The 72,089-nt window shown below is 35.3% G+C and overlaps 2 protein-coding genes across 2 annotated transcripts; one reads left to right on the top strand and one right to left on the bottom strand.

Moving 5' to 3' along the window:
* Positions 1–44,686: 44,686 nt before the first annotated feature.
* On the top strand, positions 44,687–46,360 carry LOC111908608 (pollen-specific leucine-rich repeat extensin-like protein 1). The gene has a single exon (XM_023904428.2). The coding sequence runs from the start codon at positions 44,687–44,689 to the stop codon at positions 46,358–46,360; it is 1,674 nt and encodes a 557-aa protein (XP_023760196.1).
* Positions 46,361–49,937: 3,577 nt separating this feature from the next.
* On the bottom strand, positions 49,938–55,536 carry LOC111908607 (aminopeptidase M1). The gene is made up of 18 exons (XM_023904427.3): positions 55,048–55,536; positions 54,823–54,968; positions 54,635–54,737; positions 54,204–54,487; positions 53,065–53,218; positions 52,853–52,957; positions 52,659–52,775; positions 52,451–52,564; positions 52,177–52,359; positions 51,770–52,088; positions 51,558–51,679; positions 51,375–51,472; positions 51,089–51,266; positions 50,892–51,006; positions 50,721–50,788; positions 50,548–50,625; positions 50,352–50,429; positions 49,938–50,261 (listed from the first exon to the last, which is right to left on the bottom strand). The coding sequence occupies exons 1-18, from the start codon at positions 55,285–55,287 to the stop codon at positions 50,067–50,069; spliced, it is 2,697 nt and encodes an 898-aa protein (XP_023760195.1). The 5' UTR covers positions 55,288–55,536; the 3' UTR covers positions 49,938–50,066.
* Positions 55,537–72,089: the final 16,553 nt, after the last annotated feature.

Here is a 72,089-nt window from a genome sequence, read left to right as displayed (position 1 = left end):
GAGAGGAGAGGAAATGAGCAAAGGAATAAGGCAGCCTCGCACCCTTTATATAGGGGCTGATTCTTCGAATTACATTGGGCGTAATTAGAGTTACGTTGGGCGTAATGTGGATAAGGCCGGTGACTCCCTCACCTTTCGGATAATATCAAATTTATATTTAAATTAAATACTTTAATTATTTAATAAACTTTAAAATTCATATCTTCCTCATACGAGCTCCGTTTTCGATGTTCCTTATACCCCGCGTAGGTGAGACTACGATCTACAACTTTCGTTTATACTTCTTTGGCTAATTTTGAATTTATTTTTATTATATTATTTTAGTAGGCCGGGACAAGAAAACTACGTTATAAATTTATAACTTCTTCATCCGACGTCCGTTTCCGTCTGTCTTTTTATCATTACACTACTAATAACGAGATCTTCGATTCTCGTTTAGATTGCTTCGACCAAAAATCACTCGATCTCAAATTCGAGTTTCGGGCTGCATATTGTTAAGCTGAAACTTAGAAAAATCATAACTTCCTCATACGAAGTCAGATTTGGACGTTCTTTTTATGCACACTCTCGGTTTAATGTATTCTATGACTTTCGTTTAGATCACTAAGGCCAAATCCCGCTCTATCGTAAATTCATTATTTATGTCGCGCTGCGTCGTGCAGGTTCTGTCGCGAAACTTCGACAGGTCATAACTTCTTCATTATAACTCGGATTTCAACGTTCTTTATATGTACAGAATCCTTGTAACATATACTACAACTTAGTTAAGATTATTCATTCTAAATAATCTTCAATCAAAAAGTCATTTTTGACGCTTAACGTCTCTAAATTGACTAGCCCAGATTTACGGGCGTTACACCTACTTAACCTAAGAATACCTTTATTCTATTTAAATTGTGTAGCTCAGTCAGATGACTACAATCTCATAAAGGTCAAAGTTCACCACTTTGACCCCGGCTGCCCGCTTAGCCTAAGAATATATTTATTCTATTTAAATTTTGTAGCTCGGTCAGCCAACTACAATCTCATAAAGGTCTACGTTCAACACTTTGACCCCGACTACATGCCTAGCTTAAGAATATCTTTATTTTTTTCAAATTTTGTGACCCGATCAGCCAACTACAATCTCACAAAGGTCAAAGTTCAATATCCCGACCCATATTACTTGCTTAGCAGAAAAAGAAGTCCTATTCTAACAATACCGCTCACAAGATGATACCTATTTTCATTACAATTTTAAAATTCTAGAATAAAGATATAAGCCCAATTCAACGCACGAAAAACGGAGAAAGTGCCAACCAAAGGCTTACGACGACCCACAAAAAAAGGAGGCACACAAGGATCACGCATACGAAGAATGACAGTACGAAGGAAACTTTTAAGTTTAATACAAAATAAATTGCAGTGACGCAGTCAAAGATTAGAAATATGTGTTGTAGTGCACATTGCTATACAACCCGGTTACATCAATTCGATCATCCCAAGTGTTAGGCACAAATAACAGAGCAAAAACAACTAAACAACTAAATAAAAAAAATAAAGAAAAATAAAAAAAACATGTTCAAATTCGAAAAACCCATAGACCAACATTTGTGATTCAACAAATACCCACACCTATACCACTAGCCTCATACCACACACCATACCTTTCATGGCTCGCCGTTCCCACCATGACCACTTGTAGAACCAACGTTGCCACCAACGCATGCAACTGCTCAACACTTGTCAAAGGAAAGCCAAACTCAAACAAATAATATGCGCAAAACAATGCAGAAAATGCCTTCTCCATCTTCCACACATAGGTGGGATCATATAACAGAAGGTTGATCTCAAGCAGTCCCATATTAAACTCGGTGTTCATCATCTCGTAGCCAGCCCTCCTACCAAAATCAACACAAATTGTTTTCAGATCATAGTTGGCCTCAAAAAATGACGACTCAATGACAATTTTGTCAACCAATTTCGCAATTCCATGCAATAATACCCAAGTCACATCCCCATTCACTCTACTCGGCTAGCCCCACAATACTTGCTTGGAAATCCATATTCCATAAGGTAGACTCATTCAAGTCACCCTTCAACTTCCGAATATTGTACTCTAACATACCTATCTTGTCTAACAACCTGGTCTTCTCCAACTCAAGAGATGCCACTGTTGCCTTTAACGTTGAAACTTCCTCGACAACATCATCATAACCAGCTAGTTTACTTTCCAAGACAACTTTCTCATTTTAGACAACGGCTAGCTTATCTCTCACCTTATCCACTTCACTCTGAGACATCGTTCCTACATTTGGCAAAACCTTTTCCAACTCAGCAACTTTTTCCACAAGCTTCACATGTTGATCACGAAACAATTGCACGTTATGAGTAACTCCTCCAGACAAAACCACAAACGGTTTAATCAGATCAAATATCTTCTTGAACTCATCAAATGGACAACGATTCTCTAAGTGCAACACCTCATTTTCATCAAGCCACTAAATGATCTCTTAGCCCAGAACCATATTTTCCACAAGCTTAATATTATACATATCACAAACATGCTCTCTACGACCTTGGCTAACACTTGAACAGGTCCCGGGAGAAGCAAATTTCTCAAAGAAAGACATGGCAACCTTTGGCTCCATCAAACTTTGATCCCGCCTATATTCCTAAGAAGTAACATAAATAGGGCCGACTGGATGTGAAGCATCGATCTCATGAGGCGGACTTTTCATATTCAATTGAGACACATATGACAATGGATTGTTAACACCAAGGCTGCTAGCGAAATCTTGAAAACCATTGGGTTCCAACGAACGGGACCTTTTGAGAACTCTGTTGGATTAGGTGTCTAAGCCCATAACTATTTTGGTATGTACTTGACCCGATTATGAGCATGGTCCTTTTGGGTTGCCTTCACCAAAGCAACTGATAGGATGAATTAAGGATAAAGAGGTTTAATTATGATTTATTAATATATTATGTGAATAATATATTAAAAGAGAAATCATATTGTTTAGTTAATATTAGTCAATAATTAATTAAGAATTAATTTTGTGGCTAAAAGAGATTAATTAAACTTGGGGGACTAATATTGTAATTATAAGATAATTGCATTATGGGCTATGGACTCTAATTGGAAAGAGGATTAAACGAAATCTATAGGAAGCCCATATGGATTTCGTCCAAGGGATTTCTAAAGGGACTCCGTGAGTTGCTTAAGGCCTAAGCAGAGAATTAGGGTTTTCCCTGAAAACCCTAGCAGCCCACACAAATATAAATGGACCCCTAGGGCACCAAAAACGTGGTTGAGCATTCCTTGTTCATCTTGTTGCTCATGGTGTTTGTGACTCCATTAGAGGAGCAACATTTAAGGCACTAAACTTTCAGAAGTCAAGACCAAGAGGAATTGAGATTGTTATTGCCACATAACAATCAAGGTAAGATCTAAATCCTATTCTTATGTTAATATCGACTATCACATGCTAGACCTAGGTTTATTGCTTTGGTATTCAATGTTGTATGTTTAATTAGAAAAACCTAGATCAAAGCAATTAGGGTTGCATGAACACCATAGGAATAATGTTATGCTCAAAACCCATTAGTGGTATCAGATCCTAGGTCGTTTTCTAGTTGAATAGATGCAAAAGTGAACTGCCAAAGGATCAAAAATTCGAATTTTTGCTATTTGCGCTACCGACTCGGCGAGTCCAGGGTGCTGTTGACGGGATTTTCGATTTTTTTAGCAGATTTTGTTAAGGATAATTACCAAAACTCGTTTTTATTGCCTAAAATCGATTTTCAATGTTTGGAATGATTATCCTTATCAAAGTTAATGGATTTGGTTAAATATGGATAATATATGATTATTATTAGTCAAATATTTGACCTATAATATTGAAAAGTTTCAATTTACAGCCTTTAGGTTTTATAGTTTAAATTTGAACTTAAAAGTTTTTGTTTTTGAAATTGAAATAGTTAAACCCTAATATTTTGAAAGGTTTCAAAATTTGTCCTCAAGTTTTGGAATTTAAAATTTAATTAAAAGGTATTAATTTTGAAATATTAAATTTTAGAACCCTAGTATTTTGAAAAGTTCAAATTACACCCTTATGGTTTTATTGATTTAATTAAGAGTTTAATTAAAGGGGATAATTAATAAATCTATGATTAAAAGGTTTAAGGTTAATCAAATTAAAAACATTCAATTTATTAAATTAAACCATCTAGTATTTTAAAAGTATAAAATACACCGTTATACTATATAGAATTAAAAGTTTAATATTATATATGTATGAGTAAATGCCAGTCTTACCGTTAGTAGGCCTCATTCACGAAATTGGTCTATAAGGAGTGTTTAAGGAAGCGGCTTGTAAAATGATCGTCATTGGGTATCCACTCTTACCCACCGCACTGTTGACTAGTGGAGGGTCGTTAGCCGAATGGGTAGGATATGACACAACCTTCCATTATAAGTATAATGAAATACGAAGTAACTAAATATTTTATAAATTCCCAAAATAGTAGTTACTTCAGGAAAAATGTGGAGTTGGTGCTATTCCATGAAATTACACTTTATACCCTTGCTAAGATGTTAGTGGAGCATGTGTGGTTAATCGGCACACTAATTGGGCACTAAGCAAAGGTGGCAAAGGGTGACTCGATGTTTGTCATAGATCGATGGAGCGTGTGTGGTTAACCGGCACATTGATTAGGTGACTGTATTGGGGGCATCATGTATATTTGCATGGTTATCCACAACTTGTTTGTGAACCTCGGCATCCCAGTCACAAACGAAGGGCACACTCGAGATTTAAACATGCCATTGAAAATTTCAATGAATCTCAAAAGATCTAGGAGTTTCAATTCATTTAAAACTTAATTTTCATTTTCGTTTTTCATAGTGGAAATTGGTAAATCATCATATACCTACCTTCAAACGTTCTGCAATTTGGATTACGACATACCTCTTCCATATTGTAGGATATTGTGTTGGATCCTAGTCTTGATCTTTAATTTGGGTGTTATATCAAGGATTCCAATCAACTAACTTGAATTTCTCCCGTTTTGTAGATGTCAATGTCTAACAACTATGGTCTTCCTGAATCTGTTAGAAAAGATTTTCCACGTGAAGATGATATTCCACGATTGGATTGTGGAAATGGAAATCATGCTTCACTTCCTCCATCTCCTCCAATAATTCTCCTTGACCCACGTGTTCAAAGACTTGAAAAGTTCAAGGTCACTCAAGCCATATTGGCAAAAAGACACGAAGATGGAAAGTATGTATGTGCTTATGTCTTGGATATGAAGTTGCATATTGATAGATTGGGAATGTTGGGTGTCGATATCTCAAGGAAGTTAACTAGCTCTTCAGTCACTTCCCGAATCATATAGTGAGTTCATTAGAGAGTACTATGTGATGGACCACAACGTAACCCTCATTAATTTGAATTATTTTCTTATTGTTGTTGAATCAACATTGATTTGGTGCAGTGGTCAAGCAAATTTGTCTGGTAAATCAATGTCCCATCCTTCTATGAGAAATGGCAACATTGGGAGTCCAGAAACGTTTTCTCTATGCAAGAGAAATGATGATTCTGAGATAGTCTCGTGTACCATTCCAAAAGAATCCATATGTTTCCACAGCCAAAAGAGGGGGCATTGGTTATGAAGCTATCCTGACTACCTGAAAGATCTAAGAGATGGGAGAGTCATGGTGTATGACTCTGCTTCAGGTAAAATCCACTATCTAACTCTAGTAAGTTTTCTATTTTTTTTATTCTTAATACATGATGTGATAAGATTACATTTTGATGTTTTGTTAGATCGAAAAAAGGAGAGGAAGCTTAAAGGAAGAAGTGAGGACATTTTGATGTTTTGCTTAGGAATATGAAAATAGCATAGTTTTCATTTGAATTTGCATTGTAAGGACAAGTTTTTCCGCACCTTTTTATAAATAAAATAAATTTGGTTTTTTTCTTATTTATATCTCCTTACAATGTTATTTATGAAAATTGATGCTTGTGTGTTTCTATTGAAAGCAATATTAAGTGGATGTGATTCTTAATTATGTTATTTATGGTAGTGTCATAATTTTTCTAAGTAAGGAAAGATTCCCATCACCCAAGTTTCAGTTGGACAAAAGCTTGGAATCATATGATTTGAATCATGTGATGTATGGAAATCTTGGTACTTAGGAAATTAAGACTAATTCCTTGATCACACAAGTATGTGAGTCAAGTGAAGGACTAAAGGACTAGAACACAATGTTGTGCACAATGTTGTGTACTAGTCAATTCCACCACAAATAACAATAAGACTATTCGTCATAATTTACTAAAAGTCTAGTAAATGTGTTTATGCTTACAAGATTAAGTATAATTCTGAATCATTGAAAAGTTTCAAGGAATGGCAAAACGAATAAGAAGAATCACTTAGGCAGAAAGATAAAAGTTTCTCCAATCTAAGAAGAAGGGAGAGTACTTTTGCCCTTTATGAGTAAGGGGAATCGAAGGCCGGGGAAAGTTTATTGGCAACAGGGAACCCTTTCTCACCCAGTCCTACCTACCCTATGTATTCAAGGTATCATGCTTTATGATCATCTTGTTGATTATGAAACCATATCACAATTAATCCTCTAAGGACATCTTAGTGCACTAGTATGGCTAAGAAGAGGAATCGGAAATTGTTGAAATGGTTAAATCAAAAGGATGAGTCATACTTCATTCCAAAATCAGGTCTTAGAGTCTTACTCTAAGATTGTGAATTGAGTGACACATCTTAAGAAGTTCTAACACACTCATCAAATGTGAAGTAGAAAATTGTTTTTTTACTTACTCTTGCACGTTTGAAATTGGTAAATTGTGATGTCTTGGATAAGACAAAGACCAACTAATACCAATTGTGTGTAGTGTTTGTCTTGATAAGAATCCGCACTAACGCTTGAATATTTGTTTGTCAAGAAATGTTTTCTCGACAAGAGAATCTTATATGTCAAGAGGTCAGTGGGAGTCTAAATGATCTTGAAAAGTTTCAAGAACTAATCAAGAGTAAATCTATTATTAAACACTAGCACACGACTTGAGGTTTGTAACCTATCGTGTTGACGTATTCTTGTTTTTGTGCCAATCCAGTTGAGTTAATTATGCATATGAGTTCTACAAGTTCTCAATAAATTGCATAAGGCAAGCACCTTGTTTAATGAAAGTACATTGACTGGTATAGGTGAGCTGCTAAATAACTTTGTAGCAATGGTGGGACCCTTGATGGCAAGAAATCAAGAATGAACAAGTTTTGTCCATAGGAGTTTGGATTTGTCATAAACATTATCTTACGATTATGCTTATGGCAAATTCACATGGATAGGAACACATACACTATAAAATCTAAGTGTCATAAGGTTTCTCTCCTTCATGAAAATGATTGTGAGGAAACACTTTCACTAAGAGAGATTTTAAGAAGATAGCAGTTATGTAGATTGCATTCTCAAATTCAATTATGATTATTGCATCCCTCTTCATAGTTCGAATTATGAGATTTGGCGATTAGTCTGAGCATTTTGGGACTTAGTAATATAGGTTCTGAATTAGTTTAGACACACATATGAGTTATCTAAGGAAAGGTGTATAAGTTTGAGATGCTCATATAAAGGCTTATCAAAGCATATCGTATTAGGAAAATGAACTTTGGAAGTCAATAAGTATTGTTTTCTAAGAGGTTTAGCTAATTTCTAAATACGTGCCAAAGCTAGTGGGAGCATAAATGTTATGCTGGAATGGATATAATCATCATGTTAGTGGGAGCATGATTATTATTTTAAGTGTTACAAGTTAGCAATATTAATTATAGAAAACAAAAGGTTTCACTTTGCAAAGTTGTAGGGGTTGAAAAGTTGTTTTGCTATAAGTAAGAGAGAGAATGTTATACTTTGTTTCGAAATCTAAAAGCTTAGATCAAGAAATTTTAATCAAATTTAGTCAAGGATATATTAATTGCATCCTCAAATTTCAATTATGATTACGACATCCCTCTTCATAGTTCGAATTTTAAGAATGTGGCAAATAGAAATGTTATGGCATATGGCTGATAAAGTATCATGCTTTTATGTAAGACATTATGAATCGTGTCCCATACGCTTCTGGTATAGGATCGATTGCATATTGTAATATTTGACCGTTCTAAAATTTTCCAAATGCTTAGGGCATTAAGAGGAAAAAAGGGCTAGAACCGGATTTGACTAAAATAATTAAACAACTGTCAAGGACAATCTAAGGTTCGCCAAAGATTGGTCGCTTGTGGATAGTTGGAAGTATACTAATGGATGGACCATATTAACGTTATTATGAATAAATAAGACTCTATTTAGAATGAGTTGTCATATGGAAAATATGGAAATGTTTCCATATTGGGAGTTGGACTTTAGAAACTTATGTCTAGATTAGAAATTTTTATGCAAGAAGGATGTTCAAAGGAATGTACTTTGAATGTGAGACTTCACATCTATGGAAATGTCTTGTAACAATCTCCAATAAAGCATTTTGTAATTTCATTGGCCAAGTCTTGGTGACTTTTGTGTCGTGACATTATGAAAGGATCGTTGCATAAAATGTTAGAATCTAACATATTCTAGTAGTGCCGAGAATTTTGTATTCTTACACTAATGATTAGGAATTGTGAAATGAGCATCATTGGAAATGTGTTCAATTGATCTATTTCACAAAGAAAGAACCATAGGTAAACATAGTGTGCATGATTGTTGCATGGGACAATTGTTGTTATAATTCAAGTAGGAAGTTGATTACCCGAAACAACAAATAATGAGTACTCAATATGATGATTAAATAAAAGTGTTTTATTTATACTCAAAGGTCTGAGGCCATATAGTATTAGTATTATTCTTATATTTCACTTTGCATGTTTTGACTTCCCAAATAATAAGATTATTCAAATGTTCCACAGTCGCTCATACTTTGGGAGCAGGTATGAAAGAAGATTGTCATGAATTGGTTTGTAGATTGTCTAAAGTGTATTAGACATAGCAAAGGTTTGCTGTAACGTTCACTACTAGAAAAACAGCCTTTTACGACGCGCAAAACACGACGCTCTTTGATTTATGTTACGCATTAGAGAGCGACATTAAAAAAGAGTCATCTCTTCAAAAAAATTTAAGAATTTAGGTCGCGCATTACTGAGTGCCCTTAAATTAGTGTCTCACGAAAAGAAATTAAAAAAACGGAGGGCGCTTTATTTTAAAGGCGCGTCCTCTATATTTGTCGCTTTATAATTTTAATGAAAACGCGCGTTTAGTAGAGGTGGGAAACGAAATCCCCAAAATTTTGAAAAGTCGTCTTCTACCTTCTTTCTATCTTTCATCTTCTCCCCTCTCGCTCCCTCCTTCTCTTTCCTCTCTGATCCGCTTCCCCGCCACTCCTGACCTCCTTATCGATCTCATCAAACATCGTGTCCCATCCTTAATACCTCGCGGGAATCTAAAATTTAGAAAACCTCGTACTCAAAAAGTCTAAGAAACTAGGGTTTTTTCATCCCTCAAATAACGACCCACATCCTCCATAGATCGATCTCTATCGCTTCATTTCTCACAATAAATCAAACACTTTACGTTCATAGGGCCACAATTGCAAGGATGCTCACTCACCTTTCTAGAGAATACCTTCGCATATATAACACGATCATCTTCACAAAAATGGATGCCACCATTGCTTGAGCGGACTCAAGCTACGATCGACAATCGGAGCTCAAAGCTTTCGACCAAACAAAAACCGGCGTCAAAGGCCTCGTCTATGCCGGAATCCAATCGGAGCTAGGGCTTTTTGTGAAGAACTTGCCCCGCCTTTTTCTACTACATGTTCTCTCTTCTGCATCTCCACCCTCCAATGAAATCCAATCACCAGCGATCCTATAACAGTTCTTTCTCATGCTCAAACCCTAGATCTCACCTCGTACCTTGCTACATCTCTATAGCGACAGCGGCTAAACAGAAACTCCACCACCTCTAACGGCGGCTCGAACCCATTGATTATCTCAATTTCCTCCTCTGTTTGGGGGATGAAAACTAATTACGAATAAACAACTTCATTTTTTTTTATTCAATTGCTTGATTTTGTCGATTCGTATACGATTGCATCAGCAGCTGATCCAGTCTTGCACCAAAATCTATTTGAAGAAGATTAGAGACTGTTCAGCTACAATCACGAATGACACAACCTTCACTCTCCTCCGTCTTCTGTATACATGCTTCTTTGGTATCTACATGTGCGCTAAGTGACTGCATCACAAGTAACTCTGGTGACATGTATGTGAAATTCCCAATTCAATAAATGCTACCATACCTAGATCTCGAGTATTCTATTGACTTTTTCTTTAATTTGCAGAAGTTCTCCTGGATTGGCATTTTAATGTGTGGATAATACTCTTCTTGAAGATGATGAGCCTTTTAAAGCTCCTGTTCGTTTTCAACTTCTCGGGTAAATAAAGAAACATAAAGGCGTTGAAAGTATATCTTTGTGGCTGCCTCAGGCTCCCCCTGGATATTTATAAATGGTTTAGTGTTATCCTCCGCATTGATAACTAGGATCTGAATTGTTTTATATGTTTGGAATTGCAGATGAAACCATTATCTAACATATCATTGAGCAATATTGGATTTAGTCTCCATAGCAGGCTTGATTACCTCAATGCCACTGTTTGCTTCTCATTGGCCGCCAGATCATATAATGATAAACTTGAAGCTTGGGAGCCTCTTGTTGAACCTGTTGATGGTGTCTTAAGGTGGGTTATCTCTTTCTCTAGAATTTTTCAAATAGGTTTTAGTGATAAATTTCTGAAGGGATCCCTTTTCTCTTTCTTTCTCCTTGTTTAATGTCTTCTTGTTTGGTTTCAATGTGCAGGTACTAAAATGATGTCAATGCTCCAAGTGCTGCATCTCAATTACTTTTGCTGTCACAATGACTTTTGCTTTCACTGGCTTGGTCTCAGGTGCAGCCCAAAATATCCTTGTCTGTACACGAAGAACTGCATCTTGGGGAGCACATATCTGCTCATCTGGGACCTACAATCCATTTCTTCAATGTAAGTTGATACTTGATATAATAAACTTAAAAGTTTTTCAATTGAAATTCAAGCGCTTTCCTAACTACACTCACTTCCCCAGAAATCTGTTTGTTATTCAAGACATAAGAAAAAATTGTGAGTTTGATGGCAGGAAGCATGGGTTTTTAGATAAATCCTTATTCAAAAATAAGCTTACCTGAACCAATTCATCAGACGAAGATGCACATGCAGGAAGTTTATCCCTTGGAAGAATCCTTATTTGTTCCCTGCTTTCAGAAGCCATTTGCTTGATTACACCACTAGATTTTCCCAAAAGGCAACCTACTTGAGTAGAAACTACAAGTAGCCTCACAACAAATGTTTTTTCATTCATCTTCGCTTCTTCCACCATTCTTTCAAACACACAAAACAGACCCTTTTGCACACAAGAACCCAAATATTTCCAAAACTCTTCCACTTTTAACCTTATTTTCTTGAGATACATTAACACCAGTACCCTTCTTTTCTGGTTCTCACCTTTATGTCACCTTTGTAAATGGTGTTGTGATTTGAATGATGTTTATTTTTCTATTTTTCTCCATTATGTCGTTTATTAATATATGATTTTGAAGATATCCTTTACTAAAAGGATACACAGTAAAAACATCAAAACTTTCAAACTGTTTTAAAAATGATCATTGTCCAGCTGTCAACATGTGTGTTACTCGAAAAACTAATTTTCAGATTTCTAGAAGTGAACAAGACTGAGCCCTCAACCAATCAAACATATGGTTCACTTTTAAAAAATCTGACATTTATCAATACATTTGTTTCTGGTGTTTTAGTTCCTAAATCATACATATGGCCTGTGGACAATGACTTCTATTTACAACCATCTACCTCATTGATCTTGGATGCTGACAAAGAGGGTTTACAAGTATTTGGTTAAGATTTCATGAATGATGTGCAAGTTGCATATAATTATAGTTATGTCCCTGTAGAAGCGTATCTGAATTTTGTGGATAATGGCAGATTCTCTGTGGCTGGTGTGCTTTTCGATAATCCAGTGACTCCATCAACAGCTTTTAGTAAGTTTTGAACCCTTTAAATCTCATGATATGATTCTGCATATATTGAAAAAGGTTGAATGCAAGAAATAACATTCTATTTCCATAAGTTAATATTTCTACAACCATGCAGGTTGTTTTTCTCATATTGGGAAAAAACATTCTCAGTCAGGTGTGTCATTTTATACACAATCATTTAACATTTATATATATTCATCATAAATCATAAATTAGATCCCTTGTTGCTTCAGGAAAAGGAAAGCCTTTAATTATCTCATTTGAAGGAGCAATTGGGGAGTTTCCAGGGTGTAGCGATTCAACATACAGAGGCTTGTGCAAGCAGCAGTAAGCCTTTAATTATCTCATTTGATGTTTGAAAATTATATTGAGAAAATAATGGAAAGCATGGGAAATGGAAGGGTTGTCGATAGGGTATCTGCATTTGATCCATAACTTCACCCCCTGTACAAACACACCAAAGAAAATCAGATCTAACATGCTTATATTTGAATAAATTTAAACTTCCATTTTTGATATGTTATTACATTTACAGGTCCTTCATTGAAGACTATGGACCTAACATTAAGATCTCCCCTGAGGGTCACAACTATATTGGATTAAATAATAGGCTTGTAACAGTGAATGGCACCCTACAACAACTGGTGCAAGCTATTAATCTGATTTTATTCAAATTATCCGAAGATCTCTACTATCTTCAGTCCGTTGGCCCCCTATTTCCATATGTTGCTGGTATGCTTTTTTTTGTTACCGATTTCCCTCATACATAGAAGAGTCCAGCAGGACTCATCACATGCATGACACAAGGAACTACTAGTCTTCTTAGTAATACAGTTTATGCCATAAGTGATGCTGCCACCCAAGTCAATTGAGCAGCACATAAGGTACATTTAATTCCTATTTTTATTTTTAAGTCCATGGTGTTAAATTAAACTAAGATGTTGCCCAGGGTATTGTTGCTTTTACAATGGACGACCCATCTGCATCAGCTTTTTATCTATTTATTTTTTCGATTATCATATCTTGTCACTTCTCAATGACATTATGTGTTTGTTAAAGGATCAAGTTCCAGAGAATGATGTCAAAGGAATTTCTAAGGATAAACCACTGTATGATCTATTTGTTTCTTTACTTTAATGAGTAAAATTAAAGTTCTAAGGATATTCATATTCCCCTTCATTCTTGATTTATATATCTACATGGTATAATTATTTTTAATTCTTCCTTTTGCAAAAAGGTATGCTTTTGATCAGTAGGAGGCTTTGCTCTCCTTGAAGAAGAGTGGAAAAATTGATGAATTATTATTACAAGTAAAGCCAACTGTCCATTTTTTCATTTTTTTATATTAACATTTTAAATTTATAAGACTTAACAAGATTACCTCAATCATGCTTTTCAGGGTAAAGAGTGAGTACATCTTGTTGCTAAACTCAAATAATTTGGTTGAAGTTGTGGACCCAAGTATCCTTTTTAAGTTTATAATTGTTAGTTTCTTTTTGACTTAATGAACTTAATATATATATATATATATATATATATATATATATATATATATATATATATATATATATGAGTATGGCTTCTCAAATATTTTTATAAACATCATTTATCCTGGGAAAAAAGTTATAAATTAAACAATTAAATAATAACCAACTATATGATTTTAGGATCCTTATGATATGTACCAGAGATTCTAAATCATCTTATCCAGAAGAACATTGAGTATTGCATGGAGGTAATTACTATAATGCCCTTTTCTTATATTTACTTTGAAAATGTTAATTCTTACCTTTTGTCTATGTAGGATCCACCAGGAGCAGGAAAAACACAAACAATTCTTGGGCTTCTTAGTGCCATATTACAAACCAGCTGAGTATATAAGTCTCTTAGTAACTTATGCAGGTAACAATATTGTTCATAGTTGGGTTGTTAATGTTCCTGTTTGTTTTCATTTATGCAAGTAACAATCTTGTTGAAAGGACTTATGAATCAGATATTAATGGTAACAAGTTTAACACTCGAGTCCATACGATTAGATGTTAATGGTAACAAGTTTAACACATGTGTCTTTGTTATACATACAAATTAAATGCAATGGATTGTATTTTTTGTATATGGTATTTTATTTTATATTATGCAATGGATTGTATTTTTTGTATATGGTATTTTATTTTTTATTATGAGAGATTAAATGCAAATTTAATTTATAAATTAATAAATATATAAATATATTTTTTTTAAAAAAAATTAAAATTACGATACACAAAAATGTGTGTCGTCTTCATTTATGACATGGCCTTTCTTGACTGGTGCTTCCTTGATACGCATTGTGTGTCATAAACACGCGCGTCGTAAGGCTACGACACGCAAATGCGTGTCGTCTTCCTTTATGACAGGGCCTTCCTTGATACGCATTGCGTGTCATAACCGCGCGTCGTAAATGCGCGTCATAAATGCGCGTCGTAAATGCGCGTCATCTCTCTTTATGACAGGGCCTTCCTTGACGTGCATTTGCGCGTCGTCTGAGCGTTTTACGACGCGCAATGAGCATCGTAAAAGGCCTTTTTTCTAGTAGTGGTTCATGAGTGCTTATGAATATGATTTGATCATTGGATTAAACCCAAGCTCACTTGAATCACTTCATGGATTTTATCACGGGTGATTAGTGAGACGATAATATCTTATATTCTTGAAACCGAGATGTGTGAGTTGTATTCTGCAAGTTGGTTGCACATTGATAATATGTAAACGCACCAGTAACTTGGTGGTATAAAACATATTGTTGTGTGTGATTTGATGAGTGGGTACAAGTGATCATTGAGTCAAAGTTTATCCGTTCATTTTACCCAAAATGGGATAAAAGCGATATATGTGGACCCCTCGATGATTTAGTGATGACACCCTAAGCGCTTGGCCAAGCCGGGGCTAAGTTGATGTGTTCAATTGTAGTCTGTTGTCAGTCATCATAAATCGGAAATCGGGAAACAACACATGAACATAGAGTATGATTAAAATCCATGTCTCATTTCATATGATATCTAGAATGGAGGAATATATGATCCCTTATCTAAAGGACACATTTCTGATATGATCAGAGTTCGACAGCGGCTTTTGAAAGCTACAATTGTTGATCAAGTTCTATAGTCATATGCAAAATAGTTATTAGACTTATCCAAGTGGGAGATTGTTGGATTAGGTGTCTAAGCCCATAACTATTTTGGTATGTACTTGACCCGATTCTGAGCATGGTTCTTTTGGGTTGCCTTCACCATAGCAACTGATAGGATGAATTAAGGATAAAGAGGTTTAATTATGATTTATTAATATATTATGTGAATAATATATTAAAAGAGAAATCATATTGTTTGATTAATATTAGTCAAGAATTAATTAAGAATTAATTTTGTGGCTAAAAGAGATTAATTAAACTTTGGGGACTAATATTGTAATTATAAGATAATTGCATTATGGGCTATAGATTCCTATTGGAAAGAGGATTGGACAAAATCTATGGGAAGCCCATATGGATTTTGTCCAAGGGCTTTCTAAAGGGACTCCATGAGTTGCTTAAGGCCTAAGCAGAGAATTAGGGTTTTCCCTGAAAACCCTAGTAGCCCACACAAGTATAAATGGACCCCTAGGGCACCCAAAACGTGGTTGAGCATTCCTTGGAGTTTCTTGGACGTTTTGGTGCCTCCTCCCTCTCTCCTTGTTCATCTTGTTGCTCATGGTGTTTGTGACTCCATTAGAGGTACAACATTTGAGGCACTAAGCTTTCAGAAGTAAAGATCAAGAGGAATTGAGATTGTTATTGCTACATAACAATCAAGGTAAGATCTAAATCCTATTCTTATGTTAATATCGATTATCACATGTTATATCTAGGGTTTATTGCTTTGGTATTCAATGTTGTATGTTTAATTAGAAAAACCTAGATCAAAGCAATTAGGGTTGCATGAACACCAAAGGAATAATGTTATGCTCAAAACCCATCAAACTCTACCACGACTACCCTCTCCACCTGATAGAACAACAACCAGAGCAGCAAAGCCAGCAGAACCCCTGACTCTCTTACATCAGATTAAGGGTTGTTTTCCACTTCCATCCTTACCATCACCATCAACATTAATCACATGCCTAGTAGCAACAGGAGAAGTATGATCATCGTTTGTGCCATCATAAGAATCATGAACCCTGATCGAAGACTTGGAACTTTCCTCCTCATCATTATGAGATTTACTATCAATACATCGTGCATTAAGCATTTGGTTCAATACATATAAAAAAGCAAGAATACAAAAACATCTTATGGAAACAAACCTACACCACGATTGAATAACATCGGAACAACGCCAATACACAACCAATATGGACTCATACCAACTTGACCCAACATAACCTCAGAGAATTTCTTCATCATCACATTCAAACAAGATATCTTGTCCATATCAAGCTTAAATCACAAGCTCTAGCGGGTTTTTGGTCATCAATCGTCCTAGGAAGGTGAAAATCATTTCAATAACGGAAGCATGAAGCTTCAACCAGATTAATTTGTTCTTCCAATTTTTTTTATAGAATCCAGAAGACACTCGATAAAACTGTGACCCCTTAACTGGAAATAGTACCAAGCCCCATTATTGCAATTGCGGAAGAAGTACTGGAACAACAAAGTAGTAGGAACAACCAAGGAGGCATGACAGAGGAGTTCAAAGCAGATAATTTTTGAAATCACCATGATCCTCTTCGACAGGATGATACTTAACAGTAACTTGGTTGAGCTGCTCATGGCTGACGATCGAATGAAAAACATGCATCATCGAATAAGACATTCTTTTGCAATATGTACGAGGATTCAGGAAGAAGAAATGGTGAAGGGAGTATGGAAGATGAAGAGAGAAGAATAAAAGGACGTAACTGAAAAGAATTTATGAAACAGAAAGCGAGAAGCCAACGACTACTAACAGGGGTTCAAGTACATATAAGCCTACGACCAGTCATGGACTCGTGGGCAAACAAAGAGCCGTTAATTGGGCCGAGTAATAAGCAAAGAAAAAATAACCAACTTAAGCCTAATTATTATACATCATCAACACTTTATAACAATTAGGCTGGGGGCTTAATAGGGTAGGGGTGTCAGTCCACACAAAACCAGGCCGGTCGAACAACCCGGCCTGCCAGCCCAAGACACAAGTGTGTACCTAAATGTCAAGCACTAGAGCAAGAATTACCCTATTATCGTACACAACCTAGAAAGCATCTCCAGAAAACATGGAAAAAGCAAGACTACTTTTGTAACATCCCCCGTTGGCACGTATCACAATATTGTCCGTTTTGGGCTCCCGACACGAAAACTTCCCAGGGGGTCACCCATCCATGAATTGCTCTCGCCCGGGCACGCTTAACTGCAGAGTTCTTATGGGATTTGATGCCCTCACGGCTTTAAAAGGTATTGTCATAAAGATGGTATCCACACCCCCTTTAAGGAATGCTTAGTTCTCCTTCCCAACCGATGTGGGATCAGGTGCAGCTAAGGGGTGTGGATACCTTCCTTGGCACAAATCGTTTAAAGTCCTGAGGGCAGTAGATCCCATAAGAAATCTACAATTAAGCATGCTCGAGCGAGAGCAATCCAGGGATGGGTGACCCCCTAGGAAGTTTTCGTGTCGGAAGCCCAAAGCAGACAATATTATGATACGTGCCATATGGGGATGTTACAAATAGTATCAGAGCTAGGTTATGGGCTGATGTGTTCGACGAGGAAGTTGAAACCTATAATGGGTGGTGAAGGTGCGGCAGGTTAGCTGCACCTAATCCCACATCGGCTGGGAAGGAGAACCAAGAATTCCTTGAAAGGGTGTGGATACCTTCTTTACGACAACACTTTTTAAAGTCGTGAGGGTAGCAGATCCCATAAGAAATTTGCAGTTAAGCATGCTCGGGCAAGAGTAATTCAGGGATGGGTGATCCCCTGGAATGTTTTCGTGCCGGGAGCCCAAAGCGGACAATATTGTGATACGTGCCAGAGGGGGATGTTACAGTTTTAATAGAAAAGAAGGCTCACCATCGCCACCTAAAGATTAATGCAAAACCCAAAAGAAGAAGCTAAGAACTGGTCCAAACCGCTACTATAAAAATGAGTCTTCACTGAAAGGTAAGGGAGGCAATCATCTAGCAACTTACATACATTTAAAGCACCAAATATAACTCCTAACTTAGACATCGGAGAGCAATACCAGGGTTCCGCCCTCGGTATGGCTTTCTAACCTATATTTGTCTCATACCATGTAGCGTGCTACTTGGACTACTCATTGGAAGCAACTCTAAGAGGGACCACCACAAGCATCCGGGTCGCCACGTAGCAACATTGAAAACCATTAGACGCTGATGATTTGTTCTTTTTCATCTTTTCCGGTCTTTGTGGATGGTGGAGCTCGACTAAGATGTTTAGGTTGATTTTTCCGATAATGACTGTTGTTGTTGTGTTGCTTGTTGGTTTTCCTTTTTTTCCATCTAATATGTGAACGTGGTGCTCGACTAGAAGAGTATGGTGTGGGGGATTGATGGGTGAGAAAGGAGGAGCGGTGAAGCAGGGTTTTTAAAAAGATAATGGTGGTGGATTGTGTTATTAGAGAGAGAGAGAGTGTGTGTGTGTGTGTGTGTGTGTGTGTGTGAGGGAGATGGAGGTGTAACCTCTTTTCTTTTTAATTAACTATAAATATAAAAAAATTAGAAAAAAATATATGGGGTAGAATAGTCTTTTCAATGGTGGCAATTCGAGACACTAATACGCAAATCTATGAGTGACACGACACGACACGAATTCATCTATAAAATTGACATAAAGCTTATTTTCTTCGTGTATTTGTATCGTGTCAAATTTGTGGTTGACATGTTTTCATGACACGAATACACGAATTGGTAGATCTAAGTCTTTTCAAATTGATAGGGCCACAACTAGGGATGAGCATATGGACCGGGGAACCGGCCAGAACCGGTACCGGAACCCGATGGAACCGGTTGGGTCGGGTCGGGACCGGGACGATATTCTTGTGGATTTTCGGAACGAGAACCAGTAGAACCGGCAAAAACCGGAACCGTATGTTGCTATTTCTCGAGGACCGGTTTCAACATTGAAGACACGGCAATAACCGGTAGAACCGACGGTTCGGTTCAGTTCCTATTTTCCACCAAGTTCGGTTCCCGGGCCGGTTCCAGCCGGGTCGGTTCATTTGCTCGTCCCTAGCCACAACCACATCATATTTCTAAAATTAGACCACTGATGCGTCATCAAAAGTTTTTGAACCAAAACCATATATTTTCACAACACGAGGACTATTTTTATAATTTTGTCTTTTTCCTAATATTTTCTAAATGACATTTGATGCCGTTCAAACATTTATTAAGAATTTAATTTCAATTTTTCTTTAAATAAAAATGTTATTGAATAAGTTGTATATATTTTTCTTATTGGGTGTTTAGTTAAAAATTAAACATTTTTAAGAATAATTTCAATTCTAATCTTTTATATTGTAACCTTAGGTTGGCATACCCTTCGACATTTATCCAATTAACCATATTATCTAAACTCCTATCACATAATAACAAAAGAATCAATGTTTTGATTACAGTTTTCGTTAATTCTTATTTTTAAAATATAAATTCTAACATAAAATTATGAAAATCAGGTTTTTTTTTCAGTCGCTTATAAATTTTCGTACTCATTAAGATTTTCAATAATCTAATATCAGACATAAATTATTTCGAAAATCCTTTTTCAGTAAATGTTTAACTCAATTATGATTTCAAACTATTTTTCAAACATGCTAAAAAGATTTCAAAACGTTTTGTTTTTAGTCCATTTAAAGATGCACTTTTTGTGATATTAATGTGAATTTTTTCTTTTTTTTTATTGTAAGTTGTTTCTATTTAAAATATAGGACAAATTACACGAATGGTCCATATGGTTTGGTGTTTGGTACGCGCCTAGTCCCTAACTCCATTTTTTAACCCTGTCAATCCTTAATAGTTTTATTTTTTACACGCCTGGTCCCTCATCTAACCTGTCGTTTGATTTTGGAGTTGAAACCCCCAAATATCTTGCACGTTGGGGGTATTTCCATCATTTTTACTTATTCGGACTACTGTCAGTTTAAGAAATCGATGCATTCAATTACACGATCATACTCTACATTGTACAACACACTCGTATACCAAAAAAAAAAAAAGTTATGTGCAAAATCCTTACATGAAAACCCTAAGAGCGACGGCTGCAAGAATGAAGAACTGCAATGGTATCTTGGCGCATTCATGGTGAAATGGCTGAAATCAACGTTGTTCAAACTTATGGTATGTTTGATTGACTTTCGTTTGAATGATATTGACCGTTAAAGGTTTATTTTTGTTAGCTAAAAACGATTTTCTCTCCTTTACAGCTGGACATCCGACATCCGACAGTGTTTTCAATAAGAATGCACCATGGAGGTGAATTTACAAGCTTTCCTGGAAGGAAGTATATTCATGGGAAGCAAACATTTGTTGATTTACTGGGCATTGATACGTTTTCCATTCATGACATTGATGAGATGATGGAAGACCTAGGGTATGCTTCAGTAGGTAAACCATTTTACTATCACTTTCAAAGGCCTTTTGGCGATTTAGATTTTGGGTTATTCGCTTTAGCTAGTGACGGAGATGTTCGTTATTTGGGGACTTTTGTGGCTAAGCATAAGTTAATTGGCGTATATATAGAGCATGACAAAACTACTTTGCACACATATTTAATGTCCCCAACCCACAGTAAAGTTCGTATTACGGAGATTACTTAGGGTGGCAAATCGGGCCATCGTGTCGTGTTTTTGTCTGACACAACAAGGTTTTATGTAACACGACACGATCTCGGGTTTTTTTGAACTAACACGAAAACGAAACGATTAAAAAACGACAAACACGACACGACACGACAAAGATAACATGAAATAACAATTAATGTATTTAATTAATATTTATTCATACATAACACGAAAAACACGACAAAAAATGTTAAATCGTGTCAATTTTGTGTCAAATTTTGAACACGAACACGACACGACACGACGTCGTGGTTTTTACACCTGACACGAACACGAATTCAAATTTCAATTTCGTCTCAATTTCGTTTCATGTCGTGTATTTTTGTCGCGTCGTGTCATCAATTGTCACCCCTAAGATTACTGAACCTCCATCTTGTTCAAAGAGATTGTTCCTAAGTGGCATGACACACCTGTTGTTGACTTGGAGAATGACATGGATCACATGGAGAGGGAATCGGGTAATGATCCTACACCCACTGATCATATGGAGAAGGATTTGGGTAAGGATACTACTCTCACTAATCATATGGATAATGACTTGGTTAATGATGCTAATGACTTTGGTAAGTTTGGTGAGTTAGAGAGTGACAATGATGAAAGTGATGATAGTGATTTTTTTGTGGACATTGACAATATGTTGGATGATATTAATGTGGATATGCAAGACTTTGAAATGAATATCGACAAAGATGTGGAATGGGTTGGAGGTTCGTCTAACACTGTGGTTGGTGAAGGCACACATGATGAAGCTTTAGAGGTGATTAACACTGACTTTTTGACTTTTTAGTATCTGATTCATCATCAGATGAGGGGATTAATGGTCAAAGAAATAAGTCAATAAGAGCAATTCAAAGGGCACATGAGAATAATGAAACTCTTGTTAGTGAACCCTTCTATATTTTTCAAAAATTTAGACAACATTACAAAAATGGTCTTTGTGGTTTGTCAAAAGTCAAAAAGTCAATCTCTGCTAATTTTTTTCGACGAACATGGTCCCTATTGTTTCCAAAACTTGCACGGGTGACCCTTTTTGCCGATGTCGTTACTGTTCATCTGTTAGTGTAAGGGTATTTTGGTATTTTCAAGTAGCGGAGACTGAGTTTGTGACTATGGGTAAACCATAGGGACCATTTATGTAATTTTTTCTATATTTATATTTATGAGTTTGTGGCTTTTCCACCCGTTTACTTTTTAAAATATCACTTTGAACTTTGAAAAATGTTACTATGACCTCTCTATTTTCTAAATTTTCGTGGTTAACCTCGTATTATATATAATTTGATTTTTATTAATAACTTTCGTTCGTTCATCTAAAAAACTTTTTTATGTGCTTATTTTTATATATTTGTCGGTATAATTTAAGGTGATCAACTTTTTGACTTTAATTTAAAACTTTTTCTCGTTATTTTTTTTAAAAGCACATTTGTTTTTTTATAAAATTGTCAGTTTAAATTCGAGTATTTCTATGTTACGAATTACGATGTAGTTTTTTTTACGTTTTCGTGCTTAATTCTATGTACATTTCATACGTATGACTCGGGTCACATATTATACGTTCTTTATTATTAAAACTTTCGTTCATTAACTTAAAAAAAATCTTACTTACTTATTTTTATGCACATGTTAATATAAATTTGTGTTTGTCTTTTTCTTTATTTTTTATGTTTTGATTTATGTATTTATTTTTTTTGTATGTTTTGGTGCTTATTTTATATATGTTCCTACGTATGGGTTTGTTCAACGTAAAAAAAACACGAACGTAAAAAACATGTACATAAAAATAAGCATGAAACATAAAAAAAATTGCATCGAAATGTAGACGAACTCGAATCTATATTGATACGTAAAAAAATGTGAAAAAAAGTTACATCGAAATATAGACAAACTCAAATATAATATATTTTTTTAAGCTAATGAACGAAAGTTATTATATGTGACTTGAATGATATATAGAAATGTATATAAAATTTAGCACAAAAATATACAAAAAAATATGTCAAAACGTAGACAAACTCGAATATAATATGTTTTTTAAAATTAACAAACAAAAGTTATTATATGTGACCCGTCTCATACGTAAAAAACGCACATAAAATTAAATAAAAAAATTACGTCGAAACGTAGACAAACTCGAATTTAAACCGAAAAATTTATAAAAAGCCATGTAATTTAAAAAAATAACAAAAGAAAGTTTTAAATTAAAGTCGAAACGTTGACCACCTTTAATTATACTGACTAATATATAAAAATAAACACGTAAAGTTATTAATAAAAATCAAATTATATATAATACGGGGTTAAACACGAAAATTTAGAAAATAGATGATTGAAAGTAATATTTTTCAAAGTTCAAAATGATATTTTAAAAATTAAATGGGTGGAAAAGCCACAAACTCATAAACATAAAATATAAAAAAAATTACATAAATGGTCCCTATGGTTTACGTATAATCACAAATTCAGTCCTTACTACTTGAAAAATACCAAAATACCCTTCCACTAACGGATGAACAGTAACAACGTTGGCAAAAAGGGTCATTCATGCAAGTTTTGGAAACCACAAGGACCATGTTCGTCAAAAAAATAGTAGTGATTGACTTTGTGACTTTCGTTTGATTAGCTGTTTGAGATTTGGACCTTATGTTGATGTAATCAATACAACACACAAAACGAAATCTGCATTACGGAGTCGGTTGTTCCCAAATTTAAGAGATGAAGCTTTACGTCTGAAAGATATAGAAGACTACATAAAAGGGCCAGTATTTGAGACTTGTTATGATGATGTGGTAATGCTCATGAATATGTTGTTTTTGTTGAGAGGTCTCATAGGACGTGATACAAATACATGCATTCCGTCAGTAGTGTTTGACCTTGCCGATAATCTTTATAGATGGAACAGGTAGTAAACTTACTATTTATTTATAACTACAAGATGATTCATATTAATTATAATGAGTACGACAGGTTTATGTGGGGTACGTTTTTATGGAGGTATAGTGAAACACAGTTACGACTCTGGTTTGGGAAAATCTATAGATTATTACAAGATCAAGCCAATAAGGGTCCCGTGAAGACGTTGAAGTATACGGTGACCGGATTTCACCTCGCGTTTAAGGTTAGTTTTACATGCAATTAATATTACACATTTTAAAGTTTTTATAATCATCGACAAATCATAACATGTTAAAGTTATAGTAGGTATGGATTTTAGAAACATTTCCATAAGCTTTGAGGTATGCTCATCACACCGCAAATGAATTTCCAAGAATGATGGCACGGAGAATAAAAACACAATTAACTGTCGAGCAATGTTTATGTATATTATACGTGTCGGTGGTATAGTTATACATTCCTTATAAAGTTATATATAGTAAAAAATCGATATGTAGTTAAAATTAATGTTTTTATTTTGCAGGAAATCAGCATTCCACGTGATGTGGAAGCAGCGGAAATTGAGATCCAATTGCCATTCTATCCGCGTTATTTGAGTTAGACTTTGGACGGAGTGGAGTCTCCACTGATGCAAAAAACCCCCCTAAACAACACTCTCCATCACCTCAAGCTTGTCAGTTCCAGGAAGCAAATTACATCATCTCACCCGCTCATGGTCGGGGCGCAGAGCGCAGCACCTCACAAGACAGTAAAATAGACAAGTTAATGGGCGTTGTTAATCATTTGGCAACCACAATCGAGTAGGTGTCGAAGAAAATTGACAAATGGGAAAATGAAAGACAATTTGGTGTGGATGATTTTGATAACGTGGATGGCCATGATGAAACATTTTTTTGGTGGTTTGGAGAAAGAGTCACCCGCTACCTATGTGGAGTCACCACCGATTGTTGTTGAAATTAACGATAACACAGTTACACCGATAAAGGTTACACTGAAAAAGAGGGGGAAGATGAAATCGAAGTATTGCAGGGAGCCTTACGTACATGTATTAAATAAATTACTTTGTATTTATAAATTATATCGTCATTAAAAATTACTTACCATTTTGATTTTGTACGTTCTGTCCACAGAACCAGTAAAGAACAAATAAGGAAGAAAACTGAAAATGGACGCTACTATAGAGAACGTAAAATTGCTATTAGACCGTTACATGCCTACTGATGAGAAATTTTGGAAATTATGGGGAAAGAACTAGACGACGTTTTTTGGAACATAAGTGTTATAAAGGTTTTGAGATGAATTGGGAATTTTGGGCAACTTTACTTGGCATGTATAGGTATGGGTAGTTGGACTCTGAGGTAAGATATATCCCTTATTTCATTTCACAAAACATTTGGGATAATTAATAGCACAAAATTTAACTTCTTATTTTATAACACGCATCATTTGGTAATATGGGCGTCGTTGCTCGATGATATCAACCCCTCGACTGCTAGGTGGACGATTATTAATCCTCATGGCATCACTTTGGAAGTTGGGACGAAACATTATTTGAGGCGAATAGATGCAGGTTTGAGGATCAGAATTGTAGGTATAAGTTAAACGGGTCCAAAAACCTGGATCATTCACACCGATGCTCTCGTACACAGTAATAGATGCACGTGGTACTCCATGGTCTGGGACCCATTGTGAGTGAAAATATGAGGGGTAATTTTTCAGAAAAATGAATCGAAGAAAGTGAAACATCCCAAAAATTGTTGGATTAGTGTCTAAGTCCATAACTATTTTGGTATGTACTTGACCCGATGGTGCATGGTCCTTTTGGGTTGCCTTCACCAAAGCAACTTGATTGGAGAAATAAATAGAGAGAGAGAGGTTATTATGATTTATTAATATGTTATAAGAATAATATATTAAAGGAGAAATCATATTTGTTTAATTAATATTGGTCAATAATTAATCAAGAATTAATTTTGTGATCAAATGTAATTAATTAAACTAGAGGGGCTGAATTGTAATTATGTGATAGTTACAAAATAAGGTAAGGATTATCTTAAGGATAGGTTGGACGAATTTGAGGTGATAAGGACCTTAGAATTCGACCATGATAAGGATTCAAGGCTTATCTTATGGGTTGCTTGGTGGGCAAGCAACTAGATAAGGATAAGGACTGAAACCCTATCTCTACACCTATATAAACCCCCTTTGGCTCATGATTTCGTCCAGACCTTCCCAAGGCATCTTAGGGACGAATTCTTATACCTCTCCTTTCTCTTTATACCTTCTCCATTTGCTCTTGGTGTTTGTAAGCCATTAGAGGAGTGACACTTGTGACTCTAAGCCTTCCAAAGTCAATTCAAGGAGGAATTGGGATTGTTATTACTACATAACAATCAAGGTAACATCTTAAACCTAATTATATGTTAATATCGATTCCTAATTATATGTTAATTATAGCCTTGGATACTTGCATGTACAATAGAGAAACCTAGATCCAGGCATTAGGGTTTGTATGAGCACATAGGATGTCTTATGACCAAAACTGTAACAACCCGAAGTTGTCCATCGTCGAAATCCGTTCCGCGCATAAAAATCCGCCTTTATCGATTCGTTTCGTTTTCATTTTTGGGCTAAGATAAATAAACTATAAGTTTATTTTAATCTCGTAAGTGTTCAAATCCATTTAAAACTCATAAAAATGGCCCAAAATCATTAACTTGAAATTTCTAAATTCTATCCCGTCGGGTAACGGCAACTTAATCGGGTGCAACCAAAAGCCCCGTTTAATGTCGGTATCGGGTAGAATTCCATCATGTCCAAGTTTTAGGACCTATTTAAAGGTGTTTAAACATTCATTTGAAGCTTTTGCTTCCTCTCTCTACTCTCTCTCTCTAACCTCTCTCCTAAATCCAAGTTTAAGGGTCCAAATCTCAAGTTTAAGGCTTCTAATCACCAAGGTACCTTCCCTAGCTTGTTATGTAACCTCTTTAACCTTCAAATTCGAGTTTAAACTATGGATTAGGACCATTATCAAGTGTTTACGGCCCTAGAACTATACTAGGCCGTAAACTCATTTAAAGGGGGTTTTTGGAGAACCAAAACCCTTCCAAACCACAATTAGACCTTAGATATGGCTAGATGACTTTATGGAATGAGCTTAGAATGCCTTGAAACATGATTTAGAGCCTTGTTTATGAGTTTATAGACCTGGAAGGTGCCTAGGCCGTAAACACTAATTTAGAGGGTTTTTAAGCCCTTAAACCCTTCCTAAACTCAAACAAGGCTTAGATATGAATTTTAGAATAATGGTATTGGCCTTAGAACATCATAAACATATTTTTTGAGGAGTAAATAGGAGTTTACGGCCAAGACACATGCTTGGGCCATAAACCCTTCAAAAATGGAGAGTAAACCCCTTTTAACATGTCCAAATGCCTTCAAACTTAACCAATAGCCTTGTGGTAAATCCTAGGACCATCTAAAAATAGTTTGGGGGTCTTAAACATATCAAAATGCAATATATAAGAGTTTACGGCCATAGCTCATACCCTTAGGCCATAAACTCCCAAATATGTGTCAAAAGATGCCCTAAATTCATAACAAGGCTTGGAAAATTAACTAGAATCACATGTGATTGTCCTAAGTGCCTTAAATCAATTATTCAAGACCATGGGAGAGTTTACAGCCGTAAACTCCAAGTTTACAGCCGTGAACTCCCTTAAACATGGTATAAGTCCCCTTAAATTAATCCAAGGCATTTTAGAAGTCCATTCCAACATTTCCCAAGTCCAAACAAGCCATTAAGCACTCAAAATCACACCAACATGAGTTCACGGCCGTGAACTCATGTATATAGGTGTTTTATGGTTATAAACTCCCTAAAATTTTTACTCTTGGGGAGTAAACCTAAATCCCAAGTCCTTAGTACCATTACACGTCCGTAGATGTCACCCGGGTCACTCTAAACACTCGTTTTGAGGTGTTTAATCTCATTGGAGTATAATGTTCCATATAATTAGTGATTGTAAATCTAATTAGATATATATGGACATTATTTCATTTTTCATAGGGACATCGCGAGTAATCAGGCCTTGAACCGACGTTTAGTGTCCGAAATCGTCACATTTCCGCGTCCGGTGAGTTCATACCCCTACCCTTTTTAAATGGTTTTTTTAACGTTTTCAGGGGGAATACAAGCAAAAGTACAAGAAATCTTGTACTTAAACGTATTTTCAGTTCAAATGTTTTTATTTCATGTATGATTTTAATAATGAAAATTGTGATAACTAATGGTTCGAATTGCAGGTTAAACAGTTAGACTAAAGTCAGATTTCTTTAAAAAGTGTTTTGATCAATATTACTTTTTGTAAAAGAAATCATACTAATCATAACTAAGATTAATGTTAAACGAATGCGAATACGAATATAACTAATAGGATAGAACGAATACGAATATAACTATTAGGTTAGTACGAATACGAATACAAATACAAATATAACTAATAGGATAGAACGAATACGAATATAACTATTAGGTTAGTACGAATACGAATGCGAATACGAATATAACTAATAGGATAGAACGAATACGAATATAACTATTAGGTTAGTACGAATACGAATGCAAATACGAATATAACTAATATGATAGAACGAATACGAATATAACTAATAGGATAGAACGAATACGAATACGAATCCAACAAATAGCATAGTACGAATACGAATAGAAATAGGAATACGAATGCGAATTAACGCCTTTGGATGACACCAAGACTTCGAATATACAGCTAGTGTACCCCTTGAGTGTCACCAGAGTTTCGAATTAAATACGAAAATACGCCTCTGGACCTCTTCTGAGTTTCGAATATATCCGCCTCAAAATGTCAACAGAGCTTCGATTATACAACTAATGTACTCTTTTGGAACTCAACAGAACTTCAAAAATATTGTAAGGTACGCTTCTGTGTGATTCCAAATATTCGAAAATACAACTAAGTTAGTAGATAATAGTCATTCGAATGTAGAATATCTAAGGGTTTAGAATACTTAACTAATACTATACACATGGTAATTTCTAGTACTTTGAAATCAATCCTAAGAACCAACCAGTAACGAACTTAGATACAAATAGGCAACTCAACACATAGGAAAATATGGGATTTTCCTGGGATAACATAACAACCAGTAACGAACTTAGATACAAATAGGCAACTCAACACATAGGAAAATATGGGATTTTCCTGGGCAGCACATCAACTCATAAACGGATAAAGTAACAAACGAATAACTAAAACTATAAGGAAAATATGGGATTTTCCTGGAATGACATAACCAACCGTTTTTGAAATTGTAACAAAGGAAACTCGATCTTTTCAAAACTAAACCGCTTATGAACTCACTAGCTTTATGCTGATTTTTAAACCGCATGTATTCTCAGGTCAGCGTTAGACAGGTACACCGCCACCTTTTGGAGGAGACCGAGCGTTCCGAAGACTCGTCTTTACTTTTGTTCATATTAAATATGTAAAACACTTGTACAACTTTACTTTCCAACAGATGTAAACAATATTATGTAATGTAATGTTTTGTGATTACTGTTTTACTATGTGCATTGGATTTGATACTCAACGTGGAGTCAACCCCGGAAATGTTTCCGCCTTTGGTTTTCGGGGTGTGACAAAAATCCATCAGCGGTATCAGAGACTAGACTGGTTTCAATTGTATTGATGCATTACATGTTCAAAAAATTCGATTTTTGATGTTCTGGAGGCTGGACTCGCCGAGTCCATAGCTGAACTCGCCGAGTCCACGCAGACTCGACGAGTCCAAGCCTGACTCGACGAGTCAACTCGTCAGATGGAGTATATCTCGGGATTTCTTGTTGTTTTTGCTTTGGGATAGTTACCTTATCATATTAGATCAATATAAATCCGATTTTATGATATATTTGACTATATTCTTGATCTAATTGAAGATATTTATCAATTAATAAGATAATTGTTTCCTTATGTGATAATTGATTAATTATTTTGACTAAATTGATAAATTGTTTTGCAAGAAATCATTAAATAAATCAAATATGGATAATTATGTGTTTAATTTTTAATTTAGATTATTTGTTATTTGATCCTTGTTGTTATGAAAAGTTTCATATTTTCCCCTTAGGTTTTATAGTTTAATTTTGAACCCAAAAGTTTTGTTGTTTTGAAATTTAAATAGTTGAAACCCTAATGTTTTGAAAAAAGTTTCAAAACTTGCCCTCAAGTTTTGGAATTTAAAAGTTGATTAAAAGTTTAATTAGGAATGTTAAATTCTAAAACCCTAGTAATGTTTTGAAAAAGTTCAAATCACTCCCTTATGGTTTTATTAATTAATTAAGGTGTATAATTAAAAGAGGTTTAATAAATCCATAAAAGTTTAGGTTAACAATTTAATTGAATTAAAAGTATAATTGTTAAATTAAACCACCTAATATTTTAAAAGTGTAAAATACACCCTATACTATATATAACATTAAAACTCTAACATTATATATATGTATGAGTAAAAGTCAGTCTTACCGTTAGTAGGCCTCATTCACGAAGCTGATCTATAAGGGGTGTTTAAGGAAATTGCCTATAAAATGGCGATTGAATGGGTATCCACTCTTACCCACCGCACTCTTGACTAGTGGAGGGTCGTTAGTCGAACGGGTAGGATAGGACGAAACCTTCCATTATAAGTATAATGAATTACTAAAGTAGCTAAATGTTTTTCAAATTCTCAATCTTAGTTACTTAGGCAAAGTGAATTGACGCAATTCCATGAAATTACACTTTGTACCCTTGCGAAGACGTTAGGGGAGCATGTGTGGTTTACCGGCACACTAAATGGTTCTAAGCAAAGGTAGAAAAGGGTGACTCAATGTTTGTCATAGTTCGGTGGAGCGTGTGTGGTTTACCGGCACATCGAATAGGTGACTGTAACATGTGGGGGCATCATGTAGTTTGCATGGTTATTCACACCCACTTTGTGATCCTCGGCATCCCAGTCACAAACAAGAGGGGCATATCGAGATTTAAACATGCCATTGAAACGTTCAATGAATCTCAAAGGATCTAGGAGTTTTCATAGATTTAAAACTTAAATTTCTTTTTTCGTTTTTCATGGTGGAAATTAGTGAATCATCATTCACTTACCTTGAAATGTTTTGCAATTTGGGTTACGGCATCCCTCTCCCGAGTTGTAGCATATTGTGTTGGGTCCTAGCCTTAGTATCTCATTTGGGTGATTTGCTAAGGACTCATTCAATCGACTAACTTGAATTCGTTTTCTCCCGTTTTGTAGATGTCAAAGTTCGACAACTATGGTCTTCCTAAATCCCGTGGAACAAGCATTCCACATGAAGATGGTATTCCACGATTCAATCGAGGAACGAGAAATCATGCTTCACTTCCTCCTCCTCCTCCTATTGTTCTCCCCAACCCACAAGATCGAAGAATTAAAAGGTTCAATATCACTAAAGCCCTATTGGAAATGAAACATGAAGATGGTAAACCCGTGTGTGCCCACGTTCTAGGAATAAAATCACACATTGATAGGTTGATAATGTTGGGTGTGTCATTCCCAGATGAGTTGGTTGTGAATTGGGTTTTGCAGTCACTTCCTGAATCATATAATGAGTTCAAAAGAAAGTATTATATGATGGATCATGACGACAACCTCATTGACCTAACTTACATGCTCATTGCTGCTGAATCAGAAATGATTTGGCGAAGCAATGGAGCGTATTTGTTAGGATAGTCAACCGACCATGCTTCCGAAGACGTTCTAGGAGAACCGACCTGCATTTGTTGCCAAAAGAAAGGGCGTTGGATACAAGTCTGCCCAAAGAGCCTGAAGAGTCCAGAAGATGGGAGAGTCAATGAGTATGGCTACGCTTCAGGTAAAATCCACTATCTAACTCTGTTAAATTCCTATTCATTGATTCTTAATACATGATGTGATAAGATTGCATTTGAATGTTTTGCAGGATCAGTGAAAAGAAAGGAAGCTTGGTGAAAGAGCAAGATGAATCTAATCACGAGGAATGGATCTTGGTCGCATGGACTTGAAGATTAGATTTTGAGCTTAGATAGTTATGATAGAATTGTTAGAAATTTTCCTTTTGAAATACATAGTTTTCAATGGATTTTGCATTGTAAGGACAAATGTTTTCCGCTGCTTTTATAAATAAAATAAATTTTCATTTGACTTATTTATTTATTTGTTTATTTCCTTGCAATGAAATCGTTATGAAAATTGGTGTTTGCATATTTTTACAACAAATGGATATGATTCTTATTTATGGTGTTTATGAAAAAGTCGAGAATTTACCAAATAAGAAGAGTTTCTCATCGCCCAAGTTTCAATTGGACAGAAACTTGGAATCATGCAACTTGGTTGCACGATGAATAAGAAATTTCATATTTTGGAAATTAGACTAATTCGTTGACAAAGTGTCAAGTGAAGGACTAGGAGATCGAGCACACAAAGTTGCGTGTTGATCAAGTCCACCATAAGAGTAACAATGATATTCGTCATGGTTTACTAAAGGTTTAGTAAATATGATTATACTTAGAAGATTAAGTGTAATTATGAATTGATTGAAAAAGTTTAAATCAATAAGCAGAACGAATAAGAAGAATCAAGTACGCAGAAAGATAAAAGTTTCTCCATTCTAAGAAGAAGGGAGATTACCTTTTATGCTTTATGATAGGTCTTAATGATTGAGAACCATATCTCAATTGATCCTCTAAGTGAGTCTTAGTACAATTGTTTGTTTAAGAAGAGGAGTCAAGGATTGAAGAAATGGTTAAATCAAGAAGTCAATCATACTTCGTTCCAAAACGAGTCTTAAAGTTAAGATTGTAACATTAAGTGATAAGTATTAAGAAGGTTTATAACATCCATCAAATGGTGAAAGTTGTGATGTCTTGGATAAGACAAAGACCAACTAGGACCAATTTATGAAATGTTTTGATAAAAACTACGCTAACTCTTGAATTTTTGTTTGTCAAGAAATGGTTATTGACAAGAGAATATTATATGTCAAGGAGCCAGTGGGAGTCTTAATGGTCTTGAAAGGTTTCAAGAACAAATCAAATAAACCTTATCGATCATCACTAGCACACGAGTTGAGGTTTACAACCTATCGTGATGACATTATTTTGTTTCCGTGCCAATCCAATCGAGTTAATTATGCATGTGAGTTCTATGAGTTCTCATTTTGAACGCATAAAAGGCAAAGCACCTTAATCAATGAAAGTACATTGATAGGAAAGGGTGAGCTGCTTAACTACTTGGAAGACATGGTGGGCAGCTGTGCTACCATCAGGCAAGAAATCAAGATTAAGAAAGTTTGGTCCATATGAGTTTGAATTTGTCGTAAACTTTGGTTTTAACAAATTCACATGGATAGGAACACATACACCATTTAAATCTAAGTGTCATAAGATTTCCTCCTTCGTGAAAATGATTGTGAGGAAATGATTTCACTAAGAAAGATTTTAAGAAGATAGTGATTGTAAAATTGCATTCTCGAATTCAATCATGGCTACGGTATCCCTTTCCATAATTTGAATTGGGAGGTTTGGCAATTGTTTACACACACATATGAACTATCTAAGGCAAAGGTGTATAAGTTCAAGAAGCCTTGATAAAGGACTATCAAAGCACTAAGTATTAGAAACATGAACTTAAGAAATTCAATAAGTATTGTTTTTCTGAAAGTTAAGATGTTTATGAATACATGTCGAAACTAGTGGGAGCATAAGTGTTATGTTTTATAATAATCATCATGATAGTGGGAGCATAAATGTTATGATTGTATGATTATTAAGGCACGTATTGCAAGTTGGCAATATTAATTATAGAAAACAAGAGTTATACCTTGCAAGGTCGTAAGGGTTGTAAAGTTGTTTTGCTATAATTAAGGGAGAGAATATTATGCTTCATTTCAAATCTAAAAGGATTAGGTTGAGAAATGTTAATAAATTTAGTCAATGGTACATAGTGTGTTCTTAAATTTTCGATTATGATTACGGCATTCCTCTTCATAATTCGAATTTTGAGAACATAGCAAATAAAACATTATGCGTCGTTTCCCATACGCTTCGGGTATAGGATCGATTGCAAATGCTTTAATGTTTGACCATTCTAAAATTTTCCAAATGTCGAGCGCATTTAGAGGGAAAAGGGACTAGAATCGATTTTGACTAAAATAATTAAACAACTTTCAAAGGACAATCCAAAGTTCGATGAGGATTAGTCGCTTGTGAGTAGTTGGAAGCATGGTATTGGATGGACCATATCGACATTATTATGAATAGAAAAGATTCTATTAAGAATGAGTTGTCATATGGAAATTATGGAAATGTTTCCATATTGGATGGACCATATCGACATCATTACGAATAGATAAGATTCTATTAAGAATGAGTTGTCATATGGAAAATATGGAAGCGTATCCATATTGGGAATTGAATATTGAAAATCTATGACTAGATTAGAAACTTTTATGCAAAAGGATGTTCAAAGAATGTACTTTGAGTGAGAGACATCACGTCTATGGAATTGTCTTGTAACAATCTCCGATAGAGAACTTTGTAATATCATTGGCAATAGTCTTTGTGACGTTGGTGCAGTGACATTACAAAAGGATCATTGCATAAAGTGTTAGAATCTAGCATATTCTATAAGTAGCAAGAATTTGATATTCTTTCACTTATGAAAAGGATTTGGAGTTGTGAAATGAGAATGATTGGAGATGTGTTCAATGTGATCTATTTCACAAAGTAAGAACCATAGGTAAACATTGTGTGCATGACAGGAGCATGGGACAAGTGTAATAATTCAAGTAAGAAGTTGATTGCCCGAAACGACAAATAATGAGTAATCGATATGGTGATAAATAAAAGGAGTTTTATTTATACTCAAAGGTTTGAGGCCATATGGGATTAGTATTATTCTTGTGTTTCACATTTGCATGTTTTGACTTCCAGAATAATTGAGTTTATTAAGAATAATCGAATTATTCGAACGGGCCACAGTCATTCATATGTTAGAAGTAGATATGAATGAAGATTGTCGTGAATTGGTGTGTGGATTGTCTAAAAGAGTATTAGACATAAGCAAATGTTTGCTGCAACGTTCATGAGTGCTTATGAATATGAATTTGAGCATTGGATTAAACCCACGCTCTCTTGGATCACTCCATGAATTGTATCACGAGTGATTGGTGAGACGATAACATCTTATATTCTTGAAACCGAGATGTGTGAGTTGTATCTTGCAAATCGGTTGCACATTGATAATATGTAAACGCATTAGTAACTTGGTGTTATAAAACATATTGTTGTGTGTGATTCGGTGAGTAAGTGCAAGCAAGCATTAAATCAAAGTTTATCCGTTCCTTTTATCCAAAGTAGGATAAAAGCGATATCTTTGGGCCCCTCGATGATTTTGTGATGATGAACATAAATGCTCGGCCGGGCTAGGGCTAATTTGATTTGTTCAATTAGTCATTCTTCATAAATCAGGAATCGAGATATAGTACAAAGAGAATGATTTGAAATCATATCTCATATGATATCTAGAATGGAGGAATATATGATCCCTTATCTTAAGGACACGCGTATCTGATATGATCAGAGTTGACAGCAGCTTTGGAAAGCTACGATTGCAAATCAGGATCTGAAGTAATACGCAAAATAGTTATTAGACTTATCCAAGTGGGAGACTGTTGGATTAGTGTCTAAGTCCATAACTATTTTGGTATGTACTTGACCCGATGGTGCATGGTCCTTTTGGGTTGCCTTCACCAAATCAACTTGATTGGAGAAATAAATAGAGAGAGAGAGAGAGGTTATTATGATTTATTAATATGTTATAAGAATAATATATTAAAGGAGAAATCATATTTGTTTAATTAATATTGGTCAATAATTAATCAAGAATTAATTTTGTGATCTATGGGTTGCTTGGTGGGCAAGCAACTAGATAAGGATAAGGACTGAAACCCTATCTCTAAACCTATATAAACCCCCTTTGGCTCATGATTTCGTCCAGACCTTCCCAAGGCATCTTAGGGACGAATTCTTATACCTCTCCTTTCTCTTTATACCTTCTCCATTTGCTCTTGGTGTTTGTAAGCCATTAGAGGAGTGACACTTGTGACTCTAAGCCTTCCAAAGTCAATTCAAGGAGGAATTGGGATTGTTATTACTACATAACAATCAAGGTAACATCTTAAACCTAATTATATGTTAATATCGATTCCCATATGCTAGAATTAGGGTTTATAGCCTTGGATACTTGCATGTACAATAGAGAAACCTAGATCCTAGCATTAGGGTTTGTATGAGCACATAGGATGTCTTATGACCAAAACCCATCAAAAATACGGTCCAAAATTTTCGTTTTCAAATCTTCATTAAAACCATAAATCATCCATAATCATAAATAAAATTGTGCATCATGTATCAAAAAGTATCATAATATCTGTCATATATCAAGATCTCATATCAAAATATCAGAGTAAAATTCCCAGGCTGAAGACTGTGGTGTGTGTCATGCGATCATCTCGAGCCCTTCCCTTTGCTAGTGGAAGTACCTGAAACCAAAACTGAAAACCGTAAGCGGGAAGCTTAGGGAACTCCCCTAAACCGCCCATACTTCATGGTCTAACATGCATATAAGTATCACACAGACAACAAGTATAGCTAACAAATAATCACATATCTATATTCAAATAATACTATGAGGTTCGGACCCCGCCCACTCTAGACTGCTACAAGATTCGGGCCCCGCCCACAGTCGACTACTAACATATCACATATAGGGGCCGGCCTTGGTGCCTTGGAATCGTTCCTACTGAAAGGGAACTCACCTCGTACGACTGCCTGCTGAAAAATCGAGTGAGGAATCCCTGTCTGCTACTCCGGCGACTCTCCGGCTATAAATTCCATAATAACACTAAATCAAAAACTGATAACTCTTCAAAGGGTAAAATGACCATTTTACCCCTGGTCAAATCAAGACTCTAGTCAAAGTCAGCATTATGGGTTGAACAACTCGTCGAGTCAACATTTCGACTCACCGAGTTCTATAACTCAGAAATCCTGAAATCGCAACTCAACTCGCCGAGTCACTCCACCGACTCATCGAGTCCTATCGAGTTATTCAGTCGCGACTTGGCTCATCCACTCGTCGAGTCCCTCTACAGACTCGGCAAGTTCTACTAACTGAAATCGGGAAAACACGACACAACTCGTCGAGTTCCCTTATGGACTCGACAAGTCCTTCTGTCTGTTTGGCCATCTTAACATGTTAAGCCCCTATATGCCATGGAACCCTTTCTAGATCCTAGATCTAAGATATAAGTCACTTGGGTCGCCCCAACCCCAGTGACCAAGGTTCTTGAACCAAAACATCCATAAAATAGAAAGAAATAGATATATGAGAAGAATGATCAAGTTGGAAACTTGATTTCCAGACAATGTAGCAAAAGGAGTGTAGTTCCTGGATCTACTCCTTCCCTCTTGAGTCTTCTATCTTCTACTTCTTCCACAAGCTTCATAAGGCACAAATAACACTCAAAATGGCAAGAAATAGCTCAAGATCACTTATGGCGGATTAGGGATTCGATAATAGGGTTTGGAGGTGATGGAGGATGGAATGGAGGCCAGATATGATGCTTAAATAGGGTGCAAACCCAAAAGATTATGGTTTCATCCAGCTTGTCCTACTCGTCGAGTCAGGGTTGCGACTCGTCGAGTAGCTCATTTAAACCCCGCGTCAAAACCTTCTTCTACTCGACGAGTCAGAGCTACCAACTCGTCGAGTCCTTCTTTCAAAATATATAAATATTTAATTAAACGCGTACCAGGGAAGCGGACGTTACAGAAAGGGTGAAAATTAGATGAAATCATACGCATTCTAAAGTGATTTTATAGTAAAATCCTTACTGATGAAACCGTAATTTTTATATAATAAAATATTACTACTGCGGAACGAACACTTTTTGATACATAGCAGAGGAAACAGTACTGCGGAATTAACAGTACTCTGTTGCAGAGTTGATGAAATAGTAATGCAAAAGTTTCTTGGAATACTAGTTTTTTTTCTTATACAAACCTCATAATAAACACAATTTAAAATGAACATCATTCATTCAAATCGAACCACAGAAAGTATGTTCCATCTTCGTATTTCGTCCATTGGTTTTGTGAGTCTTGCATACCTTGGTTTTCTGTTGCTTGCATCCCTAAGTTTTCTATCTCATGCGTCCCTTGGATTTCTGCCTCCTGCTTCCATTGGTATTCTGTCACTTGTGTCCCTTCGTCTTCTCTCGCTTTTATCCCACTACGTTTTCTACTTTATTTAGCTTCTTTGGAACAATTTCCTTACACATCCTTCCATTATGTGTTCTACTATGGCATCTACTACATCTTCTTATTTTCGGTTCCTCAACTTGTAAGGGGGTACAGTTGATGTTTTTTGGTCTACCTGTTTGACGTATTTCCATTACTGGAGGGTTAACAACCATAAGGTCATTAGGAACCTCCCAATCACCATGGTCCAGTAAGGGGTAGACGGCCTCCTCGTGTGTTCTTCAATACGTTTCAATTTTATAAGCATCTATAGTCATATGCCCACAGTTTTCATTTTTCAAGTGCATTAAAACCATTATCACATGACCACAAGGCAAACAGTTAGTTGTCAATAACTGCAAGAACAAGTCATTTGCCTCATGTCAACTATGCCACCACTTTTGAAGTCATGGACTTGATATGTTGCATTTTCAACACCAGATACCGACCATCCTGTTATCCCGTCTTTATTTTTTTTAACCATAGCTTCGGCCCACTTCGTAAGTATTGTTGTACTTTTTCTGTTAAAACAATGATATATCTTTATATATGACATTTATCGTTCAATTTGACAAAATTTTAGTCATACCTGCAGCCAGCCGACATTGGTATAACCTTTTCTGCATAAGCGCACAGAAGAACTCAAGAAGTGGTAATATAGGCAGCTTCCTAGCATCTTTTGTGTGACAACCGTCAAATTCTAGTCAAGTCAAAGTCAAATAAAGTCAAAAAGTCAAATCGGTCAACTCAATTAACCCGCATACACTAGGGTTTATGTTATGTAATTACTGTACAACTCACTATTTTAATAAGAAATCATCACTTGGAAAGTTCGTATTTTTAGATTTCTATAACCCTAATCGGGGTAAGTGAAGTAACAAAATGATAAAACACTATTGCATACCCATCGAGGGTGTGTAAGATCCTTAAACATGGATTAACGGGGTTTACGGATCGTGCGTTGCGAAGCCAGACACTCAAAAAGGTCACAAATGAAGCCTCTCCCAATCTCTTTCACTCTATCTCTCTCTATTAAAAATCTCTCCCAAATCTCTCTCAAAAGTTCCTATAACTTTTTGAAATCATTCGGGTCATCCCGACCCTTAACCGGGTCAAAAATCACTTAAAACGGGGTAAAAATGGGCAAAACAGCCTTAAGGAGCCGAAACCCCTCTTTAAGGGGCGAACCCTTTTAGAGCCGAAGGTCCCTTAAGGTACCGAACCCTGTTGAACCGAAGTGACCAGGACCAAAGCCAAAGTTGCTTGCGAGCCGAACCCGAGGCTCCTTGTGAGCCGAACCCGAAACACCATTGAACCGAACCCGAACCCCTTCAGACCGAACCTCCCCCCTTCGCCTTCGCTCCATTTCGGTCCATCTCGACCCAGTTCGCCTTCGGTCCATGGCCACAAGGGACCGAACCTTCGGCCCAATGTGAGAAGCTTCGCAGAAAGGCCATTTTCGCCCGGTTTTCAACTAGTTCTGCGTTTAAGCCCGTTTTTTATTATTTTAATGCGGGATTTTCACCTAAAATCATATTTCAACATATAAAACCCCATATATCATGAATTAATCATGTTTTGAGTGCAATCCTTATCCAAGATTAGTGATTGAGATACTTGTGGTGGAGTGTTGACTTTGCCTTAGTGTATGACACAAGCAATCACCCCATGCCCACTCCATGACCAGCCCTTGTCCTTCCACCATGCCTGGTCATTTCATTGTCCTTTTCCCACCATTTTCCAGCCATACTCTTGGTCAAAGGCAGGAAAAACTCTTATCTCTCCTCTCATTTCTCTCATTCTCCACCAAAGAACAAACTCCATTCTCTCTCACTTCTCTCTCTACATTTCGAGATTCCAAGGCTGATTTTCAAGTTCTTCATCTAATTTTGGTAAGTAATATTATCCTTCATATGATTATTCCACCTCTTTCTACTCAAATCATAGGTTTCTTACACAAATTTCATCATATTTGTGTTAGAACTTCGAATCTTCAAGCAATCTTCTAAGTGTTCTTGAGTTGAACACTTCCTTTCTTCAACATCCATCCACTGAAATCACAAAAGGTGAGTTCATACCCTTATCTTTTCATATTTTTCTAAAGTTTTATGGGGGAGGGGGAATACAAGTTAAAACACTAAGAACACAACTAGACTCTTCCAACAGCTTTCATCAGGAAAGTTCCACTCCATTCATGGACTGTTTTGGACAACTTAAACATTTTAGTTTTAAAAACTGTATTAGGTGCAAATAGTTCAGGTTCATACCTTTAAATTGGCTACTTGCACATCTCCATACGATTTTTCTACAATTTATGGTGATTTTTACAAAACAGTCTATCATTTCAAGAACAAATTCGGACCAGTCTGTGAATATGGACTTTTTCACACAAGTTGGAGGTCACTAAAAATCATAATAAAATTTATGAACAAACCAAACTCATTTTCCAAACTCTCAAAATTTACGGATTCTGATTTGAACCTTTGATGATTTTTCTATAAATTTTCTAATAACAAGAATAGAAATGTTATAATTAGAAAAATGTTATCAATTTCATTTACACCTTGTAATTTGTTGAGCAAGGAGTGTATCATTATATGAACACTTGTTGTTATATTATATGTCATTTTTTCTTGGTAAATTAAGCATACATCAGAAAAAAAAAAAAAAAGGATGATTTTTACCTTCACAAGTGTGGTAATAAATTAATATAAACAAAGTTTATACCCCTTTGCATTACAAACAAATTTGATAAACTATTGAAAGTATAGTTTATGTTCACTACCACTACCATTATTTTGATAAACTATAATAGGTATAGTTTATGATTCATTTACATAGCAAACTCATTACTAAAAGGTCTCACTTATAGAAAAAAAAAAGGTTTTTCATTACACTACATGTAAATCCATTAATGACTAAATGTGAGACATTCTTTTCATGTTACTTTTCAAGTAATACACTTAAGTCTTGTATTGTAACCAAAATCTCTTGTAGGGAGAGCGTGATAGTTGTATATAGATCTATATTGGGATTGACACCACACACCTTGCTGTTAGCTACAGTGGGACCTTGAGGTCTACGGGTGACAAATGTCATAACATTTCCGACGCCCAAAGAACGTCGTTTCAGGCCAACTAGGTCATAACATGGTTATAATAACTCACAACAAGTATTAACAAAACATAGGATTTACAGGAACTTCACTAAATCAAACGAGTTTATGTCAATTTAAACTTGCATTGTTTTTACTATAAGTATGGGAAATTACTTGTACATTTCGGTCTTTGGATTTTAAGACTACATTTCACACTTTAAGATAAATATTGCATTTTTCTAGAACAAACACCACATTTACAAGGAAAAAGACTTTTACTACTGCATTCAAAATCTTATGAACTCACCAACTTAATTGTTGACACTCTTTCAAAACTACTTGTATTCTCAGGAAATCAATAAATAGGTAACCAAGTGCTTTTGATGATTGGACGTTAAGGCGTCAAACATTTCATTTTTGTCAACATAATGTAATTGATTTGGCAACATGTAAACTCATATTATGGCGTAACTTTTTCAATTATATTTATGTTGGTTGTGTTTACCTGGGTGTGTGATATTTTGATACAACATTCATGGACTCTGCGCTGTTTGAGGTCAAATAATTGTACCTCATGGTAGGGCAATGGGATCTAGTCCATTTATCACGTGGAATTTGACTAAGGTATGCCGCTACATCTGGTCTAAGAGTACAAAGTCTCCCCTAATATTGTTCAAACTCAGTGGTCTTGTAAGCTCTTACAAGCTTCCAAAGCAAAATTTTTGTTTTTTTATTTTTTCCAAAGGTGTGCACTATGTTTCCTATTAGATGAAAACCACACAGGCCATGTTGAGCATTTGGGAAAACATTTTGAATACTTATAGCAATTGATGCAGCCTTATCCGTTACCAATGTCAAACCTTCCAAATCACCAATGCATTCATGTAGTTTTTCAAGGAACCATGCCCAAGAATCCGTTGTCTCTTTTGGGCAAATTCCATATCCAATAGGCAATATCTGATTGTAACCATCCATGGCAACTACATGCAATATGGTGCCTTTGTATTTTCCCTTCAGATAGGCACCATCCATAATAGTAACTTTTTTACAAAACCGTCTGAAAGCACGTGTCTGCAACAATTATGTAAAAAGCATGAATATATTAACAATTTGTAAACACTATATATTTACAAAGTTTAAAATTCAATTTATGTATTTACCGCGTAGCCAATAGCGAAAAAACAATACTCGAAGCGGTCCTCCAAATTAGTTTGTATGTACGCCAAAGTCCCAGGATTATGTTTCTTTAAGTTGTGAAAATAAACTGGAAGTTTGGAAAAACTTTCTTCGGGGGTCCCTGTCATCAATCCTATAGTAAATTCTCTAGCATGTCACGCTTGTGAATAATTCAAATTAATTTCCAGCAACACATTCATATCTCTAATAATATATTTAGGTCTCCAAACTCTCAAACTACCTTGACCCATAATGTCATATATTATGGTTCCCACAACTTCACTAGTTGCTTGCCTATGATTTGTGTGTATAAGTTATGAAGAACATGTGTGCTCCTAATTAAAAGTCTTAATTTCAAACATTTTAGTTCCTTTAATGACAACTGCATATAAACGCCAATGACATTTTTCTTGCAAACAAACAACCTCGTATCGAGATTTGCTTGATTTTTGAACCTTAATCTGAAACTTTTCTTTAACTGCTTTGAATTTAACAGAAGTTGTTAGGTCTTTTTTGCTGGTATAGGTTTGATTCACAAATATTTTGTCATTTGGACCTAAACTGTGAAATGGTCCAGGTTCAAGAATAGGTTATGCACAATCAGGAATAGGAGGAATACAATGTCAGTGATTAAAAGCAATTTTCCGTTGCATGTACTCATCTTCCGACCAACCTTCATTTGATTTTTCATCAGATAATTGATCATTAAAATTAGGTACTTCTCCAAACTCAAATAAATTTTGATGTTCTATTCTGTCATGCGCAAATTTGGTTCATTATTATCATCTAATATAACGTTATCGTTATCTGATACAAATTTATCAGCAACTGAAGTTTTCTTTTCATAACCCACTCCTATGTCATTTCCTCGTCTCTTTCCACCAAATTGTCTATCTCCACGACCTCTACTACTTTTTGCTCCAATAAACTGGCTTTTCACCACTGACTGTTCTTCAACTTCTTCACCTACCACCGATAAATACAAATGCACTTTCAGCTTTGTTTCAGACATTACATGTTTCAGGTGATCTACATCATATTCACCTGCAAGCTCCATGGCATATCCACACTCATGGTGTTTAAAAGACAAAGACATATGGCTATTGAACACACCGACCTTATTTCTAACCATTTGTAATAACATTTGATGGTCAAAGTTAAAGAGGAAGATTTAAACCATAGTTTTTCACATTATTTCTAACGTAAATCTCATTTGTATTAACTAACTACCACACCCCTCCCATACACAGAATAATAAAACTCATTTTTACAAAACTTTCTCCACAAAGATAACGAAAAAACGACTTCTACTGATTATAGCATTCATAAAATTGAAAAAATTCGTTTCTGGTCACTAAAAGGCATATCAAACGAGAATAACTTTTAAAAAAAATCATATATAATCGTCAATTATTGCTTAAACACGACTAAAACAACAATTTCCGCAGAGAATTAATGAAATTCGTAGAGCTGTTCACAGATCCGCAAAGTCATCTCTACGGATCAGTCAACAACCTATTCCCCAAAGCATTAAGAGATCCATAGAGCAGATGAGACATCTCTGCGGATCTAGTGAAACCCCGTAAAAAAATTGTCGTTTACTGTCACCACCTCATTTCCGCGGAGGTGTTCATTGATCCTCAGAAGTGTTAAAGGATCCAAAGAGCACCCTTTTGCGGATCTTGTGGTCATTTTAAAAAACCTTAATTTTTATGGTTATTTTCTTAAAACCCCCAATTTATGGTTATTTGACGAAATTTGTCTAAAATTTATAATTACATCCCAAGTACTAACGAACACATATGTCCTTAAAGTATATGAATGCCTAAAAAGGGTTGGTTGTGTTCCATGCATGAAGACGTGCGGAAATAGCAAAATGCGACGGAATGAAGCTGTCTTTTACAAAACATGCGATGTTGTGCTCTTTTTCAATGTTAAACATTAATACATTATTCCTTTTTATGTGATTTAAATTATTAAAAAAAACATTATACTTATCATTTTGGGTATATTTAAATAATATTATACTTATTTTGTGGAGACTTCAATTTAAAATTTTATCCATCAATAACTATTACAATATTTAAAATCAACGACAAGCAAAAAGATTAGGATTACCAAACGCTTACATATACTCCATTTTCTTTACCAACTCAAATGCTTAAAGCAAAACCTTCTCTCTCTTCACCGGAATTTATGGAGGAAGATGGGGAGGAGGGGACGCCACGATCTCCATTCTGGTTACAAACTACCAACAACGTCGGCCGTATTCAACGCTACCGCCGCCGTCTCTCATCCCTCTTCTTTAACTCCGTCGTCTTGATCATCTTCTTGCTCTTACTTGCAATTCTATCCATGGTGTTCGTCATCCCAAATGTTATTGATTTCTCATCAAACGTTTTTAAGCCAAATTTAGTCAGGAGAAGTTGGGATTCGATTAATTTAATCTTGGTTTTAGTCGCTTTGGCATTTGGGTTTCTTAGTAGAAATGTTAATAATGATGAGAAAGTAAGTTATGATCGGAGTTCGTCGGAATTATCAACCGGAGCTCCGATGATCACGTCTCCCTCAAGCTCAACCCCACATCAATGGTATGATTTCCCAGATCAATCCATGAGTTCTACTACTGGGTTACGGAGGCAAAAGACTAGCATCTCTTACCCAGATTTACGGGAACTATCGCCGCCGTGGGATCATGGCGCCGTCGATCCATGGCGGTTTTCAGATGATACACATTTGAATTATTACAAGGTTTTGGAGTCAAACCGGAACTACCTCCGGCAACGGAGCCGGCGAGAACAGGATTCTGGAGGCGTGGTTGACGTGAATGCGTTTGGTGGTGTTTCTCAAGAAAGTTTATATACTCCGGCACAGAAACCAGCGGTAGCGGAAGAAAGATTATACATACCACCACCACAACCGATGCCTCCGCCATCTCTTCCGCCGCAGCCGCCAATTGATACTGTGAAAAAGAAGATGAAGACGAAGCGAAGAGCTAGAAGCTCTGAACCCCGAAAAGTATTGTCGCCGGTTATCGATCCGTTGCCGGAGCCTTCATCGCCACCACCGGTTAAGCAATTGACTGAACGGAAAACGAATGGTGGCAATGCAACAAAAGAATTCTTTACGTCGTTTTACCATAAGAAGAAAAAGAAGCGTCAGAAGGAACGGAGTTTCGACGATTTACAGAGTCTTTTACACCATTCTCGACCACCCGCGACAAGATTTCAGCTACCACCAACGTCTCCGACGCCTCCTCCACCACCACATCCTCCATCGGTTCTCCATAAACTGTTTCCAACTAAAAAAGAAAAGCAAAAGATGATTACATCAGCCACACTACCTCCTCCTGTACCACATACGTCTCCGCCTCCACCGCCACCTCCGACGAGTACTGCATCTCTTACACGACGACCCACCAGATCACAATCAGCTCCATTCCTTTCCGATAATCCTGCTGTGCCATCGATGCTTGGAAAGTTCAACAGTATAGAAGACAGCTCAAGCGGAGGAGACTCGCCGATGAAGCAAGTTCCTCCACCACCACCGCCGCTACCGCCCTTCAAGGTGCCGGATTGGGAGTTCGCAGTGCAAGGTGATTTTGTTAATTTGCAGAGCGGAGTGAGCTCCAGAAGTGTGTCTCCTATCGGAGATGAAGCTCAGTCGCCATCATCCGTCGTAGATGCAACGGTGGCGCCGCCCCTTTTCTGTCCGAGCCCCGACGTGGACACTAAAGCTGATAACTTCATTGAAAGTTTCAGAGCCAGATTACAACTTGAGAGAATGTCCAAACTTGGGCCAGGCCCGGATTCAGGCCCAGGTGAGAGTTAATGGGCACCGGTATCCACGTGGTTATTTTATTTAAATTCTTTTGGTGATAATGTCATATATATATATACAAGTCTTATTATTTATGAATACATTTGGGGTTTTGTTTTATATGTTACCGTATTTAAATTTTCGTAATTATTTTGATGGTTGTGACGTGGGTATGTAAGATGAGAGTCGTCAAGCCATGCATCATAAAATTACAAAGCATGTCAGCATGTGAGGGTTTGACTTTGGCTGGTATCTATGAATGAAAGAATGAGGAATTATAATAATTTAACAATAATAATAATAATTGCGGAAAATTAATAATACAATCAAATGATTGGTAATATTAAATAATTATGTAGTTGTCATTAAATTTGAAATAATAGTTTTTACATTAGATTTTTATAAAACGTTGTAATTATTTTAATATAACTAGACAAAAATCCTTTGGTATGAACGTACGTTTTTGTAACTAATAGTTTTTCATTTCTCATATTAATGAGGTATAACCAATGTTTTAAAAACCGATTTTTTAGTTGAACCGGTATGATGACCAGCTTCCGGTTCAACCGGTTTAACCAGTTCAACCGCCGGGTCAACCGGTTTCTATAATTTTCATTTTTTTTCTTATTTTTTTGCACATACATACATACATATATAATTCATTAATTTGACGTCTGCAAGTTCAAACATTAAAAATACAGATAAAAATAAGTTGTAGATCAATATAAATACATTAAAACAACACATAACTATAAGTTTTTACATCAATTCACATACGTAAAAAAAAAGTATAATACCAAAACAAAATATAGTTTTAAATGATACAAGTGCATCAAAAAACATCATAACATTTACCATATGTTTTTATTTAGAAAAATCTAAATAGATGTGAAAAAGTCCACCAAAGTTTATTGTTGAAAATGGTTTTTTTCTATGTATTTTTATTTAGTTTAACCGATTCAACCGTTTTCTCTAAAAACCGGTCGGTTCAATCTGGTTCAGAAATTGATGTCAAACCGGTGATAGTTGAACCGTTCTCTTCTCCGGTTCCCGGGCCAACCGGTTCAAACCGGTTTTTAAAACACTATGTATAACATCTTCATCCTGTATGTATCACAATATTGTCAGTTTTGGGCTTCCAGCAGGAAAACTTTCCAAATGGTTATTCATCATAGAATTACTTTTGTTTGGACATGCTTAGCTGCAAAGTTCTTATGGAACCTACTGCTCTCAATTTTAAAACACGTGACATGGAAGGTATCCACATCTTTTATAAGGAATGATTAGTTTTCCTTCCCAAACAATGTGAGATCGGTAGCCACCCACCTTAACCAGGTCCCGCATCGATTGGGAAGAACTAAACATTCCTTATAAAGGGATGATAACCTCCCTATGGAAAGGTATTTTAAAATTTTAATCATGAGGGCAACAGATCTCATAAGAACTTTGTAATTAAGTGTGTCCAGATGAAAACAATTACAGAATTGTGGCTCCTTGGAAAGTTTTCATGTCGGTAGACCAAAACGGACAATATTTTGATACATATCATCAAATGATAATGTTACCGTAAAACTCTTAATACAGTTAACAAAATTATTTGGTTGTGTGGATAGATTGATGGTACTCGTCTTGCTCATGTTATATACTACATCTTAAAATGGTTAACAAAATTATTTGACAAAACTTCAAAAATGGTCCCTGTGGTTTCCAAAAATATCAAGTTTAGTCCCTAAGTTCAAAAAACCTCACAGATGGTCCCTGTGGTTTCAAAACTTTTAACAAATGGTCCTTTTCGCTAACTTCGTTAGCTTTTGGCCATTAAGTGAAGGGTATTTCTGTCATTTCACTACCACAGGGACTATTTATGAAGTTTTTGCCTTATTTAAAAAAAAGTTAAAAAATATAATTATTTAATATTAAAGGGTCCCACCCTCTCTCTCTCTCTCTCTCTCTCTCTCTCTCTCTTACGTCTTCTTCCTAAACAAATCAAGATTCAAATTCCAAATCAAATTTCCACAAGCTTGATTTCATCTGGGTTTTGAATTTCGTTATCAATCAAACCTCAAATTCCAAATCAGATAAGGATTCAAAGCTCTGTTTTCGTGTTTTAATTGAATCGAAATCTCTCTATTTCTTTTCCCTGCTCCAGTTGAGCCTAATTTGCATCTTTATCGGACAAAGAAGACTCCCATTATTCCAATTCGAGCTCTAGCTTTTCCGATTCACCCTTTTCCCTTTCTCTTCTTCCACGAATAATCACCACCACCATTTATATGTTATCTCCGACCAACAGCTACCCTCCCCTGCCCCCATCTGATATGTCTTCTCCGACATATCAGAAAGAAAAGATGCACGAATGGGAAATAACGATTCCAAACAAAATTCACTCAAGATCAGAAAGAAAGGATGCACGAATTAGCTAAACGAGTCGGATGGAAGATGCGGAAGAGAGACGAAGACTTAATAATCGAATTCTGCAACGAAATTGGGGTCGATAAAGGGGTTTTCAAAGTCTGGATGCATAACAACAAGATGACGTTCGGCGTCAAGAAAGATTCCGGCAACCACAACAACGACAATGGATCTCCCGGCGGTGGAATTGATTTCTTAACAAATAGAAATAACCACCATGAACAATCGAAATGTCTTCCTTCGTATGTTTGCAGATTTCTGAGTATATTTCAGGGGGATAAGCGATTTATTGGTGATAGATTTGGGTTTTGGTTTGTTGATTATTGATTTGTGTTCTCTTAGGGTTGAGAATCGGGAATGAGGGTTGCGATGATCAGGAGAGGGAGAGAGAGAGAGAGAGAGAGAGAGAGAGGGTGGGACCCTTTAATATTAAATAATTATATTTTTTTTCTTTTTTTTAAATAAGGCAAAAACTTCATAAATGGTCCCTATGGTAGTGAAATGACAGAAATGTCCTTCACTTAACGGCCAAAAGCTAACGGAGTTAGCGAAAAGGACCATTTGTTAAAAGTTTTGAAACCACAGGGACCATCTATGAGGTTTTTTGAACTTAGGGACTAAACTTGATATTTTTGGAAACCACAGGGACCATTTTTGAAGTTTTGTCAAAATTATTTGGTTGTATACGTCTTGCTAATGTATATATTAAAATTCAAAATATTGATTTGCTCATGTTATATATATCTTAAAACGGTTAACAAAATTATTTGATTATGTCCCATCTTGCTCATGTTATATATTAAAATTCGAAATATTAATTTTTATAATTATACAAAGTTCCATAATGGAAGAAGATATCATAATGGAGCAAACATTAGATTTCAACGGCTAAAGTTATAAAAAAAAAATGTAAGACATCTAGGTGGAACAAAAATAAAAGTTTTTTATTATTTGATAAAATTATCTCTCATGGTTCATTCACCCCAAATCCAAACTTCATGATTGATTTGACACCTCATTCGTGGGAAAGCCATTAGCAATTCAGCATGTTCACCTCACCATTGATGAGCAGATTTGCTGACATCATTCGATCCAATATTCTATAGCCACATTTTTTAGACCTAAAACATTCAATAAGAAATGATGAAATATTCCACATCCTTGGAATTATAACTCGTGTTATAATTGGTGTTATTTTATTCCGTGATATGTGAAGAGTTTTTTATTGATACACTAACGTTCATCGATCAAACAACATAAAATACATGAGAGCAAGAATCATTAGCAAATGCTTCGGGTGTTGTGATTATGTGAGCATTGGACTTCTGGTCAAGCCTCTAGCTAACTTAGGAATAAGGGATTCCTCTTTCCTAACTTTTTCAATCCACTTTGCTTTTATTCGAATCTGTTCAATACTTTGCTTCAAGTTCCTACTAAATGAAGGACTCACTCTGCTTCCAAAAAACTCTTCAACTTCCTCCGCCTTCTCATTGCTGCTAAACTGAAATCAACACATGTTTCAATCAGACACTAAACATGTGTTCACATAATCATAAGTCAAATAAAAATTACAAGGCATCAGATTACTTACAGGTGTCACAATATCTCTAATGAAATGATGGAAGACCATCCCTTGACCCCATCGCTTTACAATTACATCCCAGTTGTCCTGAAAACAGAAAACAAGCATAAGTGAGAAGGATATTAATTAAGTTAAAGAATGTAATAATTATAATTAATGTGAAATTAGGGTATGATTTTATTTTTATATAGTCGACTCGAGATACCTTTAACCATATCCATGATGTTTCACGGGCTTCCAAGCTTATGCGTGCTGTTACATAAATTGTATCTTGTTCTCGGATCTATGAGGGTAAAGATTTTAAAAGAGTCATGAATGATTCAGATGAGTTGATAATAATATTAATGGTTTTTAAAAAAAAAAAAAAATGTGGAATACCTGATTGGAAAACATGAGGTTTAGAACCTCTGTCACTATATCTGATTCTGGAGAAGAAGCTATACAACCTGTAAAATGTCAAAGAGATTGGATTATATTTTATAGGCTAAAAATTATTTCAAAGAGAAAAATGAAAATAGAAAATCTGATTTTTTTAGTATAAATGCTTACTCAGAATCCTGGTTTTCTCTTGAACTGCATCGGTTTCTCTATATAGCTTTAATAGAGAATCAAAGTCACTTCTTTCAAGAGCACTTGAAGTTCTCATAATAGAAATGTAAGCAGCCTGAAGAAATTAAAAGCTTCAACAAATTAATACTACTTATAAACAGAATAACAAGAGTTATCTGTTAGTTTATTATGCTTACCTTTCTAATATCAACAGGAAACACTGATGTGTTTTTATCATTCATGTATGTCTGAAATCGCTTCTTTAATTCTTCATGAGTTTCTTTGTGGCCAAAAGTAGCTAAGGCCATGAAAACTTCTTCTCTTAACATTGTGTTCAAATGGCTTTCACCAGATACAGGTTCTACCCCTAATTTCCTGAAAAAAAGACATTGTAACTCCAAACTTGAAACACTTTTAAGAAATGGAAAATAGAAAAATTCTACATTGACTTCATGGATTTGAACTATTAGTGGACATGCTTACTCTGCAGATGATATGATGAGATCAATAAAGAACTGGTTCAGATGATTCCATGGATCATAAATAGCATCCTTTAATATCTTTGCAACATTATAACAAACCTGTAACATAAACAGTAAAATAAAATAGTCAGAGTCACCTTTTTATTCATCATTTAAAAGGTTACCAAAAAATCAAGATTTTTACACTGATAAGTCTTGATAACACAAGATAATCAAGATCATCTCTATATAGATCCATTAATGAAAGAAGAGATAAGATCGACTCTTCACCAGCCTCACACAGAGCATAAGTATCATCCAATATCCCTGAAAACAGAACCATTTTCAGCATAAAATTTATTAAAATCAAGATTAGGTTTCAAAGGTTTAGGGTTTAAGGTTTTTTTTAAGGAATACCAAATTTATCTTCTGGAGACAAGCATTTATCTTGTATGGCTTTTCTCAATCGAGCTGTGAGTGTAATATCATACTTCACCCTATAAAAGCCAGTGTGCCCAATGTTGACTTTGACCCACAATTTTTCATCAACTTCTTGATTTTTATTTCCATTTTGATTTAAACTTGTGTAATATGAATGATAAAGCTCTGATAAATCCAATTTTCCAACTTTTGTTTCTAAAAGAAATTTTTTGTGGTTACTGTAGGAGCCAAGTGATAAAGTTATGGGGACAATCCATTGGCCTTCACTTTGCAATCCCAGTGACATAAATCGAGTCTGCAAATTAAATAATATGTTAAGGTAAAAATATTAAATAATAAATTGAATATCAGTAGATGAATTTATAATTTTGATGTTACTATACCTGTACAAATTCCAAAGTGTTATTTTCAAATCTAACATATATAACTGGATACCCAGTTTGTTTTGTCCATATGTCCATAAGTTTGTTCACTTCAAAACCAGATTCTTCTGTAAGAACACTCCATAAATCCTCTGTCTTTGCATTTTTGAATGCATATTTCTTCATGTAAGAACTCAATGATTTCTAGATTCAGGAAACAAGCTTGATCACAAACACATACACTTGGATATAGCACATAAGTTATGTTAATTAAAAGGGTATTTTTGGAAATAACCTGGAAAATTTCATCACCAAGATACTCCTTTAGCATACGAACAAGAGATGAGCCTTTCTTGTAACTTATGGCATCAAAAACTTCAAGCACTGAGTTGGCATTCTCTACCTCCACCTGAAATTGCATGCATCTTATAAAGGACATATTAATTTAATGTAACATTTAAACTAATAGTAAAATAAATCACTGATTATAATAATTTGTTTACCTCAACTGGGTGTGATTGTTCCAATGAATCTATACGAAGACCTCCAGCTGTCACTTCAAGGAACTGTGTCCAAATTCTCCACTCAGGAAATAATACATCAGTTGCTAAGTAACTTACCTACATTATCAAATTTAACAAATAATTAATAAGAAAATAATCATTTGGGTTATTGTAGTTAACTTAAAAGACCTTACCCATGTAGCAAAACCTTCATTGAGCCATAAATGAGTCCACCATTCCATTGTTACCAAGTTCCCAAACCATTGATGCCCAACTTCATGTGTTACAACAATTGAAAGCTAACATGAAAAGAAAAAAAAAATTATTAGAAATCTATAGACTTTATGAAAGTGATAACAAGTTGAATAAGTGTTTAGATGTAGTATTATATATATATTTTTCCTACTCTTTGAATGTTAGCTGCTGCTGAATGCAAATTATCATGGAGAAGTTCAGTTTCACGAAAAGTGATCAGTCCATAATTTTCCATGGCCCCACCAGAGAAATCAGGAACAGCTACCATATCTAGCTTGGGAAGTGTGTAAGGCATTGAGAAATACCTATGCAATTCCAATAAAAAATATTACTAAATTCATTTGTATGGGAATAGTTAGGGTGTGTTTGGTATGATGTAATGGAATCATATAAAGGAATGGAATAATTCATTACATTCCGTTGTCTTGTTTGGTTGGCTTGAAGGAATGGAATGTGTCATTCAAACATGTTGTTTATTATGCACGAGTAGAAAAGTAAATTAAATCTAACCTGATGAATAAACATCTTTTTGACATATGTCATCTTCTCCTTTATTTTGACACATGTCATTTTCTTGTAATTTTAAGTTGCTTATTTTCCACGTGTCATTATGTGGTGTTTTTCAGTTTTTAAAAATGCTATCTAATACTACGAATATAAATTTATTAAGTCTTTTTACAATTAACTTTCCTTCCATAATGTAATCACTAAATTTATGCCAATAAACACAGCCAGTATACCTTTTTTAAAAATATTTTATAAGATTTTAAATTTTTAAAAATGACTACTAATATAAATTTTATTAAGATTTTCTACAAAAAAACGTTTCTTCCATAATTTACTTCCTAAAATTATGTCTCTATACACACGGGTCTCACACCTAGTTAAATTGATAAATGAAGATAAAAAATGTTATTTTGTATAAATAAACTTTAAATAAATTATATATACATGTATTTTATGTTGTTAGAAATATATACTATATGTATTTCAAATAGTCAAAAGAAGTTTCTTTATCACTTAAAAGAATTTGTTTACAAAATTAAGAAATTAAATACCAGGAAATCTTAAAATAAAACTATAAAGAAATGAAAACACACACACACACACACACACCATTCCCTATGTGCCAAAAAAAATAACAACTAAAAACAGTGTGCAATGGGAAAATTGCAGCATAAGTAGAAAAGAGGAAAAAATAAATAAATTATCTATTGTATCTTTTGGATAAGATAAACCACTCTCAATAGCAATGCATATGATATGATTTATAAATTTAAAGTTGCTTACTTTGTATATAGTTCAAGTGCCTTGATTGAAATACTTAAAGCTAACTTGCCCTTCTCACTCTTACCAACAGGACAATATGCACGAACCCTAACACCATCAGGTGTTGTTTCTTCAATGTAATCAAACAAACCAATCACAACAGCCACCAAATAAGTTGACATAATTGGAGTTTCTTCAAAACAAATAGTCTTAAAATCTCCATTGATTGTCTCCTTAGAAACAGGCATATTTGATAATGCTGTCAACTGTGATGGTATGTTGTCAACTGTTATCTTGAAGGTAGCCTGTATTGCATACATTTAGCAGGTTGTTAATAGGTTTTTAAGTACCTAGGAAATATATAATTCTTATTCGTGTTAAATACATTGCTATTTTGTGGATTTCAAATAAAGTCAAAGGGTAGAAAATGAGAAATGCATCCAATCACATGCCTTAAGAGCAGGTTCATCCCAGCATGGAAAACACCTTCGTGCATCAGCAGGCTCAAATTGAGTCACTGCCATATTTTTTCTCACTCCTTCATCAACATAAGTCCTGAAAAATATGAACACCTGATAATTGATATGGATGTTTATTGATTTCATCAACCCGATTGTAAGTAAAGAAGAAAGTGAAATACCCTTTGTAGAAACCCTTCATGTGTTCGTTAAGAATTCCAGTAAAATTAATCTCCAAAACACCTTCTCCTACACCGAGAGGTGCCTCAAATACCAACACAAGCATTTCGGCATCGTTGTCCACTACCACTTCACTTGGAACCACTTGCTGCAATTTCACAAACACCTGGTGAGCATTCCGAAATACAAAGACCTCCGAAAACAGAGTGACTGAACTAACTAATTACATGCTTGTTGGAGTCTGTGAAAGAGGATTCAGTAATCACTAGATCGATTGAATTTAAGACGAGGAACCGGGTGGATTCCAAGATTGATAAGTCAACAAGTACAGAGCCGGAGAAGTTGCATAATTCGAGGTTGGGTTTCAGAGCTAGATGGTAACGATGAGGGGTTGCGAATTTTGGAAGCCTGCTTTGGCCTTTCAAGTGTTCCAGCTTCTGTTCTTCGTTTTGGTTCATGATGTTCATATCAATATCATCGGCTCAATGATTCAGTGTAATTACATATAGCAGTGGCTGCAACAGTGACAAACTATAGAGATGTGATAAGGCAGATAATAGGCACTCTTGGTGCCGTGTTTGACGTGTGATCTGCTGCATGATTTGGCGCTAGATAATGGGATATAGCGTAGTTTCTCTACTGATGCTGATTGTGACTGTTGCATCCAATAGCTTCCTTGCATTTGTAATGTTTGGAACGACATGGGTCCTTTGTACCACAGTAGCGGACAGATAATTTCTATGAGGTGGCGTTGGGAACATGGAAGAATAGATGTGAAAGGATGGAATTTTTGTTTTTGGTGCCGCTGTGCAAAATCCGGGTGGATATATCCAACTTGGCGATGGTTCTATTCGGGTTGGGTTCACTTTGACCCATTTATGTATTCATTCTAAACCAATACAATTTATTTAACAGTCGATTAATTTATGTATTTTCTATCTACCCTTTTAAATAAATGGGTTGAACATTAAATCATTTAAAATTAAAAATGTAAATAAATTAAAGAGTAAATTGCATGAATTGTATATGTGTTTCATTCTTAACTTTTGTATTTTCATTTGTAGCGTCTTAGTTAGTTTGAAACTTACATATTTTATCTTTTTCTGGGTTAGTTGTTTTTTCCCGTTTAAATGTCTCACGTGTCTTGCACGCAGGAATATTGTGAACAATTGTATATGGCATCATTAGGGCATAACAAAGCATTACATACCCTATCATCGTTCATTACACTTCGATTCATTAAGAAAACCTAATTTATTGTTCAACACAAACAATGGTGGGTTGGAGGGTGCATGAGGACATGGCTGAGATAGATATTGGATGTCATTACGGTAATGCAACTTATATTTCTTTCCACTTTCCTCTTCGTTGTGAATTTTAAAATTGGTTATTAACTTACTCGTTTTCCTTCTAAAGTTGGCCACCCAGTGATTTTTGAAAATCAAAGAGGTTTGATTTTATCGAGATTCAAGAGTGAAGGTGAAGATTAAGTATATGCCAGTTCTAGTGGAAGTGTTGTTGTCTTCATCATATTATATGTTGATGACAAGTTGTTCATGAGTAACGGTGGTCCTGTTTAAAAAGTGTGATATCTTGTCTAGGGCATTTTTATGAAAAAAAAATAAAGATTTATAATGATAGATCTGGTAGGCTAAATTAGTAAAGCATAAAGGTGATGGGTTTTCTGGATTACTTCAATATACTTGTGGAATTTCACATAACTGGCTTATAGGCACATGCAATCCTAGAAAATTCTATGGTTTTTCTCATAATAGCAACATACTTTGAAACTTCTAAATAACCCTAGCAAAAACGAAATTCACAAAGGTTTAAACCACATACCTTATTGCTATTATATCGCAAATAACAATATACTTTGAAAACCCCTTCTTGGAATGCTAGCCCTGATAGTGTGAAAGTCTCTAATGAATCACACCCAAACACTAGGAAAAACCTAGGATCGAAATAAGAGAGGGGATAAGAGAATTTCGAAAATCCTTATAATTGTGCAGGGTTCTTGAGTCATATGGAGGTCCCTATTTATAGTTGTAGGAAAGCCTAATTAATTTGAATTTAAGATAATAATATTAAATTACAATTCAAAAGTGTAATGTCTTGTCTAGGGCATTTTTATGAAAAAGTAAAGATTTATAATGATAGATCTGGTAAGCTAAATTAGTAAAGCATAAAGGTGATGGGTTTTCAATATTACTTCAATCTACTTGCAAAATTTCACATAACTAACTTATGGTCGCATACAATCCTATAAAATTATATGGTTTTTCTCATAATAGCAACATACTTTGAAACTTCTAAATTACCTTAACAAAATCGAAAATCACAAAGGTTTAAACCACATACCTTATTGCTACTATCGCAAATAACAATATACTTTGAAAAAACCCTTCTTGGAATGCTAGCCTTGATAGTGTGAAAGCCTCTAATGAATCATACCCAAACACTAGGAAAACCCTAGGATCGAAATGGGAGAGAGGAGAATTTCGAAAATCCTTATGATTGTGCAGGGTTCTTGAGTCTTATGGAGCTCCCTATTTATAGTTGTAGGAAACCCTACTTTGAATTCAAGATAATAATATTATATTACAATTCAAATTCACTTTCCTTTTCAACCAAGGAGGCTTCTAAAAGCCCTAAAATGACTCCTAGAACCATCCCCTCCTAGGGAGGTTCTAGAATGTTTCATTGTTTAACTTTTGAACAGCTGCACTCTAACCCTTAGTTAATTAATTCTAATTAATCCAGAACAATTAATTAAATTAACTCTGGTTAATTCTTTATTAATTACGTCTATTTCTAATTAATATATTAATCAAATAATATATTAACACATTATTTATCTATCTCTTATTATCAATCCATGCATTTCTTGGTTATGAGGGCAACTCAAAAAGGACTTTACTATTATTCAACTAATTATACCAATTTAGTTAAGACCTTAAACATCCTAATCCAATAGTCTCCGACTTGGATAAGTCGTCGACTACAATTGCAAGTATAATTTTCTAAGCAACTAGTAAAGAGTGCATTCCAAGCCACTGCCAAACTTTGATTAAATCATACATTAGCTTTGAGATAAGTGATCATCTATTTCTCCGTTTTCCTGATATCATATGGACACGAGACATGGATTAGAATAAATCTCACGGTCCAAGATTTTGTTTCTCGGTTTCTAGATTTGTGATGACACTTATAATGTCAACATCAAATCACCAAGGGGCCCAAAGATATCATTTTTCCTTTAATAGGAAAAATGAACGAATAAACTTTAACTATATAATCATAGATTTTACTCGGCATATCATGCATCAAATTACACTTTATGACATCCAGTTATGGATGCGTTAGAGTAAACCAATGCACAATAGATTTGCAAACTATGACTTATATATATATATATATATATATATATATATATATATATATATGTTTTAAGAATAAAAAATATTATTGTATTTAGAATTACTCGTGATTAAAATCCATGAAGCAATATCTAAACACGGATTTAACCAATACTCACAATCCTCATTTTCTAAGTACTCATGAAAATTGCAACAATCCTCATTCAATGTCCAATACCTATGGATAATCTACAAAAAATTCATGACAATATTAAATCAATACTAACTTCCCAGAAGTATGACCGACTATGGCATTTTGAATAACTTAATATTCATGAAGTAAAACATGTAAAAACACAATAATAAATTAACTGACAAATGGTATCACACACTTTGAACATAAATAAATCTCCATTAATTAATCATCATTCAAGTACAATTTATTAATGTTACATTGTTTCAAAATATCAACTAACTACTAAAATTTAGAATCTAACATAATCTCTTAGCCCAATGCTCCTAGCATGCTTGAAGTGTATGATCTTGCTTAATCCCTTTTGTGAGAGGATCAACATGATTATCCTATGATGATACTCGATTCACCACGATTTTGCCTTCTTTTACTCGATGTCGAATGTAATGATATTTTATGTCGATGTGCCTTGATCTACCATGATCATTTGATTCTTTGGTCAAAGCAACCACACCTTCGTTGTAACAGAAAATGTCCATTGGTTCTTGGATTAAAGGAATTGTTGGATTAAGGTGTTTAAAATCATAACTAAATTGGTATATTATTAAAAGTAAATTCTTTTTATTGGGTTGCCCCCAATAGCTAGAAATTGATTAGAATAACATTTATAGAGAGAGAAAATAATTTATTAGTTTATTATATGATTAATAAATTAATTAGAAATGGTAATAATCAATTAATAATTAATCAGAACTAATTTGGAAATTAATTTTGGGTTAATTAGAATTAATTAAGAGTGAAAGGGTTGAGCAACAATTGTTCAATAATTGAACAAAGGAGAGGTTCCAAAACCTTCCTATGATAGACATTATTGTAGTGTCTTATTAGGGTTTCTCGAAGCCTCCATTTGATAATTAGGAAACTACATAATTACTGAATTTGAAATATTATTATTATTATATATTCAAATTTAGGGTTTCTAGGGTTTCCAAGCAGTTATATGAAGGGTTGTACCCTTAGCATTTTCGGCCTACACACATACACAGAGAATTCTGAAAATTCTTATGATGTTCATCTTTCCTCTCTTGTCTTCTAGTTTCTTGGGTTTGGATGTGAGTCATTAGAGACATCATCGTTTTGGTGCTAAAGCTTTCCAAAGATCAATAAGGGAATCAATAACATTGTTTGTTATAACAATACAAAGGTATGTAACCATAATCTTATGAATTTTGATTATAACCTAGCATTCTAGAAGTTTCATTTTATTTTGCTTTCAATATGTTAAGACATAAATCCAATAGGTTGCATGTGCCCTTAATTGTTAAGAGTTTTTCCGCAAGCACATTATTTTGTGACATGAAATCCATTAGTGGTAGCAAAGTTTTGGTCTAAGAATTGATTACACATGAGATGAGCAAAACAAAACAAAACAATCGAAAAAGTCGCATCATGCCTTTTGCATTTTTCGTTTTCCTGTCTTTTATCTACCTAATTTGAATAGGCTAATTTTTAGTGATTATCTGGTTTTTGAATTGTTAAAATTCGAGTTTTAATGTGCTAGATATGATTAAAATCCTAATTTGTATTTTAAGTAGATAAATATTGAAATATAATTTTTTAATTATAAGATATTAAATTGAATTATCCTTTATGGATTTTAATAATAAAATTAATTAAATGATTAATTAAAGGACAAATATTAAATCCATAATTAGTCGAAAGATTAATTAATAAATGTTTAATTCGTATAATTAATATTTAAACATTGTGCTTTAAAAGGTTTTAAAATACACCATATATATGTATAAGACTTTAATGTTATATATATATATATATATATATATATATATATATATATATATATATATATATATATATATATATATATAACTAAAAGTGTACCACCTGTTTCCCAGAATGGATCAGGTGAGGGCTTGGGGGGATCAGAGATCAGATTTATGGGATAAACTTGGTGCCACAATGTGGTGATTGGAGCACCACGACATCGCGTATTTTATGCATGATCGTGCTCTTGGTTGGTCACCATGACATGACAGTTATGGCGGCACAAGCCTATGATTTTTAGGGTTTTCTTCAGATTTAAACACCTAATCTCAAGGATTAGGGTGTCATTTTGTAAAGTCCGTGTTTCTGGGCTAAGCATTAGTAGATGATGTAATAGTCTAGGTCAACCAATGTAACTCATTTTGAAATAATAAATATGAATTATTTGAGTATTATGTGAATTATATGAATTTATGTGTTTTATACTTAATTATAAAAGTATAATAAATAAATGATAAAAATAAGCGTCAAAACTAAAGTGTGAGATAAACTCGATATCTATACATAAAGTTGTAGTAGTCGAAAAAAAAGATTTCGGGTATATAAAGAACACCGAAATCCGAGTTATAACGAAGAAGTTATGACATGTCGAAGTTTTACGGCAAAACCGACACGGCACCGGGAAATGTAAATAGTGAATTTACGATAGAAGACTTTTTAGCATTAGCAATCTAAACAAAAGTTGTAGTATACGTTAAACCGAGCGCATGCATAAAAAGAACGCCCAAATCTGATTTCGTATGAGTAAATTATGATTTTTCTAAAACCCTACTACTGGTGGCCGGCGATGAAGCTCGATGTTGCGAAGTATATGGCCGAGTGTGTGACATGTGCGAGAGTTAAGGCACAACATCAGAAACCGTATATGAGTTTAAAACTTTTACATGTACCCATGGGTAAATGGGAAGACATCACCATGGATTTTGTGACTAAAGTGCCCCGGACGAAGAACGGTCACGACATGATTCGGGTGGTCATGGATCGTTTCACTAAGAGTGCACACTTCATAGCAGTTGTCACACCCCCGAACCAGACAGCGGAAACGTCTGGGGGCTTGTGCGTGACTTCATCTTGTAATATCATTACAGTGAATATAAATGAAAGATAACATCATCATCACCATGCATAATATAACAACATTCATTGTTTACATCGATTATTGTATTCGAATATTACATGCCAAATTAGTCAGGGTATGGTAACACAAAATATAACTAAGTATCCATTAGTTTGTTTCGCTCAACCTGCTTCAACGGTTTCCTGAGAATACAGGTTAATTTAAAAAGGTCAACATAAAAATGTTGGTGAGTTCATAAGTATATTTGAGAAAATGATTTGTATAACTTTGTAATCACAAGAAAATCATGTATTTTCTTAAAATAGTTTGGTTTGTTTATGTCCGGTCTTGTATTAATGCATGTGTGTTATTGTTTAATAGAATGTCAAAAGTGATTCAAGAGAATGTAAATAGAATTCCCCCAGACAACCCGATGTGGTCCGTAAAAGAAGAATAGATAATGTTGTCGTACCAACACCGAGGTTGAGTACTAGTGTGAGTAAGTTTCCGAGTAATCAAACATAAAAGAAAATAGTATTCCGCAAACTTCATAACGTTAATTCCTCTAAGTGAGCCGTCATAACCATACTAAATAATGACAATTTCACCTGTCTTGGTGTTTGTGCACGCCGACTGAAAAATAGAATAAGGTTATAGTCACCCTAGACCGATGTAGTCTAACTGTAGCGAACAGTTGTAGGGTGTCATCCCCGTATAGATCTATACACAAAACCCTGCTCTCCATCAAAGAGACTATGATTATAACTACGGGCTACGATCGTACACTCAATAGGTGTCAACCGACAAAACTCACTAGATCCTTAATCGAATTTACGCGAAGATAAACGTATAAAACTCATTCCAGACCCAACGAACCATGTAAGTGAACCACTAGGGCATCGCTAAACATGTGAGTCATTTCAAAACCTAATATGAATGAGATTATATAACATGGGCCCGAAATATATGTAAAAGGACAACTAAGGCCCATTTCACATGTAAGGTATTTATAGGCCCAAATAGCATGCAAATAGTATACAAGGTCCGTCGCGCATATTAATGGGTCAGAGAAGCCCAATAAACAATTACATAGTATTCACGACCTATCAAACATATAAATGGACCACAAAGGCCCGATAACCTAAAAATGATCAAAATTAATCTGTTTATTAGTTTATTGTTGGTTTTGGTTCAATTATTCACTAAAATAGCATAAAATGCCCACTTTTTGTAAAAATGATGTTCTTGGCCCAATAAGCCAAAAATTTACAATTAAGGCCAAATTTTAGTAAAAGTAACACTTTAACCCCCATTTTGCTCAAAACTTGTATTTATGACTAGTTTTTGGTAAAAATAACATTTTAAACCCATTTTTGTCAAAAATATCATTTTTTGCTTGATTTTTGTGAAAATACACATTTTTCTGGTTTTTGGCTTTTCTAACGTGGTTGTTGGAAAATTTGTAGAAAAATCATCGTAAGTCGAAATTTGGATCCGTAAATTCTGGAAGTTTGGAAATTTTGTCTACTTTGTTCACAATTTTTCTCATAATTTTTAATGGCCTCTAACAAGTGTGAAATTTCTCACCTTCACAGGTTGGTCTGAAATTATTTCAAATATGATAGGCAGTTTTGTAAAATTCGCCAAAAATTGTAGAAAAATTGTATGAAAATGTGAGAGTAGTAATTTTAAAGGTATAAACCTGAAATTTTTTCATGTAAAACAGTTTTGAATAATATTATCATTAAGTTGATCAAAACAGTCCGAGATTAGACCAAAACTTATATGTCAAGGGCTGATTTATGAGTTTAGTTTATAGATCTTTGAACACAACACTCATTTTTGCTACTTTAAGTGTATAAATCCCAGATCTACAAGTTTACATGTATTATATGTGATAACACATACTTTTCTCAAGGTTTTCATGTAGATCCAAGTGATAAAATAAATATCTTAACATATTTTTAGATTTAGGAGGTAAATAACGCATAATCAACAAATAAGTCATGAGAAACACACATATTCATGCATATACACATAGATCTACACAAAGTAACTTGTATTCTCCTCCAAAACCAAGTAAAAATCAAAAACAGGGGGTATGAACTCACCTTGGGATGATGGATCAGTTTTGATGAAGGGATATGAGAAGATGATGTTGTTTTCGGCCTTAGCAAGCTTTCCTTGTGTGGTTTTCGAGTTTAGAAGGTTTCTAAGAGTATGATCACAAACAAGTGTTTAAAAGGAGTGTTCTAACACAAAAATGAAGTTGTTTAGCTTGAATGTGTGATGACTTACCCAAGATTGATGATCTTTAGTGAAGATCTTCTTGAAGCGCCTAGAGATCTCAAAAATTTGGATGGAAGGAAGGAGGATGTTCTTGAGTGTTTGAGAGAGTTTTCTTGAAAGATTTTTGAGAGAATGAGGGTGGTGTGAGGTGTTTTGGCCGAGAAGAAGAAGAGAGAATAGAGAGGGAGTGAGGTGATGTGCATGGAGATCCACCATGCAATAAGGAGATGGCTAACTCTCATTAATCCTCCTAATTTCCTTTTATTTTTCTTTTCTTTTACTCATTGGGCCGAGAATAGGCTAGTGGGATGAAGAAAATGGTGTTGGGCCCAAACTCTTGTCCTGGTCGAATTTTTATAGGCCTAATATTAGATTTTCGGCCCATTGGGCCCTTAAGAAGGTTCACGGCCCAAAATGGTAAAGGAAATGGGTTTATGGACCATTAAGGTTAATTAAATCATTTAAGACTCATCATGGTCCATTAGAGGTAGAATGAATCATTCTAGGCCCAAATGGCCCAAAATGTTATAGATTGATGAATTGATGATTTATTGGTCCCTTAGGCCCAATAAGAAAATCCTAATCCATAATGAACTTAAGCCAGGATTTCTAGGGTTTCCAACCCTTAGTTGCACATATGAGATGTATTTGAACGAGCATAGAGTATTGTATTCACTTAGAGTACAAGTTTTTACAATGGATAATGTTTACATGAGAATAGAATTTCCTAGCAAAATGCCAGTTGTAACAGCAGCCAACAAGAGGTGGTCTATGGATAAGCTTGCAAATGCTTACGTGAAGGAGGTAATAAGACTTCACGGTGTTCCTCTTACGATTGTATCAGATCATGATAGTCGTTTCATGTCAAGGTTCTGGAGAAGTTTACAAGAGGAATTTGGTACGAAGTTGTATTTGAATACAACTTACCATCTGCAGACTGATGACCAGAGCAAAAGAACGATTCAAACAATGGAAGATATGTTGAGAGCATGTACCCTGAATTTCCAAGGTAATTAGGATGAGCACTTACCGCTGGTAGAATTTTCCTACAACAATAGTTTCCACTCGAGCATCAAGATGGCGCCTTATCAAGCTTTGTATGGACAGAAGTGTCGTACGCCATCTTGTTGGCTTGAGGCTTGAGAAAAGTAGTTTATGGGCCCGGAGATAGTCCATGAGACTGCTGAGAAATTGAAGGTGATCAGGGAAAGGATGTTAGCAGCTCGGGATCGTCAGAAGAGCTATGCTGATAAGAAAAGACAACTGATGACATTCGAAGTTAGAAATTCTATTATGCTTAAAGTCTTACCATGGAAGGGACTTATAAGATTTGGGAAACGATGAAAGTTGAGTCTGAGGTTTATTGGAGCGTTCAAAGTTCTTCAGAAGATTAGGAACTAAGCTTACAAGCTTGAATTACCTGAAGAACTAGATGGTATTCATATCACCTTCCATGTGTGTTATTTGAGGAAGTTCGCGGGAGAAGTTCCCGACATAATTCCAATCTCAGAATTAAGAATGGATGAGAATAACAGGCTAATCGAAGAGCACGAGGCAATCTTTGACCATAAGGCTAAGAAGTTACGACGCAAGATGGTCGATTTAGTGCTAGTTCGTTGGAAACATTCGAATGAGCCGAATCTCACCTGGGAAACAGAAAGTGACATGATGAGTCGCTACCCACATTTGTTTGCTTATGCATGATTCTGGGACGGAATCATCCTAAAGGGGAGAGAATTGCAACGTCCGTGTTTTTGGGCTAAGCATTAGTAGATGATGTAATAGTCTAGGTCAACCAATGTAACTCATTTTGAAAATAATAAAGATGAATTATTTGAGTATTATGTGAATTATGTGAATTTATGTGCTTTATACTTAATTATAAAAGTATAATAAATAAATATTAAAAATAAGCGTCAAAATTAAAGTGTGAGATAAACCCGATATCTATAAATAAAGTTGTAGTGAATGGAAAAACAAAGATTCCGGGTATATAAAGAACGCCGAAATCCAAGTTATAACGAAGAAGTTATGACATGTCGAAATTTTACGGCAAAACCGGCACGGCACCAGGAAACGTAAATAGTGAATTTACGATAGAATACTTTTTAGCCTTAGCAATCTAAAAAAAAAAGTTGTAGTATACGTTAAACCAAGAGCGTGCATAAAAATAACGCCCAAATCTGACTTCGTATGAGTAAGTTATGATTTTTCTCATATTTGGCTTAGCAGTGTACAACCCGAAACTCGAATTTTCAATCGAGCGGTTATTGGCCAACGCGACCTAAATGATAGTTGAGTATCTCATTAATAGGAACTCAACGATAAAAAGACAGACGAAAACAGAGTTCGTATGAAGAAGTTACGAATTTTACTACTGTTAAATTTAATATCGGTCGAGAATTATCTGATGGAGTCAAATGAAAGGTTTAGATTTTATTTTTACCTATGCGTGGATATAAAGAACGTAAAAAACGGAGCTCGTATGCGAAAGTTACGGATTTTAGAATTCGGAAGTGTGCTGTGCGAAATAGGTGACGTGACACAATCCTGACATTGCTTTCTCCCCAAGGCTTGCCACCAGATGATAACATGTGGCACCAAGATGAGCCATATTTCACCCTATAAATACAACCCCTTCCACCCTTATTTATTCACACCTTTCGCATTCTTTCTTCTCTCTACTCTCTCTCTAAACCTCCCAACCCCTCCCCCCCCCCAAGCCCTTGGAAACTCCCCTAGCGCTAGAAGAAAGCCCCAGAGCGCTCGACGGCTCTGAGAAGAAGAGCTTTTCGGCTCGGAAACGCTGCTCCACTGAAGCCCGATTTTTAATAAAAACTCGCTATAAGTGAGATACGTCTACCATACTTTAAATATAGCTTATATATAAATATAATATCGTTATTATGAACCTATAAATAAGATTTATCAGTGACTCAAAGTCGTTATGCTGATTGATATACTTACGAGAATGATGTCTAGGTTGTGATTTAGTGAGGTGTTTAAAGTGAGATTTCCAAACAATATGCTTCATATACCAAACGGACCCTACCTCCGATATGATCCTACCTGGTTGTTCCTTAACTTGATAGATCATGCAGTAGACTCTGAGTGAATGACGAATCTAGACTAATAATTAGTCGCAATAAATATTAGACTAAAATCTAGTGGTAATAATTAGAGATGCACAAAGACCCGATCCGATCCGGTTTGATGATGTCACAACGAATCCGATGTCACCTTTAATCCGATCCGGTTTCAAACCGGATTTGACCGGTTTTCCGAGCCCCGCATCCGATTCGGTTTAATCCGATCCGATCCGAAATCCGATCCGACTTTGCCTTTTTTTTTTTTAAATACACAATTTTTGGACCTCAAATATAACACAAAATGCAACATGGGTACATTAAAATAGTTAAAACATACATCAAACGTCGAATTAGAAAGAGTTTTTAAACTAGTTAAATAATAATAATAATAAAGTGGCGTTATAACATTTAGCCAAATGGAAATAGTTTTTGTGGTCTTCCACTTCGTGTCACCTTCATTTAATTATTCTTCAACCGCCACGCAAGTAACTAGGGGTCTCATCAATGCCATATTCTTCATCCACGTCTTCGTCTTCGACTTCATCGTCGTCGTCTTCGTCTTCCGGAGGTGTTGATAAGCCTTGTGCATATTCTTCATCCATGATCTCCGGTTCAACATTTTGTGATAGTGGGCCTTCTAGTGATGCCAAGTGTTGTATATGTTCCACAGAATCCAAGTAATCCTTCAAGTAAAAGCAAACCTCTACCGCAACCGGGGTAAGATTTGTCCTCAACTTTGATAAAACTCTTCCACTAAAAGAAAAAGTGGATTCCAAAGCTACCGTGGAAGCTTGGACGGTTAGTAATTCATGGGCCATGACGGAGAGAATAGGAAATTGTGCTTCCTTTTCTCTCCACCAAGCCAAAAGATCCAAAATTTTAAATTGTGGTGCACTCATGAATTTTAAAAAGTTTGAACCCATATAAATTCCAAGTTCGCTACTAGGCGTTAATGTGCGTGCTCTTTTGTTTTGCTCCTACAAAAGGTAGTTATAGAGGTCGATATGAAAATCCGTTCGACCCCCACCACTACCCGATGCACCGCTAGTAGAGTCGGTTACACTTGCAAAAGTGTTTGACATATTGTCATATTTTGTAGCGTAAATGTCAAACAAATTAGTAAAAGTATCATTAAAAATGTTTATTTGGCTACGGATGTAGTTTGAGTTATCTTTGTGCAAATTTAAATACATAGAAATTTTGGTAATCAAAGCCTCTACACCCGTAACATTGATACATGGGTTTAATGTCGCGGCGCAAGTAAAAAGTGGTGGCATTTCTTTGAAATATTTGACTAGTTTTTGTCTCATTGGTCTCGTAACCAAAACAAATATTTCACTTCTTTGTTCAAAACGTTCCAATTGTGCGGACATCAACCATAATTCATTTAGTAACAACGGACTTGTAGGGTAATACACACTCGATAGAAAAGTGGTTGATTGTTTAAAAACTTTTAACATTTCCACAAAATCTTCCATCAAATCCCAATCATAATCCGAAACCGGGTTTTTTCCTTTTGAAATTGTGTCGTAAAATAATTGCAAAGCGTTTCTTTGATGTGTCAAACTTTCAAACACCATGCATGTTGAACTCCATCTAGTGTCACAATCCCAATGAGGACTATATGGAGTTACGTTAATGGAAATGGCAAACTTTCGATATTTTTCCATTGTAGCTTTATTTTTTCCAAAAACTCTAGTTAACACAATTTTGAATTTTTCAATCGTCGAATCTATCATTTTTAAACCATCTTGTACCGCAAGATTAATAATGTGACAAACACATGTAGTATGAAAAAATAAGCCATCCAAAATAGGTTTATATTTTGCGATTAATCTTTTTGCCGCGACGGTATTGTTACTTGCATTGTCAAACGAAATAGAGAAGATTTTGTCGCGTAAATTATAAGTCTCTATAACGCTTACTAAAATTGCAAATAATCTTGCTCCCGTGTGAGGATGCGCAAAAATTTCAAAAGCAATAACTCGTTTGTTCATTACCCAAGTAGAGGGATTTATCCAATGTGTCGTGACACAAAGATAGCTTTTGGGACAACTACCGGTGGAGGACCAAACGTCACAGGTTAAAGAAATACCGGTTTTTATATTTAAAAATCTCAATTGCATATCTTTTTTGGCTATATCCCAATACTTTAATGCATCACGTCTAAGAGAAGTGCGACTTACTTGCCGGTATTGCGGTTGCATTTTTTCCCGCAAAATCCTTGTTAATCGCGGGTTGTCAAAGTGGTTGAAAGGATAGCCCTCTTGAATCACGAACTTGCAAAAGCTTTCACGAAGGTCATCATTGTTGTAAATAAAGATTGACCCGTCGGGAGTAATATTTGGTTGACTTGGATCGCTTTGACCTTTTACAACCGAACAAGTTTTTGTTGTATGACTCCTCAACGTGCTATTGACATCTTTTCCCAAAAACATTCTGCACTTCTTGCATCTCGCTTTTTCCTTCCCGTTCGACAACAAACACAAATCGTAATGTTCCCACACTTCTTTACTCCGACTGGTTGGTATGATTTTAACCACCGTTGCATCCGAATCTTGACCCACGGTTGAATTTCTCGAGCTCATTTTTTGGAGTATTATGAAAATAATTAGTAGAATTTTTGTGTAAAATTGAAATGTAGCAAATGAAAGGTATATATAGGTGTTTAGAAGTGCCAAAAAGTCAAAAAAAAAAAAAAATCAAAGTAGCCGTTTTTTTTTGTTCTAACGGCTAGCAAGAAAAAAAAACAAAACAAAAAATTCAATCTTTCCCGTTTTCTAACGGTAACAAAAAAAATCCGGTTTCAAACCAGTTTTGGATCCGGTTTCAATCAAATCCGGTTCTCGATACGGGGTCTAATCTGATTGCTCATCCGAAATGCAGATCCGGATTGCTCATCCCCAATTTTCACGGCCAGAAAAGACCGATTTTGTTTATGCTTTATAAAAATCAGAGTACTTCATTTCATAAAAATGTTGCGGAGTTTGTTCCCAGAAAAACACGATAAATACGTTATCAAAACATTTTCAATGAAACGTATTTTACTCATTTTAAAATGTTTGGGATGTCATCGTCAATACAGAAACATAAGCATAAACGGAACTTACATTTATTTACACTAGTGATCTACATCTCTTTAATCTCTCAGTGTAATGTGACTTCGTATCAACACCTGTGATATAAATAAACTGAGTGGGTCAGGTTGGGAAACCTGGTGAGTACATAGGGTTTTCAACCCACAATATTATAATTATTATGTTTAAACAATCAAACAATCAACCCAATTACCCATCCCCATTATCTTCTTTACTCTTAAGGATTTAACCTAAGAGTCATCTATCCTGCATTCGTTTATTCCGAAGTCCCTTACTTCCAGGGTTATAGGACTGGCACTAAGTCCATAGCTGCCAATGTTCGTTCGTAAAGCACTAATTCCATAGCTGCTATAGTCTATTCATCGGGTATTAAATCCATAGCTACCAGTGTTTATCTAATAGGTACTAAGTCCATAGCTACCAATTCCTAACAGGTACTAAATCCATAGCTACCGGTGTTTGTCCAGTAGGCACTAAGTCCATAACTGCCGATGTTTATTAGGCACTAAGTCCATAGCTGCCAATGTTTACTCACATCATCTTTTATCTCTCATCGTTCATCTACCCATGTCATACCCAACATATTCATATATATAAAATACGTATACAGTTTAAATCCTTTAAAACATGCATAAAAACGTTCATCCAGCATAGACAGCAAGTACTCAAATAATATGCACACTTAGCATGTAATTTATATAAAATACTTCATATCTATGTGTAAGATGAAAGTAACTATGCACTCACTTGAAAGGTGGTGAGTCGGCACTCGGACAACACTTCGTTACTCTTAAAACAATTATCCCTTGACGAAACCTAGTATCATTACCACTAGAGTTTAGTCTAACGCTTGACGAGACTAATTTAATAGTCTAGCTATTATTACTATTATATAAGCGTTAAATAACACTCGATATAACTCATAATAATAACCCAAATAATTATTTTAAGGTCCTAATAATCTTATTATAATTAAATAAAATTTATATTAAATATAGTATAGGCGTAGCTCACTTACAGCGGGTTTTTATTAAAATCCGGGCTTCGCTGGAGCAGCGTTTCCGAGCTAAAAGCTTTTCTTCTCGGAGCCGTCGGGCGCTCCGGGGCTTTCTTCTCGTGATAGGGAGGTTCCCTAGACTTGGGAGGGGTTTAGGGAGGTTAGAGAGAAGTTAGAGAGAGAAAGAAAGGTTTGAAGGTGTGAGGAAATTATGAAGAGTTCATCTCTTATTTATAAGAATTGTATAGTAAAGTAGTCTCCAAGCTTCGTCCGTAACTTTTGCATACGAGCTCCGTTTTTGTCTGTATTTTTACCGTTGAGTTCCTATTAATGAGATCTTAAACTCTCATTTAGACCTCGTTGGCTAATTCTCATTCTATCTTGGATTTACAAAACTGTATCGAATTCGCAACGCTCGAAGAGTAGGGACTAAGCTTCATCCATATCTTTCGCATACGAGCTCTATTATCGACGTTCTTTATATCCACGCGTTGGTATTTACGAGTACTAAAACTTTCATTTAGATCCCGTCGGCTAATTCTCACTCTATCTCAGATTTACAAAACTGTATCGAATTCGCAACGCTCGAAGAGTAGGGACTAAGCTTCGTCCATATCTTTCGCATACGAGCTCCGTTTTCGACTGTCTTTTTATCGTTTAACTCCTATTAACGATATCTTCATTTATCGTTTAGATTATTTTGGCTAAAAATCGACCGATCTAAAATTCAGATTTCGGGCTGTGCACTGCTATGCTAAATCTTAGAAAAATCATAACTTCCTCATACGAAGTCAGATTTGGATGTTCTTTTTATGCACACTATCGGTTTAACATATACTACGACTTTTGTTTAGATCACTAAGGCTAAATCTCGCTCTATCGTAAATTCACTATTTACGCCTCCCGGTATCGTGTCGGTTCCGTCGCGAAACTTCGACGTGTCATAACTTCTTTGTTATAACTCGGATTTCGACGCTCTTTATATGTACAGAAACCTTGTAACATATACTACAACTTGGTTGAGATGATTTATTCTTAATAATAATTTGTCAAAAAGTCGTTTTCAACCCCTATTGCCTCTAAATTGACTAGTCCGGATCTACGGGCGTTACAGTAGGTGTTTATTTGAACTTAGTGTTCACCAGCAGTACTCCATCCCCCACATGGTGCCTTATTTGACATAAATTACTGAGGAACCTCCGAAGCAGTGTTGTCACCCCGATGAAAGTCCTTAGACTAGGTCCCTTGTGTTGGATGTTTTAGGGAAGTGAAGTGAGGATAACGAGAACGGGTAATCGGGTTTGCTTGGTTTGATAAAGTTGATAAATTTATTTATTGTGGG

The sequence above is a fragment of the Lactuca sativa genome, chromosome 4 (genome assembly GCF_002870075.4).
Source record: "Lactuca sativa cultivar Salinas chromosome 4, Lsat_Salinas_v11, whole genome shotgun sequence".
Classification (NCBI taxonomy): Eukaryota; Viridiplantae; Streptophyta; class Magnoliopsida; order Asterales; family Asteraceae; genus Lactuca; species Lactuca sativa.
Note: the sequence above shows the minus strand (reverse complement) of the source record. Positions and strands in the feature narration are given on the sequence as shown.

Bases quoted from the DNA above. Each gene is read 5' to 3' on its own strand.
- LOC111908608 (XM_023904428.2), top strand. From the start codon at position 44,687: ATGCTTAAAGCAAAACCTTCTCTCTCTTCACCGGAATTTATGGAGGAA.
- LOC111908607 (XM_023904427.3), bottom strand. From the start codon at position 55,287: ATGAACATCATGAACCAAAACGAAGAACAGAAGCTGGAACACTTGAAA. The intron at 52,089-52,176 runs GTATAGTAACAT...TTTAATTTGCAG, and splicing joins ACACTTTGGAATTTGTACAG to ACTCGATTTATGTCACTGGG. The intron at 51,007-51,088 runs GTAAGCATAATA...TAATTTCTTCAG, and splicing joins TTCCTGTTGATATTAGAAAG to GCTGCTTACATTTCTATTAT.